Source organism: Dreissena polymorpha, chromosome 5 (genome assembly GCF_020536995.1).
Source record: "Dreissena polymorpha isolate Duluth1 chromosome 5, UMN_Dpol_1.0, whole genome shotgun sequence".
Classification (NCBI taxonomy): Eukaryota; Metazoa; Mollusca; class Bivalvia; order Myida; family Dreissenidae; genus Dreissena; species Dreissena polymorpha.
The window spans coordinates 15,465,604-15,537,692 of record NC_068359.1 but is presented as its reverse complement, the minus strand read 5'-3'; the positions used below and the strand labels follow the sequence as shown (position 1 = coordinate 15,537,692).

The following is a 72,089-nucleotide window of genomic DNA, read 5'->3' as shown; positions in this document are numbered from 1 at the left end:
TGGGTAAAATTCTATTAACACTGTCCCGTTCAGAAATGCATTTCGATGCATGTGTAGTCTATAAGAAAATCATGTTTAATTATAAAACTTAAGACCTTTATAAATACATTTAACGCTTAAAGGATTAGTTAGTTCAAACTAATTTATTTAAGCCCGATTGTGGGTAAAGCCTAAGGCTAATTGAAGTGCTCTCTAGTCCCTTTCCTGGGTAGAACTGGTACTTGGTGTCTTTACGGGATATTAAAAGAACGCTCCTACAATTGGAATCGAACGTTCAACCCGTGCCCTGGTCTCTAGACGGGCACCATGTCCATTATGCCAATGGGACATTTAAAGTTCTCATTTCAAAAACTTCGATACTGATGAGCAGAAAACCTGAATAGACTGCGAGTTACTGTCAGGCTTCTCTGGTTATATGCGTGTTGCATACATAGCCACTTTCACTTGTTTCTGATTGGGTAATGGTTAATAAAACCTTTCATCTGTAGACACAATGTAGGCTGGGCCAGCAGCTGAAATGCTGTTGGGCAGACTGCCCGCTACGTCCTTGGTAATGTTGTGCTTCTGGTGCTGGAGACTGCAGATTTTTGTTACAAGTACATCCGAAGTCAGCCTTCCAATGTCGGTATAATCACATTTTCAGGTAAGCAACATAAATCCAAATGATTGTCCCTTCCCCAGTTTTTAAAATGTGTATTTTTTTAATTTTCTGTTGTTTTTTTTATTATTTATTTTGGTAATAACTCCTTTGAACTTTATATTCAGGAATGAAAATTGGGGTTGTCCAAACTGATAGATGTTTAATGTTGTTTCTTTGGTTTTACAACACCTCTGTCTACCCACTTCTAATGATTTCACAAATGGCATTGGCAAAACATAATAAAGCCTGAATGCTTTTTTTCATTTTTCATCAATCCTGTCTAATTTATCAATTATTATGAATTGATAAAGAAAAACTTCACATAAAAATAAACATAGTACTCCCCATTCTCCATTTCAATGGTTTATTAACCATGTGACTCCGATATGAGCCGCACCATGCAAAAATGGGTCTCAAACCATATGCTGCAAAAACAACTCCGGGCCAGTCTTCCCATCCAGGCCGAAATTGCTATCCTGGCTATCCTGTCTGCAAATAAGACCACAAAACCTTTCGTGACTTTACAGTCGACAGCGGAGGTCCTGCAGCATAACACTAATTGTTTCCCATGATGCAGCAGTAAATGTTTCTTTCGAATTCGGCGCGGGTGTTTTGCCCTATTTCCAATTGAAGAAGTATATGGTTTTCCCAAATGGGACCTTATTTGTTTAGCTCTCAACATTAACGTCCTATCGAGCTCTATAAGTTGAAACTTAGTTAATATAATATTGAACACACTTTTACTCTCCATTTTGAAACATTTGTTAGCAAAGCAACAACACTAATTTCCCAATGTTAGTACGCTGTGATTTGTCCCAATCCAAAGGGCCCAGGTCCCATTCTCAAATCGTGAAAAAATATCCGGCAAATCAGGGAAGAGAAAACACTTTCCGCTTGAACCGGACTTTTGTTTTAAAGAGACTTCATTGAAGCAAAAAAGTTCATAAAAATGAAAAATGTCGTCCCTGAAAAGCCTGTGCAGACTTTTGATGAGGTTTAAGGTCACTTGGGTCAAGGTCAAGGTCACCGAGGCTAAAAAAAAGATGTTCTCATATTCAGCCAGTGTATTTAAGTGACCATAGTGTTATTTGGCTTGGAGTTCCATAGTAAAGAAAGAGTGAGCGTACACAATTATTGTAATTAATTATAATTAATACTGTTTTACTTTATTATGAACATAAGGGGAGCATCCATCTTTTTCAACGACTATTGTTTCTTAATGTTCATGCTTAAATATTGTCAAGGGCATATCTGGGCCCTTATCTACCAGTAAGGTGTCAAGATGAAATTTGACTGATATTGGTAGGGGTCGGGTTTTTTTTAGGCAAAACAGACAAAGATCTATTTATTTTGCCTTCTATAGACACATCGATTTTTGTAACTTTTTATCAGTGATTTGCATCAAAGCATTTTAACCTCTGTATCACAGATTTGCTTCAACGCTTTATAACGTGTATAAAGCATATTTGCTTCAAAGATTTTCTACCTCTGTATCTCAGAAGATTTGCTTCAAAGCTACCTGTGTAGTCTGTGGTGAGATTCAAACTCATTGATGCTGACATTTCCAAGGAAACCATTGCCCTGTATGCAGTGCCACTGGTTCCCATTCAGCTCATTCTACCTTTTGTCATAGCAAGAAAGACGTCTGGTTCCCGTCCTCTAGACATCTTCTTGAAGGGTTTTCTACCCAAGTATGTGAAAAAGGTAATAATGTTGAAGATTTGGGTTTACAGTATGTTTGATGATTAACTCTTTCCAACTTAGAAGCAACGTGAAAATGTGCAAACAGTATACAACCAGAACAGCCTGCGAGTAGCTCGCAGTCTGTTCAGATTTTATGATTTTTGCTGCTGATCAGTATCTAAGATTTGGTAATAAAGCCTTCAAAACTTGAATTTAGTATAAAAAAAGGTCTGAAATTAAACATATTAAAGGGTTTACATCATCTTCAACCGACATTTACTTTTACTCTCTTGTCACTGGGACGTATGTTGTGTGTTTACACGGGACCAAGTATGCAGCTATGACACATTGGCCTATATAAGTTGTCTGTTAACACTGGGTGAAGTATGCAGCCATGGCAAATTGGTTTATTTCCCTTAGAAATCATACACTTGGGTAGAGAAGAGCAAGCGTGTACACACGCAAATACAAAAATACAAATACAAAATAGATTAATAGTAGGGTGAGGTACATATTGAGCGCTTCCACTGCCTTGATATAAAAGCTACAAAATATCTCAACTAAACAGTTTGCATTTCTATTTTCATTCAACCCAATGAAAGTTTATATAACATTTTTATGGTTAGAATGATTTATATAGTAATTGCAATGTCTGTCTGTGGTTGGGTGGGTGGGTGGGTGGATGTGTTCAGGGGAGATGGTCCATCTGTACAGATTTCTTGTATGCTTTCTAACATTAACACATTGGGAGAATTTTAATATAACATAAGATTATTGAACTCTATTACCTGAGTATGAGTCGTAAAGAGTGTCATGCTTCGTGTTAGAAAGACATGTCAAGGTTATAATTCATGAATGTTCATTTCAGCTCTGTTATTTGCAAGTGAGTTTGTACATTTATTTCACAACAAGGGGTGAATAGAAAAAAGGAGAATAAAATTTCAGAAGAAATAGTAACAGAACATAAACGAAATACACGTTATATTCAATTTCAAATAAGATATGTTTGAACAGTAGAATACGCATTCATCTACAAAGACATGCACATTATTAGGGAAATACCCCCATACGTCTGTGCAGATTTGTTCATATAAAAAGAGACACGAGTGTTGGTATGGAAACAAAAACAATTTAACAGGTATCAGCTTAAACTTGTATTTTTATGAATTTCATTGATGTGAACAACGTTTAGTTTATGGTATCATAATATGTATTTTAGTTCCGTCTAACAATTGTGAATCATATGTAGTTGCTTCAAAATGCCCGAAAAGATTTTTAAATACCATTTGATTATTTTTCCCAGACATATCTTGCGTGCAATAAGTGATATGAAATAGTCCAATTACAAGACAAAAGTTTAGGAGTTTTAGCTTCTGCTCTATAACTGAACCTACCTTGGAGAATTGTAATATATGTTACCCATGTTATTCCATCAGCGACATTTGTCCTTCTTTAGAAAGTGCCAATAAAAGATATTAGCCCAATGGAGGAAAAACTACAATATTCCCAATTGCCTCTGTAAAAATTTCACAAAAGAAAGCAAATGTTGTCAATTTTGTTCCAAAGGTGCATTATCTGCAAGTTAACAAATAAAATGCATTTGCATACATTTGTCCTCCCAGATAAACCTGTGTAGTCCACACAGGCTAATAAGGGAAGACTCTTTCCCCTAAACAGATTTTACCTGAGAGGGGTCTTTTCAACAAAATATACAATAAAAGTGGAAAGTGTCGTCCCTAATTATCTGAGAAAACACTTTACGCACATTAATTAAGCCCCGTTTTCCCAGAACAATACCCGAACATTTTTTTATTTAAAATTAAAAATAAAATGTGCAAGCACAGTTACATTTCTTTTGCTGTGAAAGCGGTATGTTGTTTACAATGTATACACAATAAATTAAAACCCAAAGTCTGATTTACATTCAATTAGAGTAAATAAACAGCTAATATAGTAATATAAAAAAAATTATAAATTTAAGAAATTGTGTTTTATACTTTACATATATTGCTATGTATGCAGTATAAATAAAAAACTAAAATTTGTTTGACATTAAATTAGAGCTCATCAACATTTACTATCATGATATATTTTTTGTATTGAATTTTAGAAATTGTGTTTTATATTTTACATATTCAACTTTTTGTAAATTAAATTGTTATAAACACTAGTGTTTGAAATATTTGTAATGATTAAGTGTGCAAATGAAAAAATGCATTTGTTGAAAATTCCTTTGTAATGAATTTATATACATTTCTTTGTGAAACGTGATAATCAATTCCAATAGTTTTATTGCATGTATTTTGCATGATCTTTTTATAGCCATGATGGAATTCCATGCTAAGTCAATTTACTTAACCATGTTGTTAGCAGGTATTTTACAAAGTAAGTTATTTGCAAAAACTCGTTTGATAAACAATGATGTTTAATGCATTTTTGTTAAAACATGTTTTTCTATATTTTTTGTTTACAGGTGTTTCGCACAAGTTTTTTTCGTGGCAAAAATGGCATTCCACGCCAAAGTGAGTGACCCTGTTTCAAAAAGGACCTACATGACTCTGTTAAACACCATCAGCAACCTGGGTAAGTCTGTGTGTGTGAGTGAAGCTCAACAATTTGTCGGCTCAGGTGCTACTTAGTACAATGTACACTAGAAAGTATCCAGGCTACAGAAAATATATTTCAAAGTACCTCAAGGTATTTTCCAAACCTAAGGTACATGGAAGTATACTTAAGTGTACTTTGGGTAGTCCTACCTGAGCCAATATATGATCAATTGAGCATGAGTAGTAGATTTTGAAATAGAGTTTGATCACCAGAAGATGATTGCTTTTACAAAATTTTATCATGTCCTCTTTATGAATTAAAAAAAGGTATACAAGATTCACAGATGGGGGTGGTCATTCCTCAATTCCTTCTTTTACAAGCGCTAACCTGTTTTAGGGCTGTGATAACAAATTGTAAACATGAAATTTTGAACTTTATGGCGTCTAATTTTGTTAGTTTTGCTCATACCGATGGGAAAGTTTCACTGAAGCTACGTCATTTATTCGATTTATCCTGCTTCATGCCGTTGACACATTTTATCGCAGACAAATGATTAATTGACATAACAATATAATTATTCTTGTCAGGCCTCCTACATGTACACACCATTCTTGACGACCGAATAACTACCGATTATGTCACATAAAAAATAGTTCCACTTCAAACTGTTCCTTTAATACTTTCCTATTGAAAATATGAGAAGAAACAAAAAACGAAACCTGAATGTGATATTTTTTGGGTAAAAAAATAAAAACAAAAATGCATCAGCAAAACAAAAACTAAATTTTATTAACCTTAATGCCAACTTAAATCCATTGCTTATAACAATAAAGTTACAATGATGTATACACATCCATTTTCTGTTCCTCCATCCCTTTGTCGGAATCCTTTTTCTGTTCCATCCCTATTATCGAAATGTATTTCAAACCACACTATTTTTGATAGCGTTTGTATCGAATGCTAACCACTCTGACCAAAAACATGATTTACGAAATCGTAATCCTGTCGTAGCGAATTATTTTATTCCTACAGAAGTTAACAATTATGAATGACAAACACACACACCGATATACGTTTATGATTCGTTCGATGCTTTAAAAATATTTTTTTTAAATACTGTTTAACCCACCACGTCAAAATTATTTACCCTAAAATCCTGAGAGAAACTAGATAGTATGTTTCGCCTGAGAAATGACGTCACACTAGATACCTCATAAATAGCGTAATCAAGTAAATGAAAATGATACATACGGAAAGCGGGTTCGGTAATATATTTGAAAGAAGAAGATATATAATATAACGATAACATTCACGATGCGTCCCAATGTATTTCAAAGGTCAAATATTACAACATGTTAATCGGCGCGTAGGTATACATACTTACGGTAAGATCGCTGTCACTTGAGGTACTGCCGGAGATCAACAAGCTTATCCGACCTAGATTGGTTACCTCCCCTTATCTATCGCGTACTCTCTATATAGTCAACGGAGGCAACGGTTATATTCAACGGGGCACTAGATTATATCCGACCCTGCTTTATAAGGTTAATGTTTGCAACAGAGGCATGACAAAAATTTAGTTTAGCTGTACGTCCACTTCAGAGTCAAAGTGAGGTCAGTGATATTGTTGGATAGGAAATGGTAGAAAAATAAATGTGAAGTTATTCAAAACGTGTAACAAAGGGATGGTGGTGTTGAACACAGACGTAAAATTGACTGGCATTGTCACATATGAAAGGACCTATATGACACTCACTTTATTCCTCCCGCATCAAGTTGGAATATTGATTTCACATCAACTTACAATAAATCTCTGCGCCTCTGACAATTATGCTACAGTTCGATGAGAATATAGTCAGATCACGACATTATGATGACAATTACGCGATAACACGACAGTATGATGATGATTACGGTGAACACGAGAGTATGATGATAATTACGCAATAACATGACAGTATGGTAACGATTACGCGGAACACGACAGTTTGATGACGATTACGCGAGAACACGACAGTATGATGATGATTATGCGATAACACGACAGAATGGTAACGATTACGCGAGAACACAACAGTTCAAACAAGATTACGCGAGAACACGACAGTGTGATGACGATTATGCCTGAACACGGAAGTATGTTGACGATAACGCGAGAGCACGACACTATGATGACTATAATTCCATAACACGACAGTATGATGATGATAACGCGAGAACGCGACAGTATGATGACGATTACGCGAGAACACGACAGTATCATGATGATAACGCGAGAACTAGACAGTATAATGACGATTACGCGAGAACACGACAGTGTGATGACGATTGTGTGAGAACACGGCAGTTTGAAGACGAGAACGCGAGTTTACGATGCTGAATACCGTCATAGCACTTTGGTTGTCTCGCGTTATTATCCTCGTACTGTCGAGCATTGACTTTAAAATCATTCCATGCATAGGCGATTGCCCTATCAGTATTTCGCACTTTGTAATGCAAAATGAGTATAGCTTTTCAGTTTTTAACTGTGCAACGACTTGCATGTTGCATTGACTTTAATATCAGTAAGAAGAGGAGAGAACTAACAAATCAGAACCGCGCAACAACCGGTCGAGAGCGGATCCATCTACTTAAATGAATTTTATAACATTTTCGAATTATTCAAATTTCGAAGAGTTAAAATATCAAATTGTCACAAAATTTAATTTAATATTTAATGAACGGTATTCACGAAGAACTAATTTACTTGAGTCTATCTCGAGTCAAATCTATAGATGACTTTTTAAAAAATTTGCAAGCCGCACATTGTTTCATTAACGCTTTGATAACTAATTACTAGAGAAGTGATGCATCAATAAAGCATACATGAAACTTAAAACAGGCAACGTTAAAACTACTCTTTGGTTAATTTGTTCTACGTACATAATATTCGATGTGCAATATTTCCAAATGCATCTTAGCAATGGTTTATCAGCGCGGGTTCACCGGCGGCGCACCCCTCATCTGTAACCAAATATACAATTTGTTGACAATGTTTTTTACTCGTAACAAAAATCAACAGGCGGCGAGTGCGCCGTCGCGGATCGATAGATTATACAGTGCATTAAAAACGGTCCTGCTTTCGGCATGCCTTTTTTATTAAATTATTACATTCATCCCCTGAGATAGTAACAAAACAAAATCAAAACCAATATGGTGGACGAAAAATTAACCGCTTTCACCAGGGGTTTCATATATGAATGTAGCGCACTTTTGCGACAGCTGTAAATCGCCAGTCTGGCGACGGAATTACCCGTCTAATTGGTGGCATACAAAATCTTAACTCTTTCAGTGCTGGGACCGAATTTTGAAGGCCTTTGCAGACAGTTTGGAACCAGTTGAGACGCCACAGAACGTGGCGTTTCATCAGGATCCAAACTGTTTGCTATTCTGATAGACGACAAATTTCCCAGCATGCAAAGGGTTAATGTGATTTTACAACGCCTAAGTCCGCTGCTCAAGTTAACTTCCTCATTTAACGTTATAAGTCGCCTTAATTTAACGCGGATGGAGTGCTTTGAAAGGGTCACTGAAGTGATAATTTGTAAATTGAGATACCACAATTTTATTCAGTGCATGTTGCTAAGATATTGAAAAGTACTTACACTCTGTCTGGTTTATCAATAGCACGATTTCAAAACAACGTACGGTTCAGTAAAATATTTTGGGGATTTTATAAACGAATAAAATGTGAACAAGTACTAAAGTTCGTGGCCTTGATTTACGATAAACTATTGAAAATTGGAAAATTGATAGATAATATTAAATTTCCTTTTTAAAAAGTATATGTTAAATGAGATATTTTTTCACAGAATCTTAAGCGTTGTTCAACTGCGAGCATTTAAAGCAATTGTCGTGAAGTTTTTAAACATACTGCTTATATTCCAAAATTATAAAAACTTAAAAAATTATGTGTTACTGTATTTTTAACTATTTCGAAATAAAGTCTAAACTATATCTTCATTGTTTTCCAGTCGGCAAATTGATACACACGAATACGAATAAGTACACATATAAATCACAAAACAATGGATCTATCACTATAAATAGCATAAATACATTGCAAGCGAACACATCGACTTTAAATTGTGCATACACATGTATATGAGATTCAACTATCAGTCAATCAAACGACATGACTAAAGGTCGTGGAGACAAATCGTCGCCCTCTTACAGGAAATAAATACAGTCGTTGCCATGCGATGTCATTTACGGCAATCAAGAGAACCAAACAGTTATACATGTATAATAACGATGCATGATAATATATGTATCGCATATATTACAAATCCATCCAAAGAAAAATTGTCTCAAATTACTGTTTAAATTCCGTAAATCCACGGGTTTAGACTGCTGTTTAGCAGAAATGAACTTAATCCAATTTTAAACCAAACGAGACCGGCATCGGACAGAAACTCCGTCTCGTGTTGGCGTTTGACAACGCGCCAAACAGTAAGTGATAGGTACGGTAGAAAACTGACGATGAACACTATGGTAACGATCACCATGACCACGGTGATTTTCAATGCCTCGCTGTATATGCCTGACTGTTTATGAGCGCCCTCGATTTCTTAGATACTGTGGAATGTCGATGAATACTGGTAAAAAGAGATTGTGTTGCTGTTTGCGGTTTGATAATGCCTTCTCCTCAGTTCCTTTCATTTTGTCTTCCATCTTTTGACTGCAGTCAGATAAGGAAGTTTCAACCTCAGTAGACGACGGAGTTCTGTTTTTGCTCGGTGTGTTCATCATTAATCTTTTCTTGTGGCTGACGATTGTATGTCCTATAATGCTATACAACACTATCAAAACCACCGATAACACAACAAACAGAAGAAAGCGCGCAGAAAGCGTTAATAATGTTTATAAATTTTTCTGTTCTTTTCATATTAATTTCATTGTACACCAGGTTAAATAAAATTAAATTGCTTGGTTGCTCTAGAGCTATTAAAACAGTTTTTCTTAAGGTATTAAGAACATGTCTTAAAATAGACATTATGCATGTGATTTAGTCTTCGCTGTTTTACTCTATTGCTAACATTTAACATATTCAGATGAACATAGTCCTGCCAAGTCATAGAATGTCTTGGAGAGTAACCTTTTATCAATCGGATTACCTTGTTCTGGACGATTTGGAGTTTAGATTTTAGACCTTTATTCAGACCCTCATACCAGGATGAACAAGAATAATCGAAGTGACACTGTAAACGTGCAGATGATAACATTTTACTTGTGTTAAAATCCAAACATCTATTACGTCTATACAAAAATTTAAATTAACTATTGACCTAAGAGATAATGTTTTGTTCAATAGCTTCTTCTGATAAAAAAAATACTGGAAGGCCTAAGTTCTTTACTTGTTTAGTACTATTTATCTTATGACCATTACAAGTGACTTGTGAAGACCCTTGCTTACTTAAATTTCGTTTTGGGCCGAAAAGAATATATTCAGTTTTCCCCAAGTGCAAGGATAACTTATTATCTACCAGCCAGCCCGAACAGTTTTCTAAAACATTACCAAGTTTGGCAGATATAAAATCAGGGTCCTTATGGCTAAACAATATTATGCTGTCATCAGCGTACAATATAAGTTTGCAATCATTATTAATGCTAGTGACCATGTCATTAACGAAACATACAATACAATAAATGTATATACAATAAATGTATACAAATTTATAGCAAGATTATATATTGCTATATAACTTCCTTATATCGAATTGATCCATATGCTATTACCCTAAAGCAAACACTTCACATGATTGGCACTGAGAGTTTGCTGTAATGAATGTCTTATTTATTTTAGTTATTTCCTTATCATAAAATATGCGAAATGTTTTTAAAAACCTCCAACCATCTACAAGATATTAAGAATTCAAGACAACGTTTACAAGATATTAGTGTTGTTCATAGTGATTGTTTCCGTTTTTGAAATGTTTTAAATACGGATGCAAAAGGTAACGCAAAGTTAAGCGTTTGAATCCCAACATAGCATATGCATGCCATTAAACAATACAAATTATCCGATATTTGTTTGATGGTTCACATAATTAGAGTAATGATATTGCTTTCTTTTAGCTGTGAAACAACATGATTTATTTGTTTATATTTTAATGATACCTTTTCGGTATTTAATCGCAATACCTAATATTTATATGTATCGTATTTGAATCTCATTCCGATTTTTCACAGAGTTTAGTTTTATTGATTATTTTTAGTTACAGTAACCTCGACATTCGACCTCGTCAGAAATAGAGGGTCGTGCTTAAAAATCATGCCATCCCAAATACAAAAAGTGTTCTTCGATATTTTTCAAGTTATTTTAGTGATGACAGACAAGGACCAGGGAAATTAACAAAAGACAAAATTAACATATAACCAAGTGTGTATACACAGTTTAATGATCAAATATTTTTGCTGAGTTATTTCAATATTGTGTTTTATTCTATTTATAGTAACAGCGACTAGAACTTTGACTTCTGGTGAAAAGCCAAGTTATTCATTATCCTTACATTACTCTTAACCCTTTGCATGCTGGGAAATTTGTCGTCTGCTAAAATATCGTCTGCTGAATTTGTAAAATAAGCATTTTCTTTATTTTTTTTCAAAGAATACTATCAGAATAGCAAACAGTTTGGATCCAGATGAGACGCCACGTTCTGTGGCGTCTCATCTGGATCCAAACTGTTTGCAAAGGCCTTTAAAATTCAGCTCCAGCGCTTTAAGGGTTAATAAATATACCATGATTAAAGAGAACGCATGGTTCTTTCTCAGAAATCTCATGATCAAATTGTTAGTTATTTCAATTTTTTCAGACGAACACACATGCGGACGTTTAAACAAAGAAAGGGGCTGACTTGCATATAAAATATCTATTTTGCTTTCGGAGTCGCTACATTATTAAGTTTGTTCTATTATAGTAACAGTGACATCATCTTTCACGTTTTGTGTAAAGGGTCATTTATAGTCCACACGTAAAATTTCATAAGTTAACCAACTTAAATCCACGGTCTTTAATGCCTTTTGATAAGAAATGTGCCTTTTGATAAGAAATGGTAAGCAGTTGTGTGGACGGGCGGAATTACTGGAAGACAAACGGATGGACAGACAGTCATACGGATAGAGGGTTACATCTAACCCCCATATTGCCTTGTTATGCTGGATAATATACGTTAACTGAAATGATACCTATACCCACAAGCTATATGTGCCTTCCTTTTGATGTACTTTCATAAAATAATATACACGGACAGCTTGAAAATGTGTAGAAAGCGCTCTGATGAATGTAATAGTATATAATAAGTTACGACAGTCACAATATTCGTCATCTAAATGGAGTACAATGTTTGTGTTTGCCGTGGTAAAAGGGTTTACGAAATGTCTGATTATTGTTTGCTTTTATTTGATTTATGTATTCGTAAAATTGTAAAAATTATTTACTTGCATCATATCTTTCTTTACGAAGTCAATATCGTTTGCAAATGATTGTTGATCAGAAAATGAAAGGTCGCGCTTTGTGTTTTCAATATGCTGAAATAAGAGTAGGAAACGGCTTTAGAAAATTATCTATCTGGGCTAGAACGCTCATGTTTTAGAAAAAGTAATGATGTAGCTTGCTTTCCCTTTAAATGTTGTCTCCAAGGGGTATTTACCTTTGACTGTTTGCGATTATGCATGATATATAGGCCAGTCACACTCGTGATTGTCAAGGTCTTATCCACTAAAATGTTTGCAAATGTTTCTTTCATGGTATGTTGAATTGTATGGGTAGCGTTCTTTTGTTCAAAAGGTCACCTTTTCGTGTATTTTGTATGACTTAGTTATCATGTGAGCGTCTCCTTATAAAATACCATTAATAAAACAAAATCAAAAGTAGTAGAGATTCTCAAGATCTTGATATAAGTCATTTTGGTTTTTGCTGACAGACAGAAGGACGGTTAAACAAGGGAAATGGATTGACAGACAGGTATATGAAAACAATATATGAATACATGAGTTTTATGATGATCTATTGTTTGTTTGGAGTCATAACATTATTGAGTCTGTTCTTTTTTTTAAGTAACAATGACCTTACCTTTGACATCTGATTGAAAAAGGGTTTTGCATAATTATCACACATTTTTTAATATACGAAGTTTCATCAAAGTTTCTTCAATATTTGTTAAGAAATCGCTTACCGGTTAACAAGTTTGTCGAACGGAATTTGAAAAAAACTTGTGTACATTTTCTACAATTTGAAGGAATGCTAAAAGCGATTAATAACACTTGGGATTGCCAAAACTCGAAAACATCACGAGAATGAAGGAGGAATATTATTTCCCTATCATTCAAGGATATATTAAACATGTAATTGCACAATACAAATAACCCTTGTATATATAACATGTGAATACACATGAAATACCAAAGGTCAAGCAAAATGGAATAGCCTTTTCAGAATTGAGGGCTCGGAATGGGAAATGATACATACGTGTGTATTTAAAACAACAAAAGAAGGACAGTGGGTAAACCTATAGCCCCCTTTCGGTGAAACCGGTAGAGGACTATTCTATTAAATAATTTCAGAAAAATCCAATATTTATGCATTCATCTGATAAAATAATAATGTACATGAATGTCCCCGAACTAAATAATGTATTTTTGTGTCGCTTAAAATGATCACAAATAGTGTACGTACATGTTGGTGTGGTTTTAATGCCTTGCTAAGACGGATACTTATGTTGTTATAATACATTTAATAAGAAATTATTGTCACCTTCCTCTTGGCGACGGATGCCACATGATTTAACATGTATGATTGGCTCTCAATCAGTAATATTTTTCAGTGAAGATTTTTAGAGTTGTTGTTGCTGTACAAATATGTAAAACATTTTATTTCTGAGATAGTACAATTTTCGCCACAGGTTCATGATTTGAACAAACTTAGCTCAGCTCATAATAAGATGTTGCATTCCACATGTTTCAAGGATGGGCATTGTGGTTAATAATGAAATATTGTATTATAGCTAGTTTGCTAGTTAAGTTTATTTTAACCATGCAATCGACAGGGTTTGGCCAGTTTTGACAGCAGGTTCGTGAATTTTAACCAACTGTGAAGAATATTGATTTCACACCAACAAACAATTAATCTATGCGCCTCTGGCGATTATGCTACGATTCGATTAGGATAACGCGAGAACACGACAGTATGATGATGATTACGCGAGAACACGACAGTAAGACGACGAGTACGCAATAACACGACAGTAAGAAGACGATTACACAATAACACGACAGTACGAAGACAATCGCGCAAGAACACGACAGTAGGATGGCGATTACGCGATTACACGACAGTATGATGACGATTACGCGAACCAACGACAGTATGATGACAGTTACGCGAGAACAGGACAGTAAGAAGACGATTACACAAGAACACGACAATAAGAAGACGATTACGCAAGAACACGACAGTATGATGACGATTACGCGAGAACAGGACAGTAAGAAGACGATTACGCAATAACACGACAGTACGAAGAGGATTACGCAAGAACACGACAGTATGATGACGATTACGCGAACCAACGACAGTATGATGACGATTACGCGAGAACAGGACAGTTAGAAGACGATGACGCAAGAACACGACAATACGAAGACGATTACGCAAAAACACGACAGTATGATGACGATTACGCGAGAACAGGACAGTAAGAAGACGATTACGCAATAACACGACAGTTCGAAGACGATTACGCAAGAACACGACAGTATGATGACGATTACGCGATTACACGACAGTATGATGACGATTTGGCGAGAACACCACAGAAAGAAGACGATTACGCAAGAACACGACAGTATGATGACGATTACGCGAACCAACGACAGTATGATGACGATTATGCGAGAACAGGACAGTAAGAAGATGATTACGCAAGTACACGACAGTACGAAGACGATTACGCAAGAATACAACAGAATTATGATGACTACGCGAAACAACAACAGTATGAAGACGATTACGCGAAAACAGGACAGTAAGAAGACGATTACGCAAGAACATGATAGTTCGAAGACGATTACGCAAGAACACGACAGTATGATGACGATTACGCGAAACAACGACAGTATGATGACGATTACGCGAGAACACCACAGAAAGAAGACGATTACGCGATTACACGATAGTATAATGACGATTACGCGAGAAAACGACACTACGAAAACAATTACGCGATGGCACGACAGTATGATGACGATTACGTGAGAACAAGACCGAATGATGATGATTATTCGAGAACACGACAGTATGATGACGAATACGCATAGATTATTGAGTCTGTTTTGAGTCAAAACTGTAAGTGACTAGTTAAATTTTCTGTAAGCCGCACACAATGACATTGTTTCATTCAACGCACTGATTACTAATTACTAGGGAAGTGATGCGTAAATAAAGCATACCTGAAACTCAAAATAGATCATGTAAAAATAACTTCTTGGTTAATTTGTTTTACGTGCATTATATTCGATGTGCAATATTTCCAAATGCATCCCTGAAGGAGGCTAATCAGCGACGCACACCTTCGTTTAAATATCTCAAACAAAATATACAATTTATTGAAGATGCTTTTCACTCTTCACAGAAATCAACAGAAGGCGGAATGCGCCGTCGCGGATCGATAGTTTATACAGTGCATTAAACACTGTCCTGTTTACGGCACGCCTTTTATAATAACTTATTACATTCATCCCCTGAGACAAAATCAACATCAATACGTTGGAAAAAAAGAAACCACTCTCAACAAGGGTTTCGTAAATGAATGTAGCGCACTTTCGCGACAGCGGAATATCGCCAGTCTGGCGACCGAATTACCCGTCTAATTGGTGGCATATAACATCTTGTGATTTTGCAACGAAAAGTCCGCTGTTCAAGTTAACTTCCTGATTTTCCGTTACAAGTCGCCTGGGTTTAACGCGGATGAAGTGCTTTGAAAGGGTCGCTGAAGTGTTATTTGCAATTGAGATACCACAATTATATTCAGTTTGTGTTGCTAAGATATTGTAAAGTACTTAATAACAATACGATTTCAAAACAACATAACGTTCAGTAAAATATTTAGGGGATTTTATTAACGAACAAAATATGAACAGGTACTAAAGTTCGTGGCCTTGATTTACGATAAACTATTGGAAATTGGAAAATTGATACTTTATATTAAATTTCCTTTTTTAAAGTATATGTGAGAGATTTTTTTTCACAGATTCTTAAGCATTGTTCAACTACGAGCATGTAAGGCAAATGTCGTGAAGTTTTAAACCTATTGATTATTTTCAAAAACTTAAAAAAAATCTTAAAAATATATTTGTAACTGTATTTTTAAGTATTTCGAAATAAATTCTAAACTATATTTCCAGTGTTTTACAGTCGGCAAAATAAATACGAACAATGACATATATAAATCTCAAAACAATAGATTTAAAACTAACAAATAGCACAAATACATTGCAAGCGGAAACATCGTCTTTGAATTGTGCGTACACATGTATATAAGATTCAATTATCAGTCAATCAAGTGACAAGACGAAAGGTAGTGGAGACAAATAGTCGCCCTCTAATGAATGCAGTCGTTGCCATGCGATGTCATTTAAGGTAATCAGGGGAATCAAACAGTCATATAATAATTATGAGTAATAATATATTCATCGCTTCTTACAAATCCATCCAAAGAAAAACTGTCTAAAATTACTGTTGAAAATTCCGTAAATCCACGGGTTGAGACTGCTGTTTAAAAGAAATGACCTTGATCCAATTTTAAACCAAACGAGACCGGCATCGGACAGAAACTCCGCCTCATGTTGGCGTTTGACAACGCGCCAAACAGTAAGTGATAGGTACGGTAGAAAACTGACGATAAACACTATGGTAACAATCACCATAACGACGGTTATTTTTACTGCCTCGCTGTCTATACCTGATGGTTTGTGTGAATCCGTCGATTTCTTAGATACAGTGGAATGTCGCTTAATGCTGGTAAAAAGAGATTGTGTTGCTGTTTTTGGTTTGATAACGCCTTTCTCAGTTCCTTTCATGTTGTCTTCCATCTTTTGACTGCAGTCAGATAAGGAAGTTTCAACCTCAGTAGACGACGGAGTTCTGTTTTTGCTCGGTGTGTACATCATTAATCTTTTCTTGTGGCTGAAGATTGTATGCCCTATAATGCTATACAGCACAATCAAAACCACCGATAACACAACAAACAGAAGAAAGTGGACTCCATTAAAGACCCAGACATATTTCTGGTAAGCGACTTCTTTGGTAGATGTGCAGTCCGCGCCCATAAGATCAAGGCCATATGTATTTGGTATTGGCACTTGAATCGATCCATATATTACAAGCGATGGCCACGACAACAGAATAGCTATCCCAATAATCCCTAAGCTCACAAACTTTGCAGTTCTAATCCCCATCTGAGGCTTAGTCAAGCGACATATCTTTTTAAACCGATCCGTTGCTATAGCAACAAGAGTCAAAATTGACCCAATTCCGGCAAAGTAGTTCACAAACCGCAGTATTTTGCAGGCGACGTTATATTCAAACGTGTAAAATAACTCAATATCAGCGATTTCAGTTGGCATGGATATTGCACAAACGATGACGTCATATAAGGCCAAAATCACGATGAAGAACGTATTTGTTGTCAGCTTCGTCTTAGCGCCATAGTAATAACACACCATTGGGTTTCCTACGAGGCCTAGAACCATCATAATACAAATGTAAACCGTAGCGGGAACCATCAGGCGCGCCATCTTGTCATTCAGTTGCTGTACTAAGGCAACGCGGTCGGACAAAAACGTGTCGTTGCTAAGCATCGTACTATTGTTAGAAGCCATCTTGTTCGTCTGAAAATATATTTTGAAGATTATATAGGATGATTAATATACATGCATTGAAAAACGAAAACAAAGGGGTCAATTATTCGTGTGGACCTTCGGTAGCATACAAACATTGATAACGAAATGTTCGTGCTTTATAATACTGATTTTGCTAATATAATTTTGTTAAGCGAGCACATTGCATGTGACAGTCATCTCTCCTATTGTTATGGTTTAAGAAATAAAAGAAATCGGGGCCCGTATTCACCAAACAATTCTTAGACTTAAGTCTAAGAATAAAGAATATTCTTTAAATTGATATATTCAATAATTACTTGAATTTTGAGTAAAACTTGTTATTAACCACCTCTATCTGTGGCATTCTTCATGTAGAACAGTTTGTTAATGACACAAGTATCAGTGGAGGCGTCTATATATTCAAACAATGAATGCATTTTTCTTGGTTCCAAGTCTTTTCTTTATTCTCAAGTCTAAGAATGGGTTGGTGAATACGGGCCCATGGCAATAAGATTCTGTAAATGTTTTTTGTATTTGTTTCAAACATATTTTTTTGTAAAATACCAAAACAGTGTTAAAAACGAATAACTGTGTTTAAATGAGTCCAATTCCAGAGCGCGACTACAATATGACTTGTGGTGACTTTGTCTGAAAGGAATTGAAAGAAAATTATTATACGGTAAATTTATAAACACTTGTGTTTAATGTTTTTGCTCAAATCTAATGATAAGTACAGAGTCAGTTATGGAAAAAAAAAACAAAGAGCATGAATACACAAATACTTCCTTTAGAATGAACTGTTTATGGAGTTTTAGCAAAAACTTTTACTTTGTATTACGAGAAAGTGTCAAAAACATCGGCAAACACCAGTAGACCCATGAGAAGATATTAATTAAAGGGGCCTGTTCACATATTTTAGCGTGTTTTGATGTTTGTTATTAAATGCTTTCTATTGATAAGTGTAAACATTTTCTCTAAAAAGCTCCAGTAAAAAAAACAAGAATAAAATTTAAAAAAGACAAAAAAAATAACCCTCAACAGGGCTCGAACCACTGACCCCAGGAGTCCTGGAGTAAAATGTCTTCCATTTCGACCCCTCGACCATCCTTCCGCATACATTTCGGGATGTATTTTATACTATATATAAGTAATCCTCGTAGTTTCAAAAAATATAACGACAACAACAGAACTCTCCAAATTATTCAATCGTTTCGCGTTGCAACGCTTTATAATTTTCAGGTTTTTAAGTCGTCAAAAGATGCATATTATGGCTATATTAGAGTATGGTTAATGTTAAGTATTACTGTTTCCTCACAAATATCATAACTAAATCGAAAATTTGCGAATCTGAAACAACTTTTGTAAATTTTGTCAATTTACCAAAACGTGAAAAGGCCCCTTTAAAGTTCAGTTTAAGGCAGTTTTTAGTATAAAGCTTTCTTAATCTTAAAACGTGTCCTTGTTTAGACGTTGTGTGAGCATAGAAAATATGGTGACAATTTTATTATAAGAACCACTTTATATGAAATAAAATTATCTGCGATCATCAATGCCGCTGGAATATCGAAAACCTGTAACACTACGAAAAGAATTTAATGGAGGAAATTCCTCCCTTCAGGAAACGTTAGTGTGTTTTTATATTGTATGTTATATTCCATATGTGATCCGTTCACAATTATTGTATTCAACATTATAATCACATTATGTTTCAATATGTGAATGACTGTAGTTGAAGAACTGAAATATATGGCATAAAAGATTCAACCATTTTGTTCGGTGTAATAGCCGAATAAAAGGTATTGTCATTTTTCAGTACAGGAGAAGAGTATGCTCAGATATATGCATGGCGTATTATGCATGATTTTTTGCAAAATAAAACTACAGAAATTTATAATTTCAACGACAAAGTTAATAGGGTGTACCACTTAAACAATACCGACTTAAACAATACCGACATTTTGGAGTCAAATTGTGTTGATGAACAAGGTTAAAGCATTATGTTTTGCAATATAAATTAATCGTTTTTACACCATACATGTATTACATTCTTAAACTCACGTGGTCTTTTATACAACGCAAATTTACAAATGACTACTTCCAAATATTTAATGACAAAATATGTTAATATACCGCTATTAAACCTAGGGAATTAACACGTGACACAGCGTGTGGTGGATATATTGTTTGCGTATAGTGTTTCAACAATTAATTCCCCCATGCGTTGTACAACTAATGAATTACAATATGTATGCGTAGCGAGCCAGTTTCCCTCCCAGCTTATGTAATCAATACGTGATACAGACAGACGGTGCACTTTAAAATTCAATCCTTTTTAAATTATTGTATTAAAGCTCATATCAATTTGCTTAGAAATGTTTAGATATATTGCTTACAAACAGAGACGCTTAAGTAAAATAAGCTCATGTGTTAATAATATATCAATGCACGTAAAATGCTCGAAATGCGATTACATCTTTTATTTTGTTATGAATGTAACACGTTTTTAACTATCAAAACCACAAGATTTACTCGATTAAAACAAAGCACTCAGGCATTACCCTAAAACTTGTACATTGAAAACGCATATTCTATCATCAAACGACATAAAAGATTTTACATACGCAGTAGCTATAATTAATTAATACCATCTTACCGTTGTGTGTGCCCGCATAATAATAAACACTCAGCAATGTTTAAACGTTTCCTTTTGTAATCGTTCCGTCATTTATCCAGTCCTCTTGAGGGCGTATAAAGCACGCGCACTCTTAAAAAATGCGTGTTGAACACATTGCAAAATGTTCACTAAATGATGTTGATTTCAATAGTGCGTGATAACTTGAACAACACATATCTGTATGCATATCCGGTGAGAGTTGTCCCGTATCATCTTATCAGTGATTTAAGTTCTTGCATGTATACGGTCCTGATAACGACACGCGTAATATTTGTGAATTTATCACCTCCTGTAAGAGTTTCACAATCAAACAAACATAAATTGGTTTAATAATAAATAACCCGCTCTCAAAAATTCGAACGGGCGCATTCTACTTGTCGTCGACAACCAGCAAGGGTTTAAGATAAGAAATTACGAGCACTATTGCAAAAGCGGTTAAACCTGGCTCCCGACTAAGCGTCTAACTCCTGGTGTACAGAATATATGTGATATTGCTTTTACCAAACCGAAGACCTATATTTGCACTTTGAACTTCATCCAAACTTCCTGATTAACTACATAGATTGAATGCGGATGTAGAGCTTTGTTGAGTCACTGAAGTGGACATTCGCCACTGAAACACCACCGTTAGATTCAGTACGCATTGATTGGTTATTTAAAGCACGTACAACTCTGCAAGGTTGATTGCAAAACCTCCGAGTGACCTGTTGTTTGTCGACACTTTGGGGAATTTTGTCGATTAGCATAAATTATTCAAAAAACAATATGAAACAATTTACTTATGGTAAAATGAACGTCCGAGTTTTAATGCATGTAATGGTCATATGTGTACTTACACATAATTATCGTCGTGAACATCTTAAATAAGATTGTTAAATACCTACATTCATAGAACAGAACATACAGTTTGTTAAGACTTATACATAAGAACATCGTCTTTAATGCATATAAGTATAAATAAAATAATTCGCGTATCAGTATACTATAGTAGGTAACCATTCTATATAACTAAGCAAATATGTTAGTAGGTTAAATGAAATTTAAGAACTAACTTCAATAAAATAAAATTTCTAAACAAAATAAGAACAGAGAACAATAAAGATTTTGAACACGAGAAACATAATAATTTTAAAGGCATTAAGGACAAAATATTACTTTTAATTTACTTTGGTATATTTAATAATATTTCAAATACTATCATTGACTGCCAAGTGATGCAGATATCAACTGAATTCAAAATATTTGTAAACTCTTTACTAGACCTTTTCAAATCAGTTAACCCATGAATGATCCACGATAATATCGACACCTCACCTCCATCGTGTGCCCCTATGCTCTCACCACGGTTCCATTTATGTAGAGTGTCATATGCCAGATATGCTCGTTTGCCTAACAGCCTCGCATCTTTCATTTGAGGTACTAACTTACGTCTCTTTTCTATGACCTCTTGAGGAAACTGTTCAAATACACGGTACACTGATCCGTCTAGTTCTCTTCAAAGTCTACGCACCATTTCTCTTTCCTTAAAACAGTAAACTTTGTGACAATGTTTCGCACTTTCCCAAGTGTAGGAGACCTGGGAGAGCGATGCACCCTCTCAAATTTAATTCATTCCACAACGTCGCGGGTAATTTTAAAGGCGTCTTGTAAGTGCTGGCGAAGTTTCCGTTCAGTAACTTCCGGCTGCTCGTTTCTGGTCGTGTTGTCTTCTGCTACCCTGGTGAAAATTAGGTTGTTACGCATGGTCTGCGATTGTAAATGGGATACGTTATCACGCAAGGTATCCATTTCTTTTTCCAACTCCTGCATCCGCTCGGAAAGCTGCGCCGCATGTATGTCCGCGCCGTCCACCTTGTCCTCGAGGCGCGTCACTCGTTGGTCTTCTTTTTGAACTCTTTCTTCAATAGCCAACCATAGTTTATTAATGTCCTTTTCAAGTATACCCATTCTCTATTCTATGTATTCTATCGCATCCATCTTCTTTGTCATAACTTCGAGGGGCCCACTTACGTTTTGTAGAAGGATCACTATATCCCTGTTTGTTGGCTCAGCTCTTTTCAGCCATTTTTGGACTTCCTGATGCAATCGGGAAAACACTACAATCGTTGCGAAAGTGTATCGTAGACAGACTGGTTACGTTGCGATTTAATAAAGACTGTGCCTGTGATTATTGATAGGACTTGACGTTTTAGTTGGGAGTGTGCAATATACGTGTGTAGACCGAAAACTTAACATTTCGTGAACGATTTAAAAATGTTGTTCTTTTCATATAATTTTTTATGACTTCATTTGGTTTTGCATTGCAATCTTTAAATGTCAATTATTATGTTTATTTACATTTCCCCCCTCGAGTATGTGTTAGGGAAACCTAGTATTTCGACACTACCGCGCGTTTGAGCGGATGGTCACCTGTTGTCGAAGTCATAATTACTGAATGTTTGTGTTTATACTTGAGTTGAAATACCTGAACACGGATTCGAACGTCTTATTTCCGATACAATCATTTGACAAAGTCAAGTATTAAAAAAAATGCAAATATTGTATTTTCCTGTGTAAGTTCAAAGCATAACTGGAGCAAATACCTCGTGTTACAGTTAGGATAAGGCAGTAATCCGACGATTGTCCAAACTGCATGACGCTTGGTATACGGGTTACTGTTTTGATAAATAACGGGTAGTCCTTTGTAGGTTCAATGCAAAACTGTAGTCATTGTTTTTGTTTCAGTTAATGTCAAGAAGCTATCCGCTGTTTATCCAAAGCTACATCACTCCTTTAGTACTGGATATACGCTTTATTTATCTATATTGCGGCCCCATGTCTACTGTACTTTGAAGACCCACTTAAATATAAGAACCGGTCATAGTTTCTCAAAAGTCGCAGCCAATACAGATTTCTCCTCAAAGAGGGCATAATTTCGAAATATATTTAAGCTCCACAAAATATTGGGGCCGCGGCCCCTGTGGCGACTCCTCCTACGCGCCTGTGGGATTGTCATAACTATGACGAAAATGTGCGAATCTGAAGCATATTTTTTTATTTTGTTAATTTAATATGTGTATAGAATAACTGGAATAAAAATAAAAATACGACATTATCGCTTTTATTTAACTTATTTTTTATTGGCAGCAGTCTCTTGTACTTCACTGGTCCCCCGTTGAATATAACCGTTGACTCCGTTGACTATAATATAGAGTATGCGATTGATAAGGGGAGGTAACCATCTTTTGTACCTGAGCCGTTCTGATTAGGCTAATGTCTTTGAATATTTTGGACGTCTTTGGTGTGTTTATATGGACCACTGATACACAAATCTAGTCTAGTCTAAATAAAAAAAGGTGAATAAATCTGTTAAATAGTTGTTGAAATACATCAATTAATAAAGGCACATACAATTGTTATCACCACTCGTTGCATAACAGAATATTATCTGAAAGAAAATGTGTAGCCATTATTTATTTTTCTCTTTGCAATATGATTTCGCGAGCAATTTCTTGAAATAACGCAAGTACTTGTTTTTCTTGAATGCTCTGAGCTTATACTTACGTACAGATCAAAGAAATTTCATGGAAAAAAAAGCTAAGTCTTAAGTTTTCAACCTGAAACATTTTAAGTTGAAACAAACGCAATAACTGTTACCATCGAGTCTCGACATCAATTTGCGTCATTTTGTTGATAAATGCTCAAAACGAAGAAGTTAGTAGATTAATACATAAGCATATTTTCGAATATGGAATGCTTAGTGTTTTCCGTTGCTAAAATGTACACGTTTTTGTGATGCGTTGACGCGTTTGAAACAGTGCAACTCCCAGGGACCCGGAGGGTCAATAGCTGGATTATTGGGTTATTGGAGGTTTCGGTGAAACACCAGTTCGGCGAACTGATTATAAATAGTAGGTGTTAAACCGGTTCGGCAAAATCATTTATGGTTGATTACGCCTTTACATAACTACTTAATAGGTGTGAATAGATCGGTGTACAGCATTGCTATCACATTCAAATTGTTGGCGAAGTGTTAGCAAACACTATTGTGTTGCCCAATAGCAATCAATTACTATTGTAGTTGATTGCTCAAATCAGCGCACGAGGAGCAATTAAACAGTATGCATAAGTATTTAATCTTGTGAATAAAACAAAGGAAAAACAGTGTTTAGTGTAATATTTTATTGAAATACCTTTTAAAGATTGTTCATCATGTTCATTAACACAAATTTACTTGCAAGTGATTATACATAAAAATAGTCATAATTACCTTATTTACTTATACATTTCACCATTATATATGCCATGACATGACTACACATGAAACACTTGGAATACACAATATTTATATGCATTTACACATACACATGTACTAAGGCAATCATGTACTAAGGCAATCAATTCGCAAATGATACAACACAGACAATTCAATATACATGAGAGCATAGCTTTTAACAATCTTCGTCGTGGATGGCATCAGTTGTTCTGATTTTAGATTTTTTATATGCCCCTGGATCTGCGGGATGTGTATGTCCATTTAGACTGGCTGTAAACATGTCGCCAAACTGTTTTACACTAGCGAAGCATGTTACTTGTTTATTTCTCACACTACATGTCAAGTAGTGTTCTTCCACTTTGTGTCTTCCTTGTGTTGTATGTGTAGCCGTCAGTGCTCACGAGTAGTCGACCACCACGCTTACTGCCACTTTCCACTATTTCGTACGTTGTTGGTACCGCGTTGGGAATGACATGATCAAGTGGTCGATCGGGTAGTGATTCATCAAGCAACACATGTGGTCGCTCAATATTTCGGTTTGATATATCGAACGACCGGTCATCTATGGTATTCGACGCTTCTTCCATCCTATCCTCTTCTGGTTCTACTACGTCTAAGTCACCATCAGATCGGACAGTGTATGTTTGGGACAGTTCCCGGATTGGAGAATAAGGGATACCTGTATCAGGGGGTATTTCGTCATACACTGTTGTTGACGACAATTGACGAACTTCACTGTCCAAATTACAATCCAAACAAGGCCACTCCATGGTCAGTTGTCCACTTGACATCAAGCGGTACTGCTCAGATGTAATACCGGTGTCGCATTTACGATGCTGCCACCGACCACAACCGTCACAACTTACCGCGTGCATACGCCGAGTCACGTTTTTCAAGCATTTTATACAAGGGTATTCATTCGCCATGATAGCTAGAATAAAACATAAGTGACCATGTCGACCATTAATAGTAGTCAGCAAAATATGATAATTATCACTAGATACCAAACTGTGAGCTGTTTTCAGGTGTTGAAATTTGACAGCTTCACTTGAGCCAAGCGATCTTTATAATAAGTGTGAAACAATATCGCTAATTAAAATATACAATTTGAATGTGAAAGCAATGCCGTACATCGATCTATTCACACCTATCAAGTAGTTATGTAAAGGCGTGATCAACTATAAATCATTTCGCCGAACCGGTTTAACACCTACTATTTATAATCAATTCGCCGAACTGGGGTTTCGCCGAAACCTCCATAATTCGATTATTGCAACTTCAGCCGGTACTAGTAGTTACATGTAGTAAAAAAGCATGGTAAGCATGGCTAGTTTTTGATGAAAATAGCATACTAAGATTTATAAACCATTATTAACTAATGGTTCCAATATGTTTGCCATAATACTCTATGTCAATTTTTATTTCACAAGCATTTTGAATCAACACACTTCGATTTACCATCTTCTTATCTCTTGAATACTTTGAGGTTTTATGAGAACATACATTTAGTGACCCCTAGGATTGTATAACTGGAAGTTGGAATATGGCAACTATTTCAAACCATTGTATTTAAAGGGACTTGTTCTTAAATGTTTGCATTTTGAAAGTGTGTCCTTAAATGCCCTTATTGAAATACCAGCATGTTAGAGCTCGATTGGTCATTGTCAGCTTGGGAACTACTAACATGTACCCCGGGTATACTTCAGTATACTTACATGTACCCGGGGTACGGTAAATATACTAAAACGTACCTGGGAATTTTAACGTGTAATCGGTTGTTGTATGCTTTTTTTTAAATTTATTATATTCACATTTATGTCAAATGTCTGTTAAATGGTCTCAATGCAAAAAGCATGTTGATGCAGTTTTCTATTAAAAAAGAAGTTCAATTTAAACAATATTGTTTTAGGGTATTCCGTAGCGCGTTTTACGACATCGGATTTTGGACGGTAATACAACTCGGGTACAGTCTAATATCAACCGCGTACGTTTAAGTATATTTACCATACCCGGGGTTCATGTAAGTATACTTAAGAGTACCCGGGGTACATGTAAGTAGTACCCGAGCCGGCAATGACTAATCGAGCCATATTAGACCTTTAGGAAAATAAAAAGAATGGAATTTAAGAAAGATAGACAAGTTTCCCCATTGCTTTTGAACCACTGACCTTAGGATTGAAAGATAATGAGAACAATTCTGATGAATTTAAGATTTTGCATTTTGCCTTTAGAAGTTTAATTATTCTCCACTGGGCCTCTTTGGCTACTATTTGTTTACTACAGGGAATACATAATTTTCATACTGTACTGAATAGATTCATGATTATTCCATCATTTCAAAAGGATGGTTTGTTCATTCATCATTTGATTTAATTACATGTATGCGTTGAGTGAAGGTCAAAGCTTTATGCAGAAGTTTAAGCTTGAATTTTTCACATTTTGTACATAATTGCAGTTTTGGGCATGTTTCAAAAATACACATATTGATACGTTTCTTATACAGTAGAAAATCATTTGATTCAAATTTAAACCTAAGTTTTTACCATATAAATGGTCTTTGAGCCACAAGAGTTTACAGCAAATTTTGCTCTTTAAAAAAGCACCATTAAATTTTGCATAACCAGTAAATCTTTGCTATCTTTTTGTTTACAGGCCAAGCATCTGACCCCTTACATGTGAGTATGGATTTGTTTGAAGACCTTCCAGAACCTGGTAAAGCAGGTAGCAAACTGTTTGGAGACCTTCCAGGACCCGGTAAAGCAGGTAGCAAACTGTTTGGAGACCTTCCAGGACCCGGTAAAGCAGGAAGAAAACTGTTTGGAGACCTTCCAGGACCCGGTAGAGCAGGTAGCAAACTGTTTGGAGACCTTCCAGGACCTAGTAAAGCAGGTAGCAAACTGTTTGGAGACCTTCCAGGACCTTGTAAAGCAGTTAGCTATAGAGCTGCAACGATTCACCAACAGCTCGATTCGATTTCAATTTCAGACACTCCCATACCGATTTTTTCGATTCGATTCATCTTCAAACCTAGTTTTATCATATATTCACTCTTATGCCTCAAAATTAACATTTCTGTTCAAATGTGATTTTCATAAAAAAGAATAGCAAATTAGGACTCAATTTTAATATAAAAACTTCTGACTAGAAGATTGTGTTGATTACACAATAATATAAAAAATAAATAAATAATCATAAGAACGTATCTGGAATCAGTTGAATGGTAGTACTATCGCTATTACACCTTTACCCAAAACCGCTATAAGCATGTCTGCCACTGTACCATGACAGCATCACCTGTTAACTGTAGGACAAATCACATTCTCTAATAAACTTAACAAAACTCCAACAGAAATAGAACTACTTTTCTGGATGGTGACTTGAGTAGTTGCACTTGTGCGACCTCTTTGTCTTGCTTAATCAATGTTATGTTTGCGTTTGACATATTGCATTAAATTGGATTAGTGGTTGAGCCGGACTTAGCGTACGCCACATCCGTGAAGCACAGTTTACACTTTGCTTTATTGGTAGGGCTACCATCCCGAAACCCAAAATACTGCCACACTTTTGGTTTTAGCTTCTTAGGCGCATCTGATAATTTCAATTTGTCGGCAACAACTTGTTCAGCCATTTTGACGCTTTTTCCGAAAGTAGACCACAACGGGCTTATTGATTGGATGACTAAAGTAATAAGCAACCAATCGCGCGCGTCGTAATTACAGGTAAAGATAAAACCTACACCTTCCTGTATCAATAGTCAGAATACAGCACGCTTTACTTATCTATTCGAATATAATTTGGTAGGTTTGGTATCGTAATCGAATCCAAGCATTTCGAATCGATTTTCAATGAATCTTATCGAATCGTTGCAGCTCTAGTTAGCTAACTGGGGAAAAACCCTGCTCTGGGAAAATGGGGCTTAGTGCATGTGAGTCGTGTTTTGAGAAAACTGGGCATAATGCACATGTGTTAAGTGTCATCCCAGATTAGCCTGTGCAGCCCGCACAGGCTAATCAGGGACGACACTTTCCGCCTAAATTGGATTTTTTGCTAAGAAGAGACTTCATTTAAACGAAAAATGTCATAAAACAGACTGCACAGGCTAATCAGGGACGACACTTTACAAAAATTCATTAAGCCCAGTTTTCTCAGAACGCTGCTTATATGCTTTGAGAGCCTGCTTATTCAGTGCTTTGATCACAGTCCGCACAGGCTAATCAGGGACAACACTTTCCGCTTTTATGACATTTTTCGTTAAAATGAAGTCTCTTAGCAAAAATCCAATTTAGGCGGAACGTGTCATCCCTGATTAGCCTGTGCGGACTGCAGAGGCTAATCTGGGACGACACTTTACGCACATGCATTATGCCCAGTTTTTTCAGAACAAGGCCCATGTGCTTATTGTGTCGTCCCAGTTTAGCCAGTACAGTTTGCATTGGCTAATCAGGGACGAATGTTTCTGCTGTTGTGGTATTTTTTCGTTTCAAGTTAGTCTCTTCTTAGTATAAAGTCAGTTAAGGTGGAAAGTGACGTCACTGATTAGTCTGTGTAGATTTACACACATGTATCAAGCCCTGTTTTCCCAGAGTAAGGCACAAATACCTAACTGCTTACATGTCCTTGGTATTGCTAGGGCATGAAAATTCCTTAGTGAGTGATTTTTGTCTAACCCTTTCCCACTTAGAAGCAAAGTGAAAATGGCTATGTACAAACAGCATAAAACCTGAACAGACTGCGAGTTACTTGCAGGCTGTCTGGTTTTATGCTGTTTGCACATAGCCATTTTTGCTGCTTATCAGTAGCTTAGGGTTGGAAATGTAGCCTTTAAAACTTGAAGGTCTTTAATAAAATTTAACTTTCTGAGGAACTACAATGCGTGAAAATATTTTTCTAAGTGGTAAAGGGTTTATAAATTGCTGAATCTTCTTGGTTGTCTGACAGGACAAGTGATTTTTAGCTCGGCTGTTTTTGGAGAAAACCCGAGGTATTGTCATAGCAAGCTGGTCGTGTCCGTCGTCATGTCCGCCGTCCGCGTCGTGCTAAAACCTTAACATTTTGTCAAGTTTTTGAACGTTGGCTCTAAAATTAAAGTGCTTCCACCTACAACTTTGAAACTTCATATGTAGCTTCACCTTGATGAGTTCTACTCGCCACACCCATATTTGGGTCACTAGGTCAAAGGTCAAGGTCAATGTGACCTCTAAAAAAATTAAATATATAAAAAAAATATTCTGACAAGCTTTCGCTTCTTCAAAAATGCACCCGCAGCCGAGCGTGGCACCCGTTATGCGGTGCTCTTGTTTGCCAGACTATTCACCAAATAGTTTGACACTGAGCTGTACGATGCTCTTGTTTTAAAATTACATATAAAAGCTCCTGCGTGCAAATCCTTGTTCATTTTGAATGCAATTTTTTGGTTTCTTACAAAATAAACATTCTTGATCGGAGCAAAAGCCCACTAGTATTTATTTACCCATTACATTATAATATTTAAACAACAAACTTTTCTGGCACTCATCACTGTTAATAATAGTAATATTGTTTTTCCACCTAGGTTCAAAGGACTCAAATTCCAATCAATCGTTGTCCCTATATGATGACACGCCTATCAACAACACACAGGCATCACAGAATACTGCAATTGAAGAACCCAAGCGCAAGAATGTCAGTGATGCATTGACACCTGAAAAAAAGCTCAAAAGTTCAGGTATTTGCTTATGTTTATCCTTTTCTTTTAAATTGAACACATTGAATTATTGTTAGCTGCCCTTCAAAAAAGAAGGGGTATATTGTTTTGCTGGATGTCGGTAGGTCTGTCTGTCAGAAGACCAGTTCATTTCCGATCAATAACTCATCAATGAATTGATCAAATGGCTTGATACTTCCCATGAGCATTGGCCTTGGACAGTAGATGACCCCGATTGAAATTGGTCTCACTAGGTCAAAGGTCAAGGTCACTGTCACAATAAGTGTTAAAATCATTTCCAAACCATAATTTGTCAACGAATTGAATGATTGGCTTGATACATTACATGTGTATTGTCCTTGGGCAGTAGATGACCCTATTGAAATAGGGGTCACTAGGTCAAAGGACAAGGTCACTGTCACAATAAGTGTTAAAATCATTTCGAATCTATTACTTGTCAACAAATTGAATGATTGGCTTGATACTTCTCATGTGCATTTTCCTTGGGCAGTAGATGACCCCTATTGAAATTGGAGTCACTAGTTCAAAGCCCTGTTTGGGGGGGGGGGGGGGGTATATGTCTTTGACAACGGAGCTCTTGTTTAGACTTGAATTTATATGGTTAGATTATAATGGTTGTCCCTCTAATACGTACATGGTTTATTAGATCTTTTCCTTTGATCTGATCCTTTTAAGTCAATGCTTGCGTCTGTCTTAGACTATACTTTTTTACCCCTGAAAGTCGGTTTTCATAAAATGTTATAATTACCCCTGCAAACAAATTCAGTTTGCAGAAAGTGTTATAAGTTTGTGAAGCGAACTACTCCCACACTTCTCAAGCAAATGGAATCGAAACTTGAAATATGTAATACAACAAAGAAGTTAAGATGTGTAACACTCAATTTACATGGGCAGTGTTCAACAATCATGTGCCCTAAACATAGCAGTCAAAGTGATGCGTCCTGGTTGTGACAAAGTTCTAGTTTGGATTTCCATTTAAGTATGGTGTCAGTGGTTTTTTATGCCCCTGGTAGGGTGACATATAGCAGTTGAACTGTCCGTCAGTATGTCAGTTTGTGTGTATGTCAGTCTGTCCGTCCGTCCGGAAAAAACTTTAACGTTGGCCATAACTTTTGCATTATTGAAGATAGAAACTTGATATTTGGCATGCATGTGTATCTCATGAAGCTGCACATTTTGAGTGGTAGAAGTTCAAGGTCAAGGCCATCCTTCAAGGTCAAAGGTCAAAAAAAAAAAATTCAAAGCGTAATTCTCATGAAACTGAACATTTTGAGTGGTGGAAGTTCAAGGTCAAGGTCATCCTTCAAGGTAAAAAAAAAATAATTAAAAATCAAAGCGGCGTTCTCATGAAGCTGCACAGTTTGAGTGGTGGAAGTTCAAGGTCATCCTTCAAGGTCAAAGGTCAAAACAAAAAAATAGCACAATAGGGGGCATTGTATTTCTGACGAACACATCTCTTGTTTGCCCAAAATTACAGCCTCTTACAGGCTGTTTCCCAATTGCAAAAGTAAAAAAATGTTTCTGAATGGTAAAAAGTAACATTTTTTCCAAAAAAATTAGACCACAATTTCCCCAAAAATATGCTAAAAACTTATCCAATAAACTCAATGATTAACTTATTGAGTTTATATTACAGCAATTAAATTCCCGAGCACTTTATAATAAAAATTTTAGAGAGCAGTTAAACATGTTGTTTAAAACGATTGCTATACGGTTACATATAATCACATTAATAATGCTTAATTTTTCCCAATTACATGGTCTATCACGCTTTTGTTTTCTCAAAATTTGAAAAAGGCACAGGCTGTCAAATATAAAGTGAAAATATATCACAGGCTGTCCACTTTGAGTAACTTGGATAAGCATTCCACATGAAAACAACAGTACATTACCTTTCATGGATTGAGCTTAGCTAACCAACAATAAGGTTCATATTTCAGTGATGAAATGATGCATGGTTTGGGTTAATCCAGTTGATGTGCTACAAATGCTCATGCAAACAACCCACATATGAAGAAATGAATCTCAGTATACTAGTATTTACTTTAGACTGTGAACATTTTAAGCATTATCATTTATCTTGTGATCAGTGATTAATTTTAAATCTTACATCAGTAACTCATTGAACACTAATAGTTTTTCTGGGATGATATATTTAACGTACTAGAGCTTGTTAAGTTAACACGTAATCTAGAAAGAAGTATATGTTTTGCAAACAAAGTTTTTCAAAATTTCTCCAAAATTTCTTCAAGATTTTCAAGTGTATTGAGCTTGTTTCTATTTCAGTTCAGTTTGAATTGGACAGTTACCTGACAGAGAGGCAGGGTGAGAGAGAAGATATGCAGGATGCACACATTATCTTGAAAGACTACACTTCACTGTTCACCAGTCTACACCCTACCATGTAAGTGTGTTTTTACTGTTCATCATCCTACACCCTACCATGTAAGTGTGTTTTTACTGTTCATCATCCTTCACCCTACCATGTAAGTGTGTTTGTACTGTTCATCATCCTACACCCTACCATGTAAGTGTGTTTTTACTGTTCATCATCCTACACCCTACCATGTAAGTGTGTTTTTACTGTTCATCATCCTACACCCTACCATGTAAGTGTGTTTTTACTGTTCATCACCCTACACCCTATGATATAAGTGTGTTTTTACTACATCCTACATCATCCTGTTCATCATCCTTCACCCTACCATGTAAGTGTGTTTGTACTGTTCATCATCCTACACCCTACCATGTAAGTGTGTTTTTACTGTTCATCATCCTACACCCTACCATGTAAGTGTGTTTTTACTGTTCATCATCCTACACCCTACCATGTAAGTGTGTTTTTACTGTTCATCACCCTACACCCTATGATATAAGTGTGTTTTTACTACATCCTACACCCTACCATGTAAGTGTGTTTTTACTGTTCACATCCTACACCCTACCATGTAAGTGTGTTTTTACTGTTCATCATTCTACACCCTACCATGTAAATGTGTTTTTTTCTGTTTTAATGTTCACAAGCCTACACCCTAATATGGCAGTATATTTTCGCTGTTCACCATTCTACAACCTACAATGTATGTTTATTATATGGTTCAACAGCCTACACTCATATCAGTTTAATTTCTCTGTTCACCAGCATACGTTCTACCATGTCAGTATAATCTCACTGTTCACCAGCCTTCCCCCTACCATGTCTGTATATTTTGCACCGCTGACTACACCCTACCATGTGAGCATATTTTCAATGTTCATCAGCGTATATCGTACTGTCACTCCAGATTAGTTTTTAACTCGGCTGTTTTCGGAGAAAACCTGAGGTACTGTCGTAGCCAGCTCGTCCGCCGTCTGCGTTGTGCTAAAACCTTAACATTGGCTCTAAAATCCAAGTGCTTCCACCTTCAACTTTAAAACTTCATATGTAGCTGCACCTTGATGAGTTCAACATGCCACACCCTTTTTTGGGTCACTAGGTCAAAGGTCAAGGTCACTGTGACCTCTAATATAAAAAAAACAATTCTTCTGACAAGCTTTCATTTATTCAAAACTGCACCCACAGCAGAGTGTTGGCACCTGTTATGCGGTGCTCTTATTTAATCCAGGGGTATTAACTCATGAAATTTTGAATTCATGTGTATAATTTGACAAAGGACTTTTTTCAGATATGTATCGCCAAATTAAATGACTTAAAAATTTTATGGTAAGTCATGTGTATTTCTTTTCTAGTATATTTGTGCAGATAAGCATCTTATTTGGATCTCTGCGTATAATGTTGGTATACTTACACTGATCACCATCTGACTCCCTATAATGTCAGTATATTTAACCCTTTCCCACTTAGCAGCAAAGTAAAATTGGCTATGTGCACAAGCATAAAACCAGAATAGCCTGCGAGTAACCCGCAGTCTGTTCAGGTTTTATGCTCTTTGCTGCTCATAAGTATCGAAGGTTTTGAGATGAAGCCTTAAAAACTTGAATCTAGTAAAAAAAGTCTTTAATAACATTTAACTTTCTAAGGAACCACAAATGCTTGAAAATACATATCTAAGTGCTAAAGGGTTAAATGTTTTATTGGGCATTATAATGCTTATAGGTATGCAAACAAAATTGAGGATGTATATCGTAGTCTTTCTGTTAGTCATTTTGTCAATCTGTCGGTCAGTCGGCTTAAAATATTATATGAGACGCGCTCTGAGAAAACCGGGCATAATGCATGTGCGTAAAGTGTCGTCCCAGATTAGCCTGTGCAGTCCGCGCAAGCTAATCAGGGACGACACTTTCCGCTTTAATGGTATTTTTCGTTTAAAGGAAGTCCCTTTTTACCGAAAATTTAGTAAAAGCGGATGCACATGCATTATGCCCGGTTTTCTCAAAACGCGACTCATTTGTTTCAGAGCAAACTCTATCAGTATATCACAAGCATTTAAATTGAAACTTCAAATATGTCATCACCATTAAGTGTAGATATGCAATAGGATGTTTGAAACTTCAAATATGTCATCACCATTAAGTGTAGATATGCAATAGGATGTTTGAAACTTCAAATATGTCATCACCATTAAGTGTAGATATGCAATAGGATGTTTGAAACTTCAAATATGTCATCACCATTAAGTGTAGATATGCAATAGGATGTTTGCAACTTCAAATATGTCATCACCATTAAGTGTAGATATGCAATAGGATGTTTGCCTCCAAGGATCAATATATTCCTGAATTATTTGAAGCAAGCGTTACAAAGGTATAAGTTATATTTATAGTGGGGGACATATTGTTTTTGCCCTGTCAATTGGTTTGTTTGTTTGTTTGTTTGCCCCAACTTTAACATTTTGCAATAACTTTTGCAATATTGAAGATAGCAACTTCATATTTGGCGTGCATGTGTATCTCATGGAGCTGCACATTTTGAGTTGTGAAAGGTCAAGGTCGTCCTTCAAGGTCAAAGGTCAAAAAAACAAATCCAAGGGAAGTAATAAGCTTTTAAGGAAGATAATTATCTGAACCTGCCAAATGATTAAAAAAAATCAAAGCGGCGCAGTAGGGGACATAGTGTTTCTGACAAACACATTCATAGCTTTAGTTTATTTACCATTAATTAAACTGTTGTAACTTCAAGGAATGTTATTGATGAATTTAAAAACAAATCATTAATTTTTAAGTTTTATGGATAACCTCTGCAAATATATATGGGCTTTTGCCAATTTTGTGTAAATCACTTCCCTTGCTGTTAGGATCTCCCTGTTGTTTAATGACCGGTTCCTTTTATTTCAGCTACCGCCTCTCCCTCTACGGCATTTTTGATGGCCACGGTGGAGTGCGTGCATCGAGGTTTGCATCTGAGAATTTGCATAAAAATCTCCGAGATAAATTTCCTAAGGGTAATCCTTGAGAGACATTCCACGTGCTTGTCATATAACATTATTTGGTGCTTGTCATATAACATTATTTGGTGCTTGTCATATATCATTATTTGGTGCTTGTCAAATATTATGATTTGCTAAGATAATTGATACATTCAACTTTGAATATTGTCTTGCATTTTGGTATTTAACCCATTTCCACTTTTTACATATTTTGACGCCTTTGTAGTCTAATGGAAAGCTTAATTTAATTAAAGACCTTTCTAACTAGATTAAAGTTTTAAAGGCTTCATTTTTAATCCTAAGATACTGATGAGCAGCAAACAGCATAAAACTTGAACAGACTGCGAGTTACTCGCAGGCTGTTCTGGTTTTATGCTGTTTGCACATAGTCATTTTCACTTTGCTTCTGAGTGGGAAAGGGTAAAATAACTTAAAAGTAAAAATATTCAATCCAGCAAATGATGAAATTCCAGAAACTATTTCAGGGGAGAAATTTTGTTGTCATCCATTGATTTTATAACAGAACACCAACCATAAACATAAAATTATCAAAACTGGGATCACTGACTTGGAAACATGGATGTTAAGCATTGAGGGCCTAAATTCTTAATGTACTTGAGATTGAATTGTTGTGTTGTTTTGAAATGTTTAATGTAGAAACAGACTTGTTAATCCATGTATATGAGTTCCGATATAAGTGTCTTCATGCTAGATAATTAAGTAAGAGGTTAGTGGATGTGGTGTCCAGGAGGTCATGGGTTTGATGCCCACTGTGGGAGCGTTTAGATCTCCTTAAAAGACATCTAGTACTGGTACTACTCAGGACACAGACTCAAGACCGTTTCAATAAGCCATTGACTTTTGATGCAATTAAGCTAAAATAAATTGTTAAAAAAATGTAATCTCTAAGCAATCAAGCTAAAATAAATAGGTAAAAAAAGTAACCCCTAACTAAAATCCCTTTTCCTGTCACCACAGGTGATGTGACTGCTGTTGAGAAGGACATCAAGAAAGCGTTTGTGGAGGCTTTTAAGAAAACAGACGATGATTTCCTAAAGGAAGCAGGGCGGGCGTAAGTTAACCCTGTGCATGCTGGGAAATTTGTCGTCTGCTAAAATGTTGTCTGCTGAATTTCTAAAGTTAGCATTGTCTTCGATTTTTTTCAAAGAATACTATCAGAATAGCAAACAGTTTGGATCCTGATGAGACGCCACGTTTTGTGGCGTCTCATCTGGATCCAAACTGTTTGCAAAGGCCTTTAAAATTCGGTTCCAGCACTGAAAGAGTTACTGAACCTGAAATCCTCCATATTTTAACATGATCTATAATCACTGATGCCACAAAAGGCTTTTGTTACTAATCTTGAAACCCTTCATTTTCTAACATGATCTGTAATAATTGGTGCCACAAAAGGCGTAAGTTACTGATCCTGAAACCCGTCATATTTTAACAAAGTCTGTAATCTCTGATGCAATATATTTAACCTGTTAACATCCTAAATTCCTCACCATTAGTGCCATCTTGAAATTTTCCTGAATGTTTGTGTCATAACTGTGAATCTGAGATGTAAATTTTTCATGAAATTCTGACCTTTATTTATACAATTAATCTGGTAAATTATGTTACATTGTTGACATATAATTTTCTTACAAAGGCATCATTCCCTAATAATTATTGTTTATAATCTTTTATTCATTATATGCACAAATGGAAAAACGATGATGATTGAATTATTAAGTCTTGACCTCTAAATAAACTAATGTATATGCATCTGATTTGTGTACAATACAATAATATTCAGTTTTATTCTTTTAAGGCAAAGTTTGCTATCTTTGTCTAGGTTTTCACTCATTGTACAGCAATGTACGGTCTCAGATAATGTGGGAATGTTCAGCCTTAACAATAATGTCTGCTTTATGGTTAGGAAACCCTCATGGAAAGATGGGACAACCGCCATTGTTCTGCTGATTATCAATGACACCATGTACATTGCCAACATCGGAGACAGCCAGGTGGGAGAATTTTCTTTTAAACCAGATGTTTAAATGGTACGTTTGAAATAGTTGTTATTTGATTTGGTTATGAGTGGAAGTTTGGGTAGAAGGTCTCATCTGAGGTCTGCCTCAAATAAGTGCTTTTCAGTGAATAACATAAGTTTATATTTCCCAAATTTTGATAGAAATTTGGATGTTGGAAACTAACATGGAGACATAACCTAGGATTTATTTTTGGCTATTCAAGTCAATTGTTTGTTATGAAAACAAACAAAAAACTAAAATACATTTTCTTGGATGGAGAAAAAGTAAGTGTGCATAACTTTTATGTAGAACTTATCTTGGATTTGATTTGGGTCCAGTGAGGAGGTCTTTGTAACCTATAATTAATCAGCTTATAAATAAGTCTCAAAATAAGATGTTTCCGAAAATCAGATCAATTTACAATAAAATGCACATTTTTATAAGGAACTAGTTCATATTCCCTGGTGTTTTCAAAATGTTTGCGTTCATGCATGCTATTTAGGAACAAGCTCTGCAGATGTAAGTAGGACACCAGGCATTTTGTTGTTTACAAATGAGTCGCGTTCTGAGAAAACTGGGCTTAATGCATGTGCATAAAGTGTCGTCCCAGATTAGCCTGTGCAGTCCCCACAGGCTAATCAGGGACGACACTTTCCGCCTAAATTGGATTTTTGCTAAGAGGAGACTTCATTTAAACGAAAAATGTCATAAAAGCGGAAAGTGTCGTCCCTGATTAGCCTGTGCAGGACTGGGCAGGCTGATCAGGGACGACACTTTGCACACATGCATACAGCCCTGTATATTCTGAGCAAAACTCATTGTGAACAATTTAAACTTTTCTTGGTATTTACCCATTTATGTCTAGCGTCTAGAAAAAAGGCCATGGCAAACAGCGTAGACCCAGATGAGACGCCGCATGAAGCGGCATCTCATCTGGGTCTACGCTGTTTGCTTAAAGGAATTTCTGTTAGAAATATTCTAAATAGAGAAATAAGTATACAAGACATCCCTAATTTTGGAAATAAAGTGATCCAATTTAGAAGGATGGGAGAGTCCACTAGGCAAAAATGGGTTAACAACTGAATGCAATTACAGGCAGTTCTGTGCAGATATAAGGAGGACACCAAGACTTGCGCGGCGGTCCCTCTCAGTGTGCCACACAACCCGTCCATGTATGACGAGAGGATGCGAATACAGAAACAGGGCGGATATGTCAAGTGTGTACCAGACACATTTCAGACTGGCTTTAAGATAATGGGGCTAAACCTGTTTGTGTATACTTTCGCCCCAGATTTGCCTATACAGTCTGAACTTTAAAGCGAAAAATGTTGTCCCTGTTTGGGCTGTTAGGATTGCACAGGCTAATCTGGGATGACACTTAACAAACATGCATTAAGCCCCTTTTCTCAGAGCATCAGATTTTGGAAATTTTAGTGTAAACCAGATATGAGGGTTTACACATTTGGGAGCTTCTTTTCAGATCAGTCCATGTTAACCCATTTATGCCTTGTGGACTCTCCCATCCTTCTAAATTGGATCAATTTATTTCCAAAATTAGGGATGTCTAGTATATTTATTTCTATATTTAGAATATTTCTTACAGAAATTCCTTTAAGCAAACAGCGTAGACCCTGACGAGACGCCCCATGATGCGGCGTCTCATCTAGGTCTAAGCTGTTTGCCAGGGCCTTTTTTCTAGACGCTAGGCATAAATGGGTTAATATTTTACTGTCTGACTCCATCACCAAGTCAGAGTGTTCCATGCATGTATTAACAAGTTTCTCAGAATGTAGGCACAGATCTGAAGAGAAAAAGTAGGTTACTGTATCTGTTACAGTGTGATTCCTTCTCCTTTCAGCTGATTTCCTCCCTTTCATTGCCAAACGTATTTTGCAAATGGTGCTAATCTTTGCTTGATCTTTGTACAAATCAAGAGCTTTATTGAACCCTGTATGGGGGGGTTAGTAGGGCATTTTCCTCCTCTGAGTCGGTTCTTAAATCACTGTATCGTGCCCTTTTGTCCTCCTCCATGTTACCCCTTATGAAATTGAAACTAACATTGGATAATCTTGAAATTTAAAATATGGGTAAGTATTCAATGTAAGACTGTGCTTTAAATCTGTCGTACAATATTTTTCCATTTTAGGACATCACTGTATCTTAATGATTCTTTATCTTTCTCTAAAAGCTGTATCTTAAATTTAATGTCTGCCATATATATCATGAATTTGTTCTGATACCATGATCTGGAGCTATTTTCCATGTGTTTCAAATGTGGAAGCATCTAAAAGGAAATCTGGATAAATTAACGCAAATAACATAACTCGCAGTCTGTTCAGGTTTTATGCTGTTTGCTGCTCAGTAATAAGGGTTAGAATTGATACTTTTAAAACTTGAATCTAGTAAGAAAGGTCATCAATTAAATGTAACTTTCTTAAGGACTACAAACATTTCAAATATTTTTCTAAGTGGGAAAGGGTTGAATCAGTTCACCTGTTGACAGTGGTTAAAAAAAAGCAAGCCCTCAACACCCTGAAGTATTTGCGCTTTCATACAGACCGGTTTGTAACTTTGTGATGGTCTCAAGTAATGAGCTTCATGCTTGTTTGACCAACCAATTTTTAACCAGGTTTTCCGAAGGAAAAAACTGGTTATTAGATTGGCGAATGCAGGCGGGCTGGCTGGCGGGCTGGCGGAATAAGCTTGTCCGGGCCATAACTATGTCGTTCATTGTCAGATTTTAAAATCATTTGGCACATTTGTTCACCATCATTGGACGGTGTGTCGCGCGAAATAATTACGTCGATATCTCCAAGGTCAAGGTCACACTTTGAGTTCAAAGGTCAAAAATGGCCATAAATGAGCTTGTCGGAGCCATAACTATGTCGTTCATCGTCAGATTTTAAAATCATTTGGCACATTTGTTCACCATCATTGGACGGTGTGTCGCGCGAAATAATAACGTCGATATCTCCAAGGTCAAGGTCACACTTTGAGTTCAAAGGTCAAAAATGGCCATAAATGAGCTTGTCCTGGCCATAACTATGTCATTCATTGTGAGATTTTAAAATCATTTGGCACATTTGTTCACCATCATGGGACGGTGTGTCCCACGAAAGAATCACGTCAATATCTCCAATGTCAAGGTCGCCACGACTAAAAATAGATTTAAAAAAAAAAAAAAACTTACAAAGGGGGTTAATTTTTTTTGGTCATTTCAAAAGTTCAGTTTGAGTTTTCTCCCTTTATCAGATTTTTTTTTCACAATGAAAACCTGGTTTTGTGACAATTTTGTCCCTTGTGATTACTTTTGTTTGAACAAACGAGCCTTGGTCTGGGAAAATGGGGCTAAATGCATGTGGGTAAAGTGTCTTCCCAGATAAGCCGTAGCAGTCTGCTCAGGCAAATCTTGGAGGACACTTTTGGCCTACACTGGATTTTAGCTAAGAAGAGACTTGCTTTTCAAACAAAATACCTTATAAGGGAAAAGCGCCGTCCCTTATTAGCTTGTGCAGACTGCACAGGCTCATCTGGGACAAGACTTAAGGCACATGCTTCAAGTTTTCCCGAACAGGGCTCCTAAGTTTATGTCCGCCATTTCTAGGGATGGCAGAGTGATGGGGGTGCTGGAGGTGTCCAGGTCCATTGGAGATGGCCAATACAAGACCCTGGGTGTGACCTGTGCACCCGATGTCAAGAAATGTCAGATTACTGACAATGATAGGTGGGTGGCTTGCTGACAATACCAGTGTTTAGAATGAACCTGTAGGCACCTCACTGACAATCACAGGTGGGTGACATACCTTGCTGACAATGACAGGTTGTAATTAATGACAAAAGTCTGGAAATGACAGGTCAGTAGCTCTGTTACAATGACCAATGGGTAGAAATGACAGGTGGATGGCTTAGTACAATAACGGATGGTTAGTAGTAATGACAAGTGGTAAAGCTGGCCCACTGACAATGACAGGTGGCTACAATTCACAAGTAGGTAGAAGTGACAGACTATTAAAAGTAGGCAGCACACTGAAAATAACAGATAGGTAAAAATTTAAGATGTGTAGCTTGCTGATGATGGCTTGTGGGTCGGTCTCTGACAATGAAACGTGGGTAGGTCACTGACAAACACATGTGGGTCGGTTGCTGACAATAATATGTGGGTAGGTTGCTGACAATAACATGTGGTAGGTTGCTGACAATGACACGTGGGTAGGTCGCTGACAATAACATGGGGGTAGGTTGCTGACAATAACATGTGGGTAGGTTGCTGACAATGACACATGGGTAGGTTGCTGACAATCACATGTGGGTCAGTTGCTGACAATAACATGTGGGTAGGTTGCTGACAATAACATGGGGTAGGGTGCTGACAATGACATGTGGGTAGGTTGCTGACAATGACGTGTGGGTAGATAACAGACAATGACATGTGGGTCAGTCGCTGACAATGACATGTGGGTAGGTTGCTGACCATAACATGTGGATAGGTTGCTGACAATGACATGTGGGTAGGTTGCTGACAATGACACGTGGGTAGGTTGCTGACAATGACACATGGGTAGGTTGATGACACATGGGTAGGTTGCTGACAATCACATGTGGGTAGATTGCTGACAATAACATGGGGGTAAGGTGCTGACAATGACATGTGGGTAGGTTGCTGACAATAACATGTGGGTAGGTTGATGACTATGACACGTGTGTATGTCGGTGATGAAGACATGTGGGTAGGTTTCTGACAATAACATGTGGGGTCAGTCGCTGACAATTACATGTGGGTAGGTTGCTGTCAATAACATGGGGGGTAGGGTGCTGACAATGACATGTGGGTACATTGCTGACAATGACACATGGGTAGGTAACTGAAAATGACATGTGGGTAGGTAGGTGATGATGACATGTGGGTAGGTCGGTGATGATGACATGTGGGTCAGTCACTGACAATGATATGTGAGTAGGTCTCTGACAAAAACATGTGGGTCGGTCGCTGAAAATGACACGTGGGTAGGTTACTGACAATGGTATGTGGATTGTGGGTAGGTCAATGACATGTGGGAAAGTCACTGACAATAACATGTTGATAGGTTGCTGACAATGACATGTGGGTAGGTTGCTGACAATGACATGTGGGTAGGTCGCTGACGATGACATGTGGGTAGGTCGCTGATAATGACACATTGGTAGGTCGCAGACAATGACATGTGGGTAGATTGCTGACAATGATATGTGGGTAGGTCACTGACAATAACATGTGAGTAGGTCACTGACAATGACATGTGGGTAGGTCACTGACAATGACATGTGGGTAGGTCACTGACGATGACATGTGGGTAGGTCGCTGATGATGACATGTGGGTAGGTCACTGACAATGACATGTGGGTAGGTCACTGACAATGACATGTGGGTAGGTCACTGACAATGACATTTGGGTAGGTTGCTGACGATGACATGTGGGAAGGTCGCTGACGATGACACATTGGTAGGTCGCTGACAATGACATGTGGGTAGGTCACTGACAATAACATGTGGGTAGGTTGCTGACAATGACATGTGGGTAGGTCACTGACAATGACATGTGGGTAGGTCACTGACAATGACATGTGGGTAGGTCACTGACAATGACATGTGTGTAGGTCACTGACGATGACACATTGGTAGGTCGCTGACGATGACACATTGGTAGGTCGCTGACAATGACATGTGTGTAGGTCACTGACAATAACTGGTGGGTATGTTTTGTAAATTGATAATGTACTTGACATTCCCCGACTAAAGTTTTTGTGATTTATCTATGAATGACATTGTTTAGCAGCCAAAATGCATATCCATGGGCTTTCTTTAAGGTTTGAAGAAAGTTGATGGTTTAAACACGAGGAGAGTAATGCTTAAATTTATATGCGATTTTTTAGCTTGGCTTTTTTCGGAGAAAACCAGAGGTATTGTCATAAGCCAGCTCGTCTTGTCGTCCGCGTATATGTATCGGTAGTCAAGGTTTTGAACTTTGGCTCTAAAATCAAAGTGCTTCCGCCTACAACTTTTAAACTTCATATGTAGCTGCACCTTGATGAGTTCTACACGCCACACCCATATTTGGGTCACTAGGTCAAAGGTCAAGGTTGCTGTGACCTCTAAAAAAAAAACATGGAAAAGCTTACATTTTTCAAAAATGCACCCGCAGCCGAGGTGGCACCTGTTATGCGGTGCTCTTGTTTTTTCATGGCACAATATTGAATGAAATAGCTAGCTTGGTATATAGAATCAAATGTTGTTCATTATTAAAACGTTGTCTAAGATACAAACTTGTTTACTGTTAATTGTTGCATCACCGAAAATTATGTCATATCAAAATCATATGGATGAATCTGCAAAGACTAAGAAAGATTTCCCAACAGTACATGAATGAGTTTTGGCTGTACATAACTAAATTATTTGCAATTGTAGGCATTTATGTTCTTGTACTCCTACTTCTAAACAATGTATTCTATGTTTTTGTTCATCAAAGTTGTATCTGTTTTGAACAAAAAAGATCACATATACTCTCTTAAATATCAACAAACCTTTCAACCTACCAATGTTATATTTTGTACAAGTTTAAGGTGTAAAACTTACAATATAAAACCACATTTCTTCCAAGCTCTACTGTCTTTTTACACACAGGTGAGCAATGCTGTTTATTTCTTTCCATGTGCAGGTATGTCATCATGGCCTGTGATGGTCTATGGAAGTGTTTTCAACCGGAGGACAGCATCAAGTTTGTGAACAGCATACTGGAGGTAATGCACTTGTTCATATTCACCAATACTGTAAAATCATGATTATTTGTGTGACATTAATTTCTGTTGATTTCGTGGTTTGATTTATCCTCTAATTTCACACCAGTGCATTGGAAAATTACCAAAGCAAAATCGGTTAGGGTGGCATAAAGCAGTCTGACTGTCCATCCGTTCCTTTGTCTGTCTCTCCGTCTGTCGGGCATTCCGTTTCCGGAGTTTTCTTCCTAAACGCTTGAATATTGAATTGGTTTTTAGTGTGTGAGTATCTACATGACTAACAGATCAAGTTCGAGTATTGTTCTGGTTGATTGAATTTTTTGGGAAGTAACAGTTCTTGGACTTGCACATTCTTTAGAATAATAGTTTTCGTGACTTTTTTTCCTAAAGGCTTGCAGATATTGACCTGTTTTAGGTGTGTGAATCTACTTACATGACGTACAGATCAAGTTCGAATTTTGTTCTGATCCATTTTTATTCCCCCCTTCGAAGAAGAGGGGGTTTATTGTTTTGCCCATGTCGGTCCGTCGGTGGGTTGGTCGGTCCGTCCACCAGATGGTTTCCGGATGATAACTCAAGGACCCTTAGGCCTAGGATCATGAAGCTTCATAGGTACATTGCTCATGACTGGCAGATGACCTTCTATTGATTTTGAGGTCACTAAGTCAAAGGTCAAGGTCACAGTGACTCGAAACAGTAAAACTGTTTCCGGATGATAACTCAAGAACGCTTATGCCTAGGATCATGAAACTTCATAGGTACATTGATCATGACTCGCAGATGACCCCTATTGATTTTCAGTTCACTAGGTCAAAGGTCAAGGTCACAGTGACTCGAAACAGAAAAATGGTTTCCGGATGATAACTCAAGCACGCTTACGCCTAGGATCATTAAACTTCATAGGTAGATTGATCATGACTCGCAGATGACCCCTATTGATTTTCAGGTCACTAGGTCAAAGGTCAAGGTCACAGTGACTCGAAACAGAAAAATGGTTACCGGACAATAACTCAAGAACGTTTACGCCTAGGATCATGAAACTTCATAGGTACATTGATCATGACTAGCCGATGACCCCTATTGATGTTCAGGTCACTAGGTCAAAGGTCAAGGTCACGGTGACTTGACACAATAAAATGGTTTCCGGATGATAACTCAAGCAAGCTTACGCCTACTAGGATCATCAAACTTCATAGGTACATTGATCATGACTGGCAGGTGACCCCTATTAATTCTCAGGTCACTAGGTCAAAGGTCAAGGTCACAGTGACTCGAAACAGTAAAATGGTTTCCTGATGATAACTCAAGAATAATTAGGCCTAGGATCATGAAACTTCATAGGTACATTGATCATGACTCGCTGATGACCCCTATTGATTTTCAGGTCACTAGGTCAAAGGTCAAGGTCACAGTGACTTTAAACAGTAAAATGGTTTCCGTAAGTGACTCAAGAATGCTTAGGCCTAGGATCATGAAACTTCATAGGTACATTGATAATTACTGGCAGATGACACCTATCGATTTTCAGGTCAATGGGTCAAAGGTCAAGGTCACAGTGACTCGAAATAGTAAAATTTCAAGGATTTAGCATGGTGTCTGCTCTCTAATTGAAGTAGTTTTCATCTGATCTTCACTAAATTTGGTCAGAAGTGTTGAAATAATAACTAGGTCAGGTTCAAATATGGGTCATGCCGGGTCAAAACAAGGTCAAGAGGTCACTAAGTGCATTTCAAGCATTTAGCATGGTGTCCGCTCTCTAATTGAAGTTGTTTTCATCCGATCTTCTCCAAATTCGGTCAGAAGTTGTGTCTAGATTATATCTAGATCAAGTTCAAATATGGGTTATGCAGGGTCAAGAAATTGGTCACAGTGCGTTTTCAAAAATATATAATTTTGCCACTCAAATGGTAAAGTTATCAAGTTGTCCAAAACCTTCAAACGAGTGTATCTTGTGACAGTTTGGCACTCTTGTTTAAAACAGTTGTCCAGACTTTCCGCAAAATGTTTTCAGATACTGACCTTATTTGTCGTGTGTGAGTCTACCTACTTGACAAACAAAATCAAGTTTCATTCTGGTTCATTGATTTTTGACGAATTACCTGCCTTGGACTTAAAAAATTTCTCTAACAGCTGCTGTGCGGCTTCAAAGTGCAGAAGTTCACAAATACACCTTGTTTTTTTTCCATGAAAAGTTCTTTTTTTATGCCCCCGAAGGAGGGCATATACTGATTGGACCGTCCGTCCGTCTGTCCTTCCGTAACACTTAGCGTTTAGGTTTCACGTTTAGGTTTCGAAAAATGCTCATAACTTCTATGTCCCTTCTCATAGCAACTTGATATTTGGCATGCATGTGTATCTCATGAAGCTGCACATTTTGAGTGGTGAAAGGTCAAGGTCATCCTTCAAGGTCAAAGGTAAAAAAACATGTATCAAAGCGGCCCAGTAGGGGGCATTGTGTTTCTGACAAACACATCTCTTGTTTTAAAACACAAAATGACATGTATACTGCTGACCCAGTCACTGCTGTTCAAAAAGTTAAGCTTTTGCTAAAGCATAATATTTCAAAGCTGACCATTTTTTACTTTCTACGTTCAAGGGGTAAATTATGCTTTGGATATTTATCACTGTCTGTATTCAGTGCAAAGAAACAAATATATATAGTGTAAAGTTGTTGTTTGTTGGCTTTTTGGTGGGTGGGTGGCTCAAATGAAAGTCCAACTTGAATTCCAATATTTTACTTCCAAATAAATGCCTTTTCATTTTCACAAAAAAAAAAACTTCATGAAAGTCGATTGGTTTTTTACCTTTCTAATACTTAAATAAGCCTGAAATCTAAAGTTAAGGATTATATTTAAGTCCTAATATCGTAGATTTGGTTATTTTTCTAGAGCTTAAAGATGACTAGATAAGAATAAGATATGTTTATTTCTTAAGACATTATAATCAGTCATTAAGTATGTGCTTTTGTGTGTTCATAGGGAAGTAAGGAGGCTGTAACCAGGACCAGCAGCCAATCAGAGAGGTTTGATACGGCGTGCAATAGACTGGCCAATGAAGCCGTACTGAGATTCAGCGGGGACAACGTCACTGTGCTATTGTTGGCATTGCATAAAAATAGGCCAGCCACTTAGCGATAGTGAAAATGCATTATATAGCAAAATATCTTGAATTTAAACAAAAGTGAAAACCAAGAAAGGAACTGGGTTTGATACCATATGAGCCTTGTTTTATGAAAATTGAGCAAAATGCATGTGCGTAATGTGTTGTCCCAGATTAGCCTGTGCAGTCCGCACAGGCTAATCAGGGATGACACTTTCCGCTTTACTGGTATTTTTCGTGTAAAGGAAGTCCCTTTTTACCGAAAATCTAGTAAAAGCGGAAAGTGTCGTCCCTAATTAACCTGTGCGGACTGCACAGGCAAATCTGGGATGACACTTTACGCACATGCGTTTTGCCCAGTTTTCTCAGAACGCAACTCATATTATGAGTTAAACTCTATAGATCTTTGCCAATGGAGATGCCTTCAGCTTCTTAAAATCCAAGACTTCTTAACGACTAAATGTCACCAACTTGGAGGAATAAGTCCATATCATCAGTTCAAAATTAGCAGCATTTTGCAAAAATGGGTCTTATGCCATATGAGGCCAGTGTAGCTGCAGACCAGCCTGTGAATCTGCACACTCTGGTCAGGTTCGCTATTTAGTCACACAAGGTTTGATGGTGGGATTATTGGGCGTGGTTGCTACTGACCAGCCTGCGCACTGCACATTGGTATGTAGCTGAGCTGGCAGCAAATTGCATTAGACCAATTTTGGCGTGACACTGCACAAATGTGACCACAGTAACTGAGCCCTGGCATTTCCGTGAGGTTGTGCAGGTGGACCTTTCTCACAAATTATGGCCATAGAAGAAGACTATGGCAATGTGGTGTATGGAAACTTTTGGTTTTGACGATTAATTGAGTTTTGTTAGGATCAGATGGCATAAAAATGGCAGCATAATCGATTTTGATACAAAGTTATTTTTGGAGTTGTTTTGAATGCTGTTGTTCTTTAATGAATTTAAGTAGTGTTGCTTAAACAACTTTTACTTGTATATTTGTTATCCAAATTTGATTAATTAAATAATCCTTTTCTAAGGGTTAATAATTTGACATGATTCATTTTGGCACTGGTACTTTGTCGTATAACAGTACAAATCCGCTTGCATTGTTTTCTCATTTATATTCCATGGTCTGTTTTCACACAAAAATCTGAAAATAAAGACTTAGATAAAGAGTATTCTTTAAATATTCAAGAATCGCTTCAATTGTACATTTTTGTAAGTCAAACATATCTCTCAACATCATTCTTCACGTAGAACATTCTGTTACGGACATTTCACCAACTTGTATATATTGAAAGGCTTGGTGTATTTTTCTGGTTCTGAGTGAATTCTCCACTCTTGAATTAAATTACTTTATGACTGATTGTAATGTGTTAAGAATGGGTTGGTTAGTTCAAGTCTGGATCCCTCCTTTATGGACATTTCATTTATTATATTGATCTCTTTTTGATCTTTGGGATGATATATTTTTAAGAACATGTTGATCGAATGGGTCTGTTTATTGTGCTATTAAAGGGCAGTCATAACTTTAATTTTTCGTAAGTCATTTCTTTTTAAACGGACACATATTCCAAGCAGATGACTGTTAAATTTAGTTCTGATTGCATCATTATTATGAACATTTAACTCTTTCAGTGCTGGAACCGAATTTTGAAGGCCTTTGCAAACAGTTTGGATCCAGATGAGACGACACAAAACGTGGCATCTCATCAGGATCCAAACTGTTTGCTATTCTGATAATATTCTTTGGAAAAAAAACGAAACAAATGCTTCTAGAAATTCTGCAGACCACATTTTAGCAGACAACAAATTTCCCAGCATGCAAAGGGTTAAATCATGTTAACCTTGTGTAATAATTATGCATGCTGGTAAACACAAATAACCGCCATTATGGTTTGTTTCTGAACATTAGACCGTTAGATCGTTGTTTATTTTCCGATAAACAACGATGATTCAATTTTATTTCTTCAATCGACGATACTGTAATTAAAACTCAAACAAATCAGTAGAAAAAGCATCTATTGAAAGCTGCTGGCAAACCTCAGGGAACCTATTTAGGAATTATCTCCCTTGGACTGTTAAACAATACGAAATGTTGTATTGGAATAAATTGTGTATAAAAAGCATAATTGTACCAGAGAGTCCAGTTGTAAATAAATCATAAATATTTACTTTATGTCCGCCTGTTGTTGTTTTGCTCCCTGAATTGCGATAAACTTGTTGCTATATATAGGAGTGCCTTCTGTTCAGATGTTAACGAATGCACCCGTCTTTATGCCCTTTCTTTTTTCTTTCCGGTACTATGATTCGGTGGTAGATATTAAAAACCAATGACCCGATATTGATGAGACTTTACTTGCAGCATCCCTAATTCTTCAGAGCGGCGATATTATAAGAGCCTTCCCGCCATGTGGTGCTATAAAAGAGTTCTTGTCCTTTAATTAGAAATATGAAATTGTCTCGCGAAATTTTCGTTTCCGTGACAGATCTCGTTATTTAGTCGATATTTATAAAATTGTGTCTAAGGCACTTCTAGCAAGAGCCCATGAGTATATTCTCACATCATTTTAATCTGATAATCTCAATTTTTAGCTCGGCTGTTTTCGGAGAAAACCCGAGGTATTGTCATAGCCAGCTCATCGTGTCTTCCGCCGTCCACGTCGTGCTAAAACCTTAACATTTTGTTAACCTTTTGAACATTGGTTCTGAAATGAAAGTGCTTCCACCTAACAACATTGAAACTTCATATGTAGCTGCATCTTGAGAAGTTATACACGCCACACTAGGTAAAGGTCACTGTGACCTCTAAAAAAAAATTCTGACAAGCTTTAATTTCTTCAAAACTGCACCCGCAGCCAAACGTTGGCACCCGTTATGCGGTGCTCTTGTCATAACGATAGTTCAGACATGCAATACATAAATCAGACTCGCTTTGGAAAAACGGGACTTATTACATGTGCGTCAAGTGTCGCACCTAAATTAAATTTTCGCCAAGGAGAGACTACCGGTAATTTTAAACGAAAATATAAAAGCGGAAAGTTTTGCCCCTGAAAAGCATGTGCGGTCATCACATGCTCATCTGGGACGACACTTCACGCACATTCATTAAGCCTCGTTTTCCCAGAGCGTGGCTCAAAAAGTGTTTGATATCGTTTGTGCTTGTACGCACGAATATGTTGCTTTTTAGATAAACACTTAAAAGGGATTAACATGTACTTCTATAAGCTGTTGCATGCACGTTCTTTAAATGGGTTTTTTCCCTCCTACCAGAGCAGGTCGAGTCGCTGTACAGATGATAGTGATATTAGTACTGCGGTATTCTCATCATTGCTTAAGAGATGGGCCTTCTTGAGTTAAAATGAAAAAAAAACAAATACGTGCATTAGCTATCAAGATGTCGGTGTCAAAATAAACATTATGTGAGAAGATGACGAGATTACAAATGTTCTTTTGCATGCTTTATTTCTACCTGTAGAACAACCGTTTTTTTTACCACGGACGCCACATTTTGTCATTTGTATTAAACAAATCATACAAATTGTCATTGTCATAACCCCTTGTTTTTACTGCATCGTTCGCAACGTATGACATTGGTTCAGAACGTTTGGTTTCGCTGTAACTATTTTTGCTACCGTTTCGTCTATTTTGCGATCCGTAGTCATTCGTTCTATCGTATGTCGGGCTGTTTGAGAGCGCGCTGGTTGTTTGCAGAACCATTCTTTCCATAGCCGAATTCTTTGCAGTGAAGTCCATGTACCATTCGTCTAAATTCATCGAGTTTTCAGCTGCGGTGTCTCGTTGATTAATCAATGGAGCTTTGTTGACGATTCCTGTTTCAATCGTCTTCTGATGTATGTCGCGGCGTTTCCCGTTCATCTTCCCTGATGCGGTAATCGAAGTCTTTCGGTCGCCATTTTGTTCGGATTCATTCGGTCGGTGCCCAGTAGAGATATTTGATTGGTCACAAGATGTTCCGAATCGAGCTGCAAGACGCTTTCTGATTGGTTGTCTCTCGAGTGGAACCATTTTAGACGTAGGAGTTGCTCCTACGAAGGTGTTCATATCGGACGCATCCGTCGTTATATTTTCTTTGTCTTCAGGTGCATTTCCGAAATTAGTTTTTATTACCCCACATTTTTCTTCTTTTCTATTCTTTATGCATTCCGGTTGCCGTTTATCCTCATCAGGAGTCCTTTCCGACGTGTAATCTGTGGGGGTGTCAAATGCCAATTTATCTCTGTACCCAAGTGACGACCTTACTTTTGACGAATCGGGCATGTTGAGTTTGCTACAAGCACTTTGCTTGATCTTATTTGTCATTCTTTTGGGTGATGCCCTAGGTTGTGTGTCGGTCCGCGTCATTTCGAGTTGTTCATCAGAAGTCGAGAATGTAGAGTAAGCCAAAATATGTCCAGTGTTACGGTCGTGGTTTTTAGATTGTCCCATGCATGCTTTAGGTGCATCGTGTAACAGCGCTATCGACTCATGTAACAAACAATCTCTTTCCCTTAATTCGTCCGTGATCCGCACAAATTTATTAGAGGCATCAATCCCTTTGTCATAACATGCTATTTCACAATTAGTTGCCATTTCCAGCTTCCAAGATACTTGTTCGGTCTCGCTCCTTTCATTTTCTAGCCACGGCTTTGACTGTGCTACTGGCGAATGCAAATAGTGGAGTTCATTGGTTGCATGTGACTCAAAATGCTCACCAACGGACTTTGATCTTCGTTTGTCTGTTATTCTACACGCAAGTGTTTCAAATGACGGCAGTTTTATTTGATCAGCAGCTTTCTCGTTTATCGTCAAATCTTCAAGGTTTTTAGATGCATTAGCCTCGAGTTTATTGCTTTCCTGATCTGCATTTGACACAGTTGCTTCAAACTCATGTTTGTCAACTGATGCGTTATCGTCAGCTACCGAACAGCCAAATGACGAGTCTGTAGCAGAAATACACCATCGACTTTCGTTATCAAAAGTTTGTACCTGAAAACTCGTAGCCACTGTTGCATCTGTTCTATTTTCAGCCGTTTCGCCGGACCTCTTGCCGCAGGCTTTGGAAGCTGCGAAACTTGCCAGATGCTCCATGACTCTAACGTTTAAAGCGTTCCTTGTTTTGTCATCTTCTAGACTGTCCAGATAACAAGCGATCTCGGCGACACAATCGTTGAATCCAAGACTGTATGTTGACACCTCAGCGTTGCTACTGTCGAACACTTTCCATTTTACACCAATATTTGACCGCGTTTTCTCGCTTCTTGCAAGTTCTTTCGACGAGCAATTAATGCGCGCCACTTCATGGCTTGTTTGAATGTCCGTCGATCTCTTGAACACGTTGCTTGTGTGTCCAGTAAGGTTAATAACGTTCCTTAGAGGCACCAAATGCTTCGCCGATGCGTCAAATGCTGACCTTTTAAGCAAAGTATGCCCTGGCGAACTTGGATTGCACGTGCTTGAATCATCAACCAATGGCACCACGGAAATTGCATCCCCGTCGAGTCCATGATCTTCAGCACCGTTGACGCCATGTTTACCCCTTGCAAGCGCACCGCTTGGCGTCAGTACTTCTTGGATGGTATAAATGTCTGGTATGGCGTGTGCTACTGAATCGTTCGTACCCGAATTGAGGTGCCGGATGTAGTCCTGAGCAAGCTCCAATAGGTCGGCCTTCTCCAGCTTGGACATGTACAGAGACTGCAACAGATGGCTAATTATTAGACTTGTTTATCAGCGTTTTTGGCAAACAATGCTCAAAGTATGTGCGTAAAGTGTCCGCACATGCGAATCAGGGACGATACTTTCCGCCTTTATGATATTTTCTGTGTAAAGAAAGTCTTTTCTTAGCAAAAATCCAGTTTTAGGAAAGTGTCGTCCCTGATAAGCTAATTTGGGACGACACTTTACGCACATGCATTAAACCCCCATTTTCACAGAGAACGTCCCATATATTAAATCACTGAAGCTCAATTCGAAATTGTAAGAACATTAATCATAACCTTAACCCATTGATGCCTAGTGTACTCTCCCATCCTTCTAAATTGGATCAATTTATATTAAAAATTAGTATGTCTAGTATATTTATTTCTATCGTGCGGCGTCTCATCTGGGTCTACGCTGTTTGCCAAGGCCTTTTTTCTAGACGCTGGGCATAAATGGGTTAATGAAAGAAAACACTAGTACGGTGTTACGAGATCGTGTATCAGTATAGTTGGTTGCGTCAATTAGTATCGCACTCGAGAATGCCTTTTTATTTTCTTCCAATACGGTGTAAAACAACCAGATCGAAGTTCTCAAACCACAATACAAGTGTCTTACTCTCTATTATAGCCTCGTTCTCGGAAAACTGGACTTATTGTGCATGCGCATAATGTCGTCACAGATAAGGCTTGCGCAGTGCGCACAGGCTAATCAGGGACTACACTTTCCACAGTTTAGACGGAAATGTTCGTCCCTGTTTAGCCTGTGGGGACTGCTCAGACATTATTAGACGAAACTTAATGCAAATGCATTAAGCCCAGTGTTGCCATAATGAAGCTCGTGTTATACTAGTACATCATTGTGGCAACATACCTCAGGATTCACTGCCTGCAGCAGGATGGCTTTCAATTGTAGCAACGCCTTGTTGATCCGGGCTCTCCGCTTGCGTTCCTTCAGAGGGCGACTGTTACGCTGAAATGAAATCACCTTGTGACGTCATAGTATAGATTATGACGGCATCGCTTTGTTCGAAACTCAGGCTAGTTCAGATGCACAGAGAAGCTGACTCTGCACTGTGCTACATATGCAATCTGCGAATTAGTAAAAGGAAATGGGCGCATTTTAACTAAAATCCGCGGTCTTTCTTCTTCTAAACCATGAACACAAACGACCGGCACTGTATTGAAAGTAAAAGTTATAAACAAATTACTGTCTAAGTTCTATAGGAGTGTTTTCAGTTGGATAAAATGACAAGCAATTGTACATTGAGTAAACTAACCTAAAAAAATCGGACGGTGGTACGAATGTGTTACAGACAGAACATGTTTATTAACAGATCCATGCACGTTTAATTTCTGAGTATGTTTAGCATACCGATGAATATATACAGTATTTTTAGAATTTTGTCATGCAATTTGTTGCCCAATGTTCACTTACGACAAAGTTCTGCCATTTCTATTAAACTGTTGGATGAAGTATCAATTTCTAAAAGTGAACCTTTCCATATTGGAAAGCATATACATTGAATATATCAGAATTCAATTTCAATTTTGTTCAAATTTCAAACGTACTAGGTCAGACTTAAACTTAAAGAATTATAACCGTTTAAGTTCGAACTCACTTTGCATATGACGTATGAATGTTAACAAATATTATTCTTACTATTGATTATTTACAGGCGCAGCTGGGATTTTCCAACATATTCTAAAATGTAAAACACAAAACAAATGCACTTCTCTTAAAACAGCTGACTTATCGGTTCACCACAACATACGCGAATATTGAACTTTACAGTCAGACCGTTAACCGCAGTAATACTGTCTGACGTACAGAATTTGGTCGAAGGGCGAAATTGTAAATACTGATTCATATAGCGAACAACTTGAATCATGTAAGTAAATTAACACTCATATTATAAAAGGCTTACCTTTTTGTTTTCCTTTTCTGCGTCGAATTTCATCGTCCGTATGCTAAAGCAAACACAGAATATACATCATTGCAAAATATAACCAAAAATATTGATTCACCAGTATGCAAACTTCAGGTGAAGTATATTATCAGTATTCCAAACAACGGTTATTTAAATTCTTCTTCTTTCAAAATTCAAACTGTCCGCCTTTTTGGTTGGTAGGTAAATAGGCAGATGTCGCACACAATTTACATTCCTCAGACGGCCTTTGCGATGTTTTATTATCTGTAAATTACTTTGTGCTTATTCATTTACCAAACCTACCATTATGTCATGGCCCATCGCATTTAGGCGCGTGCCATAAGGGTTAAGAGCTGTTTGTGTGTTTATGTCAAACTTGTCGAAACTTTTTATATATTTATGTTGTTACTAATGGAGGCAGGTTAATAAATCTATAATTGAGCAATTATATTTAATAAAGTGATTGGTGGTTTCTACAGGCTTATGGGCAGTATGAAATTTTCAATTGGTAATGAAAAGTGTTTATGAGTGGCGAGTGATCATTTCAAATAAATTTAAATTCTTACAAAAACCAACGCCACAACCGCCACTACTACTACTACTACTTAAACTACTACTACTACTACAACAACAACTACTGCTGGTGCTGATGCCGACACTAATGATGACACTGATGACGTCACGTGTGATGATTATGAAACATACATGTTTCACTTTATATGCTGTTAAATTAATAAATGAATTTTTCTATGTTTTATGGTCCACATTTCAATAAGTACATTCACTTTATCCACTTTCGGAAAATAAAGGCCGAACCTCCCAGTATATTTAAGTACTGCTGCGCTTTGCCAAGTATAAACCCTCTCTTTGAAGCCGAATACGATTTCGGTTTATTTGTTCGCTCGGCAGACATTGCTTTGTCCCTGGATTACATGAAACCGTTCAACAGATGGCCGTTGAAATTAATGTTAATTTTACATACGTTCTTTCGTATACCAAATTCCGAAATGTGGCAGATGTCGGAGGGTGGGGGGATTTGAAAATCCCGCCGATTTGATTGATCGATTGTGAATTTCCGTTGCAACAGGTGAGCCATGTGGTTAGTTGACGAACATTGACGTAAATTACCGAACACCACACTCGACGATACGATCTTTTCAATAGGTACAGCATACTGATATAAATTAACTGCTGAGCGTTTTTGTGACATAGTCCATATCTAGATGTAAATTTATTGGGCGCATCTCTTTGTTCAAAATATATATTATAGGAAGTGATAGCAATGCTGGCGTAAATTGCATGAAATGATCAGGTCGTTTGGCGCGCGACGCACACGCGACTGGAGTGATTTTAAATCATCGTATCAATGGCAGGATCTTCAAAATGTCCAGTCTATGCAAATAAGTTAACATTTATAATCATTAGCATACAGTTTTTATACGGACACTGATGGTCGCACTTGTAGATTTATAGAATTTAAGCCAACGGGCTTTCGCTTGGATTTTACTAAATACCGAATTATCATCAAATATATTTTCCAGTTATCTGAAGCTGTACATTCCCCTTTATATGTCAAACATATTCGAAACATAAAAAGCTTATATAAAATAGCTTCAAAACAAAATGATTTTGGTGTATAAAAACAACCAAACAGACCTAACAAATCCTGGACATGTTTTTGCTATATGTATATACACAAGCTATTTCTTAGTTAAAAACAGACATATGCCAGAAATATTCCCAAATCTTTTTTAAACATAGATTTCTTATCTACGTAAAAGTTTATTTTGCAAATATGTCCGGATGTATAAAAACTATCGGAAACTCAACATGGAATATCAAAATGTAATGTCGGTACCAAATAATGTGCACCTCGGATAATTGCCTCAACTATTGTATACCTTATTGTAAATGTATAATTTACGGAAATATTGAGAACAATTTACAGATGAGTTATTACATTTCGCAGGATGTAATCTTGCGTCATTTTCTGCTTACTTCAGAACGGTGTATATCTAGAAGGAATTCTAAACGTTAACATACTTTAATCATTTGATAATGTGAACATTTGAATTAAAATTAAATGTTTTTGATTTTGGTTGAAATGTATTACTTTAAAAATTGTTAAAATTTTATATATTAATAGAGGCTTCATACAAAGACGATTTGTTGGCGATTTCTTTTGTTTTAAGTCGTTGGGTATTGGTATTCGAGGCCATGATCATTCTTTCACTTGATATCCATGCGCAAATGCTTATTTACGGGAGAATTCTCTAGTATTGTTTAAATTGTACACTTTGTTAAACCCACCCACCAGTTATTTCAGTGCACATTTCGAAAACGTTTTACTGACAATTTATTTAATGATAGCTTTTTTATAGTTATTACAACCCAGAATTTTATGGTATGTAAGTTTTCAAAAGGGGATTTTCCCACACGTTTCGAAATGCAACCTGCAGCAAGTCGTGATAAAAGTAACCACGAGGCTCCGCTTGAGATGAAAGAAACTTAAAGACGACTTTTACTAATGCGGGCCCGTTAAATATTTTACCAATTTCTCACGAAAGGATCCTTTACTGTAAACATCTGTTTTACAGCAATTTCGGCCATTTTACGCGCGTGAGTGATTTGCAATGATCCGATTGGTCGAAATTCAAATTTCCCGCGCATGCCCACAGAGGGGATCGTGAGAAACGCGTGTTCACGGTAAACCCAGATTAATATTATCAGGCACGCGCAATTTCTGCCAATCATAGCAGATAATCGCCAGAAGTTGTCTTATCAGAGTTTTGCAGACTGGAATGATGGGTGTCATGAGAAAATTCGCAAGTCTCGCGTAATTAAAACAGAACGGGGCGGCGTTATGTACCGATTACACAACAAACGTGTGGTGTAACGTGTTGAATACAATGTCGGAAAGCGCATTGTACGGGAAACAGTGTTCCTGTGTGAATTAAGATATGATAATCGACATAAAGTAATAAACCACTTAAAGTGGTGATATAGAAAATTAGTTCGCGTAATGGTGATTTGCATTCATGTTGATCACGCAAATAATATTAAGAATGGGGCACACTACATTTGCTTTAAGTGCCGTCCCAGATAAGACTGTGCAGTCCACACAATGTCGACACTCTCCGCTTTTATGGTACTATTCGTTTCATAGAAGTCTCTCTTCTTAACAAAAAATTCAGTTTAGGCGGAAAGTGCCGTCCTTGATTATCATGTGCGGGAATGTATGTAAGTTTATAATAATGTAATACAATTAAGTTCGATTTCGAATGCCCTTTTTTATGCTTCATGTGATAACTGCATACGAGTATTTTCTTAATCACAACGCATTTATCGAACTTATACTTACAAGTAACATAATTCGAATAAGTAGATGAGAATTAAGATCCGATACAGTTAAGGTGTTTTTTTAGATTCACGTATTCTTAACGATAATAAGTGTTTAAGGTGTATTCACTCGGAAATACTTGATGGCCTTTAAATAATGCATTATGACATGTTTAAACAGTCGTCTAGAAAAAGGACAATGCGCATATTAGGAAAATACTTAACACGTGTATGAATCCAGCGGATATTGTAAGATAAGAGATTTTTAACATTATTTGATTATGAAAAAATGATACATAAACTTTTGGCAGCGTCAATTATCAACAATCAACCAGGTTTATTAGACGAAAAGTATGAAAAGGGGGGGGGGGTTAATGCATGTGCATAAAGTGTCGACCCAAGTAAGCCTGTGCAGTCCGCACAGGCTAATCAGGGCCACAGGTGTTTAGCGTGTCGCTATGATATTAATTAGTGAAAACATCATTTTGAATGATAAATAATCATATTATAACGAAAAATTAACTTTTCTGAAAAAAAAATCACTATCAAATATATATATATAACAAGGTATGCAACTCAAAATCACCCCAAAATGGGGTGCATCGCTTTGAACAGCCATATCTTCATCAATTGTGCAGCTTTTTTCACGATCTCGGTCTTATTTAACGCAGAAATATGAATTTCCTTTCTAGAAATGTATATGTCTGCAATATTTTTACAAATGCTGGGTCAACTTTTAAGAAAACTTTTATTGTGATCAGGGCGACACTTTCAATCTTATCTGGATTTTCGTGAAGAAGAGTCTTTCTTAAAACAAATAAAATAACACGAAAAGTGTCGTCCCTGATTAGCCTTTGCTGACTGAACAGGCTAATATGTGACGACACTTTACGCACATGCAATAAACCCCATTTTCGCAAAGTGCGTCTCATTCCTATCTTTTATCTAATTGAAGCGAGTCTGTCGGAAAGAATTCGAAAATATAGTATTGATGCCAGAATAGCGGTTAGCGTAATATCAACACCTCTTTAGTATGTGCAATATAAAAACCATGCATTTGACATCTGACTCATGTTTCTCATCATTATTTCTTTATGTCAATAATTTATGATAAATAAATAAATCTGTAGCCATGTGCGTCAACCTAGAATGTCTATATTTCCCGAACGCGAGTTGTCTCCCATACACTGCAAGTTGTCATTCAGGAATATTTTGAGATGTTATATACGATTTCCCGTCAACGTGTCTTTTTATCAAACTGCAAAAACATAACACTTACTTTTTTAACATTATTGCAATTACGTTATTGATATAAAATTTGCACCGTCACGTTATTGCAGACATGCAAGTGTTGTTTTTATTGAGAAACTAAAAGTGTGTCAGGGTGTCGTATGAACACATGCCCAGAGAGTAAGTATGAGGCGATATCCAGATAATCTAGAGTACACAATGGGTTCTCGCATTCCAGCTCCATGTTTTCTAATATTTACTGACACTTAAGTTCAATACTATTATTTAATGACGTTTCGATAATCAATCCCGCTGTGACGTCGTAGAGATGTTCACACACGCTATACCATCGTAGCGATACTAATACACATATGACATCTTAGAGATAACATGAGCCTTGTTCTGAGATAACTGGGCATAATTCTTGTGTGTAAATTATCGTCCCAGATTAGCCTGTGCAGTCCACACAGGCTAATCAGGGACGACACTTTCCGCTTTTATGAAATTTTCGTTAAAATGAAATCTCTTCTTAGCAAAAATCCAATTTAGGCGGAAAGTGTTGTCCCTGATTAGCCTGTGCGGACTGCACAGGCTAATCTGGGATGACACTTTACGCACATGCATTATGCCCAGTTTTCTCAGAACGCGACTCACATAATCTGCTTTTACGTCAGTCATATCAATACCATCAACCACTAAAAGGTCGGAACGACAAGTAACCCGCTACGAGGTCGTAACGATCATCATACTTGTACCGCTTTGAGGTCGTAACGATAATCACACTTAACCAGGTTTGAGTTCGTAACGATAATCACACTTAACAAGGTTTGAGTTCGTAACGATAATCAAACCTTACTAGATTTGAGGTCGTAACGATAATAACACTTAACCAGGGTTGAGTTCGTAACGATAATAACACTTAACCCGCTATGAGATCGTAACGATACTCACACCCGTTCTGATGTGAGCGCCATGCACTCACACGCTATGCTGTTGTACACATAGCGATACTTACACCCGCTGTGACACAGGTACTTGAATTTAATTGCCCTTATATATATATATATAAATATATAATAAAAGATATATATATATGCCAAAAAAGTACCTGTGCGTTTCACAAAATAATAAGTGACCGGAGTAAAAACTCGCTCTTTTGCAAAGGATGACTGCAGCCATATGTATTTGAAACACCATGGACGGTATTGATCAAATCGCCATGATTTGACTTATTTATCACATAATATATCATTGCTCAAGTTAAGTTGGTAAATGGAATAATGTCGGAAAACTTTAAATTAATAATATCATCATTCTGAGTTTCAATAGACATAATAGTCATGTAAATCAACTAATTAATATTTTTACCAACACAAATGTGCCATTAAATGGTTCAAGAGCCACTACCACAAACTTCCGAAATACCGGGTAATTCATTCGACAATGGTCAGAGCATCCATCATAAGAATGTTCTTTCAAAACAACTGAAATGTAATAAGTTGTGTAGTACTGTAACAAACACGAGTTGCATTTTTTATTACTATTATTATTGATATTATTGCTACTTCTACTTCTACTACTGCTACCGCTACTGCTACTACTACTCCTTTATTACCGTGATTAATATGCGCGCAAATAAGCTGTCAACAACTAATTGACAATTGACATTTCTCAATTTATTAACAATAATTGTATTAAATATCCAAGTAAAAACGATCTTCAAAATTACCATAACTGCCCTGAAGAAAGGAAATATAGTGTTTCAAGCGCAAGCAAATATGGTTTGGGGTTTATTAAGATAAATGCATTATAATAATACGGGTCGAATATCAAAGAAATGGTACTGCTGCTGTTTTGCATAGGTCACACATCCAGCACAGACATGCAAGAAAAGTGGATATTTTAGTCGTGTGTTCTTATTTTTCTTTAATGCACATTGTCATACATTATAATAAATTTTAAATTATTTTCAAATTAAATATTTACTATTATATGATAATGCTAATACGTTGATTTAAACAATTAAATATTATCTTATATGTTAACAAGCAGATTTTAACAGGGACTATTCAAACAAGTTTGTAGAGGTCCCTGTTTTGAACTCCGAATATTTAATCAGAGTGTACCGGAATTATACATGTCAAAAATAAAGTAACGTTCAGCGTTTAATACAGCAATAAATTATTGGATTTATTTATATTATAATGAAACGAGTGACAGTTAATCATCAATGCCAAGCGACGTTATTATACATGGCGTGTTCTGAGACGTTTGGTACTTATTCGGAAAGCGTCATAATGAGAAAAACTCATTTGAAATGACGTTGTTAAACTTGCGCTTAATTTTGTTTAGTTTGTCTAATGTTTTCAGTGATTTTACTGTTTAGGGTATTTTAGTAATATAAAAATGGGCACACACTGGCCATGGAAAGAATTGTCTATCAAACCAATAGTATTGCAAATTGTCGACGAAAAACTTAACAATCCCTGGGTCTGGATTGTTTAATCAATACACATGCCCGATTAAATGTTCTCCGCAAGTCATAGATTTTTGAACATATATTCAGTAATGGTTTGGTTGGTGCCGTCATTTTTTGCAATGCGTATTTTGATTGAGCTAAAATGATCTTTGTTACTTGTAATTATAATATATAATATATAAAAACAAGAAACCGTCGGAGACGGGTGATGCCCCCCCAAAGTTGTTTTTTGTCACAATATTGCACTATATATTCAGATAAAAGGAAACGTCTTGAGGGGCATAACTTTGGACAAAATAATACGATAAATGGTTTAGCAACTTAAAAATGTCAAAGGGCCATAACTCTCTAAATAAATCATCTAACCAAAACCCACAAATAATATGCGCATCTCCTAAAGGTAGTTAAGCTTCCCATAAAGCTTCATTGAATTCCAGTCAGTAGATGGGGAAAAATAGCCCGGACAAGAATTGCACTATATGTACAGTTAATAGAAAATTTCAAAGGGCCATAACTCTGTATAAAAATTACCCGACCATAACCGGCTGATAATATGCACATCTTCTCTTGGTAGTGAAGCTTCCCATAAAGTTTCATTGAATTCCCGTAATAAGTTGCTAAGAAATGGTTAGGACAAGAATTGCACTATATGAACAATGGAAATTTCAAAGGGCCATAACTCTGTGAAAAATCATCCGACAAGAACCGTCTGATAATTTGCTCATCTCGTCTTGGTAGGGAATCTTCCCATAAAGTTTCATTGAATTCCAGTCATTAGTTGCTGAGAAACAGCCCGGACAAGAATTATACTATATGTACAATGGAAAATTTCAAAAGGGCCATAACTCTATGAAAAATCATCCGACGATAACCGGCTGATAATATGCACATCTCCTCTTGGTAGTGAAGCTTCCCATAAATTTTCATTGAATTCCGGTCATTAGTTGCTGAGAAATAGCCCGGACAAGAATTGCACTATATGTACAGTTAATGGAAAATTTCAAAGGGCCATAACTCTGTGAAAAATCATCCGACCAGAACCCGCTGATAATATGCATATCTCCTCTTGGTAGTGAAGCTTCCCATAAAGTTTCATTGAATTCCGATCATTAGTTGCTGAGAAATAGCCCGAACAAGAATTGTACTACATATGTACAGTTAATGGAAAATTTCAAAGGGCCATAACTCTGCGAAAAATCATCCGACCAGAACCCGCTGATAATATGCACATCTCGTCTTGGTAGTGAAGCTTCCCATAATGTTTCATTGAATTCCGGTCATTAGTTTCTGAGAAATAGCCCGGACAAAAATTGTGCACGGACGGACATACGGACGGACAGACAAAGCGGCGACTATATAATCCCCCCAAAATTTATTTTGGGGGAGCATAAAAAAAATCCTGTGCCGGTAATCTAAACCCGGTCGATTGTAGACAGGCCAATGGGCGGTCAAAAACTGATATCACACACATATCACAATAGAGGTTAGCAAAAGCCTTCTTTGCTACGTAGGCCATACCAAATTCATGTTGATATATTTATTTGTTTTACAATTGATTAAATGCACCTCTTACACATTCGATCGCTGATAAACAACAACAACAATATCCACACCACTTATAATTGTGATCATATATATATATATGTTGCATTATTTTTTAAACATAATTTATAAAAGTCTTACTATAAGAAAGAATACGACTTATTTTGTTGTTTTGTTGTGCGTTTTTTTCAGTATTTAGTCTTCCGATCACGTTCTCTGATGAACAATGCCGCTGCTTTATCAGCAGTATAAACCGAATATCAAAATTTCATTAGAAAAAAATACATTATTAACAATTAGGTAAGTGCAAACCTTTACGTGCATATGATCAGTCCATTTATATCGTTGAAAAAATAAACATTTTTCAAACACGATCTCTGTTCTCGTTTACAATCGATACACTCGACAATCCTCGCATGACGTCACACAAGGGAGATAATTAAAAACCGGCAATAACTGAAAGGGTCTATAGCGTCTTCGGACTGATGAGAATAACGGCGTCAGAAAATTTATTTTTTTATCAATGAAACAAAAGATAATCACGCCGTCAGCATTCTTATTTTACCGGCTATTGACAATTTTTGTAATTATTGTTGAACTGATATTATAAGATTGTTGTTGCCAAAATGTATCAAACGCCTTTTATATGTTCATATGTATGCAGTCCGGCGAAGTCTTGTGGTAAGGATTCGCGGTTTGCACCCAGACGGCCTCGGGTTCGATTCCAGGAGCCGGGAAATAATGTTTTGATTGGGCTTATTAAGAAACAACTAAAAAGCACTTACATGTATATTTGTCATTGAGGAATTCAAAACAATCATATACATAGGAGGTTGTTTTTTACTTTTATCTTATTTTTTTTTAATCAAATATATTGTCGTGATTTGGTTATATCATGCAACGTCTTGAAATAGCACCCTAATACCATATCATATTATTGGCTGTTTTATGCTTTTTAAATAACGACTTTAAAATGAACACTTTGGAAAAAAATATGATTCCGGTGCCGGGAATCGAACCCGGGCCGCCTGGGTGAAAACCAGGAATCCTAACCACTAGACCACACCGGATTATTGTTGATCCAGGCCGCGGTCGCGATATTGTAACCAGTGGTCTTGAGCCGCATGGAGCCGAGGTCATACCAAAGTGACTAAGTTTCGAGTAATAGAGCTGGAGGGTTGGTCAATCGAACTTAACACACAAGAACACATGTCTGTGAACGTATAATAGTATTGTGGCCGATTTCTGTCTCATCGTTGACGGTTCCGGACGGTTGGCGTCGCCAACGCTGAAGATCGAAAAATAGAATTGCCAGATATACAAAATTAAAGAAATCATACAATTCATTCGATAAGATTATGTTTAGGATAAAAAATAAACCCAGTCGGCGTTGGTTCCATTCCCCGCAGCTGCACACACATATGTGTTATTACCTCAACGATTTATCGCGATAAATGTTGTTAATAATTATAAAAACATATAATGATTATCAATTGCAGTCAACGTTTCTTCATAAATATTACCAATGCACTTCATTAGTATTCGGGTTTAGATTTTAAATCTGGATTGTTTGGCATCCGGAAACCATATTACTATTTCGGGTCACCGTGTCCTTGACCTTTGACCTAGTGACCTGAAAATCAATAGGGGTCAACTGCGAGTCATGATCAATGTACCTATGAAGTTTCATGATCCTAGGCATAAGCGTTCTTGAGTTATCATCCGGAAACCATTTTACTATATCGGGTCACCATGACCTTGACCTTTGACCTAGTGACTTCAAAATCAATAGGGGTCATCTGCGAGTCATGATTAATGTACCTATAAAGTTTCATGATCGTAGCCATAAGCGTTCTAGAGTTATTATCCAGAAATCATTTTACTATTTCGGATCACTGTGACTTTGACCTTTGATATAATGACCTGAAAATCAATAGGGGTCAACTGCGAGTCATGATCAATCTACCTATCAAGTTTCATGATCCTATACATAAGCGTTCTTGAGTTATCATCCGGAAACCATTTTACTATTTCGGGTCACCGTGGTCTTGACCTTTGGCCTAGTGACCTGAAAATCAATAGGGGTCATCTGCCAGTCATTATCAATCTACCTATCAAGTTTCATGATCCTAAGTATAAGCGTTCTGGAGTAATCATCCGGAAACCATTTTACTATTTCGGGTCACCGTGACCTTGACCTTTGACCTAGTGACCTGAAAATCAATAAGGGTCGTCTGCCAGTCATTATCAATCCACCTATGAAAATTCACGATTCTAGGCATAAGCGTTCTTGAGTTATCATCCGGAAACCATTTTACTAATTCGGGTCACCGTGACCTTGACCTTTGACCTAGTGACCTGAAAATCAATAGGGGTCATCTGTGAATCTTGATCAACCTTCCTATTAAGTTTCATGATCCTAGGCATAAGCGTTCTTGAGTTATCATTCGGAAACCATTTTACTATTTCGGGTCACTGTGACCTTGACCTTTGACCTAGTGACCTCAAAATCAATAGGGGTCATCTGCGAGTCATGATCAATGTTCCTATGAAGTTTCATGATCCTAGGTCCAAGCGTTCTTGAGTAATCATCCGGAAACCACCTGGTGGATGGACCGATAGACCGACCGACCGACATGTGCAAAGCATTATACCCCCTCTTCTTCGAAGGGGGGGGGGCATAATATTTGATGCTATGCATACATCTACATATAATAGATGAGTTTAAAGTATAACCAACATTTGAAACAAACTATTACAAAAAATAATGACCATGGATATCGCTTACTTGATGAATAAGCTTACAATGGACAGTACGCTTACGTATAAAGCTGCAAAATGATACGATTACATAAAGATAAAACAATATCGAGAATTTCAGTCACGAGGTAAGTTAATTATTGTTGAAAGTTGATTAAATAATGTCTCGTTGTGTTGTTTTATTTTATCAATTCATGCTGTGATTGATCTGAAAATGATTTTCATTTTATAAATTGAAAATAATTTCAAAACAACAACAACGATTTCCGGTGACAGATTTCGAACCGAGGCCGTATCGGCAAAAACCACTCGACGATATAATACCGATATCACAGTATACTACTAATATATACTATGCTATAGGAGATTGCACCAACCTTCTTCTCTACTTACTATACACTATACTATAAACTATTTTACCAAATTAATAATATATTTTCAGCGTCTTCCGAATTGATAGGATTCGCGGCAGCGTAAAGCTATGATATTCTTTCCTGTCATGCAAAACTAAATCAAACTACAACATTCTTATTTAAGCATACAGAAACAATTATTTCCGGTGCCGGGAAATCGAGCCCGGGCCGACTGGGTGAAAACCAGGAATCCTAACCACTAGACCACACTGGATTGTTATTATAAATCGTCAAAAAGAAGTACATGTAGATGCTATTGTACATATCACCGGTCTGATTATCGTTCATACGCACCCGTCGTCAGATGCACTTGCGTTCGCAACAGTGTTGATTCACAATATGTTTAAAAGGTCTTCCGGCTGACCGGATTCCGGCATCGAAAGATTGTTTTCCTCAAATACCACTGCATTCACATCTGATATATCAACAATGTACTCTCAATCTCTCTCCCCTAATAATCTTAAATAAAATACAATGTGTTTCTTGAAGCGTCTAGGCAGTCTACTGTCTGTATCAAACATGACACACATCAAAATGATATACCGGGTTATAATTTAAAAAATACATATTAACAAACATAATGTTACCTACATGAAAAACATTTCATTCATACACATATACAATATCCGCCTATTTTGTTTATTATCTTTATTGTCTAAAAGTTATCCGATATGTCTTTACAGTTCGACTTCCAAAGCAGAATGACGGAAAACCGCCATTCACGCTCGATTTTCTCGTGCACACTTCCATCGTTCATTAAAAAAATTGCATTCGTAAACTCAAGCGATGAAAAGTAAGATCTCTAACAAGTGAGACAAAGTGTAACCTATACAAATGTATGTGTATACCGACAATATCCTTCTTCTGTTATGTTGAAAATGTGAACATTTTTTCCGGTGCCGGGAATCAAACCCGTACTTCCTGTGTAAACACCAGCAATCCTTACCACTAGAGCACACAGGAGAACGAATACATTGCGCAAAAAGAAGTATATAAATACTGGTAAGCGATGTGCTTATCGTTGATACGAGCAAATGTGAAGCACCTTTAAAGAGACGCACTTAGTCCATACAGATATTGATTCAACATACGCACTTATTCCGTACCGATATTGATTCTACATACAATGTACGCACTTAGTCCATACCGATATTGATTTAACATACGCACTTAGTCCATACCGATATCGATTCAACTGACGCACTTAGTCCATACCGATATTGATTCAACAGACGCACTTAGTTCATACCGATATTGATTCAACAGATGCACTTAGTCCATACTGATATTGATTCAACACACGCACTTAGTTCATAACAATATTGATTCAACAGAAATACTTAGTCCATACCGATATTGACTCAACAAACGCACTTTTGTCCATACCGATATTTATTCAACAGACGCACTTAGTCCATACCGATATTGATTCAACAGAAGCACTTCGTTCATACCGATATTGATTCAACAGACGCACTTAGTCCATACCGATATTGATTCAACAGAAGCACTTAATTCATAACAATATTGATTCGACAAAAGCACTTAATCCATACCGATATTGATTCAACAGACGCATTTAGTCCATTACAATATTGATTCAACAGAAACGCTTAGTCCATACCGATATTGAGTCTATGTTTCGTGCCTCTGGGCTGGTAGGCTGTTAACATAACAGTAAAAAATCAGCACATTTAATAATGTTTGTTAGAAAAAAAAACAATAGTTTACAGTGTAAATATTATGTTTCATGGAAGGTTCCAAATGATAATAATAAAAGAAATTGATAAGTATAAGAAATATATCTGCTAAGCATTTTCTTCAGCTTGCATTAACATGAAAAACTTTAAGAAGAATTGCCTACTTCACGGTAAGACTCTTTTACATGTGGATTCCGGAATTCCGATGTTATATAACATTGATGGACGGTTGTTATGTTGAAGATCTGCAGGGATCCAATACTACTGTACAAAATTAATATTATGTTTATAGCGTCTCCGGATTCGCGTCAGCGGAAGGCTATGATATTCTCTTTCCAGTTAAGCGAAACTAAATCACATTATGATATTTCCAAAATTGAAAAAGGGACTTCCGGTGCCGGGAATCGAACCCGGGCCGCCTGGGTGAAAACCAGGAATCCTAACCACTAGACCACACCGGATCAGGATGACTGTGTGAAAAAAGAAGTTGTTGGCTGTGGTCAGATGAGTGATATTGTTGTGAATACCGCTGGTCAAACACCGGTCATTAGATGCACTTAGTCCATACCAATTTTGATTCTATGTTTTGGAGTCCTTGGGTCGGTGCGCTGGTAAATTTCACTTACGAAAATCAAACCATTTAATAAAAGTATTAAAATGAATTGACAGATATGAATTGTTTAAATTAAGGATTTATTTCAATGTTTATAATGATTCATGTATGTGACCTTCTAAAAATAACGATTAATTTAACTGTATCATTTCTATTATATTCAATCCATATTATAATCGTATTCGATAAAATAAATTACTATTCCGTGGGCATTAAAGGCGAAACAAGAGGGCCTGAAAGGCCCAAAGTCGCTCACCTGAAATACACAGGAACTGACCTTTTCAGTGCAGCCCAAGATATCATTAGAACAAATGTTCTGACCAAATTTCATGAAGAGTGAACTATGAATGTAACTTTTGGAGTGTTAACAAGTTTTTACTATAGCCATATAGAGAAAAAAGGCCCCGCCCCCTGGCGGCTTGGTTGTTCAACCAACAGGTACCATCGTCGAAGAAATCATTGGCACAACTCTTCTGAGCAAATTTCATGAAGATCGTACAATAAATGTGGCCTCTTAAGTGTTAAAAGGCAAATGCTGACGCCGCAAGACCACGACGGACGAGCACAAAAGGCCATCATAAAAGCTCACCATGAGCACATTGTGCTCACGTAAGCTAAAAGCAACTTAACAATTCACTAAATATCGTTTTGGTACGAATACATAAAGGCACGTAGCATGAGTGTACGTATGTTACATGACATTTATAGAAGGTCGAAAGATTAAAATCAGCAGGGGTCCTCTGCAATACATAATCTAATTTGTTATACATAAATGTTATTTAGTACACGTTTTTGAAACAAGCTATTACAAATACTTGTGCACGTGGCTATCGTGAACTCAATACATATTAAGCGAACAGTAAACTGCACCTATGCATATACATATGTAAAATGATACGATTACATAAAGATGAAAAAATAACAAGAATTTCAGTCATACTGAAAATAGAAATTCAATTCATTTGTAATATGCAAATTAACTTTTGATTGTTTACTCAATATGTTATTTTGTTGTTGACTTTTTAATCAATTCATATTTTGATTGATCTGAAACGATCTTCTTTATCTAGATTAAAATATTTTCGAAAAAAAAGACTACTTCCGTCGACGGGTTTCGAACACAGGTCGTATTGGTAAAATAACTCGACGATCACAACCCGATTTAATTGAGATAGCTAGGATTTTGCACCAGCCTTCTTTTCTGCTAACTTTATACTATACAATATACTACTACATTGTATACCAAATAAATGTTAGGTGTATAGCGTCTTCGAACTGATAGAATTCGAGGCAATATAAAGTTACACCGTTTTCTTTCGAGTGACCCCACATCATTCTTAATAAGTCATTCTAAAAAATATATTTCCGGGGCCGGGAATCGTACCCGGGCCGCATGGGTGAAAACCGTGATCCTAACCACTAGACCACACCGGAGAACGCTAATGTGGCTCAAAAAGAAGTATAAAATGCCGGTAAGCGGCGTGATTATCGGTATGGATGTCTGTGGAGCTCATTGGTCGATCTTGGACTTATCTGTTGCCACAGGCAGCGAGAGGGTGGATTTGGAAGCGCTAATCTCGATTGATTCCGCGGTTTGGGGCTCAAGGTGGGGTCGTGTGTGCGTGCGGGCCCGCTTTGGCTTGATCGGCGGGGGTTTGCTTGAGTAGGGGCGGCGGGATCAGCACACTGGCCACTGAGAAAATCAGCAGGGATCCTCTGCAGTACACATATTTTATATGTTATTATATAAATGTTATTTGTTACGCGTTTTTGAAACAAACTATAACAAATACGTGCGAACGAGGCTATCGTTAACTTAATACATTGGAAGCGAACAGTTAACTGCACCTGTACATATTCAGTTGTAAGATGATACGATTGCATAAAGATGAAAAAAACAACACAAGAATTTCAGTCATAATGAAAGTAGAAATTTTATTCATTTGAAATAGGCAACTTAACTTTTGATTGTTTACTCAATCATGGTTTTTTTGTGTTATTGCCTCTTTAATAACTCACATTTTTATTGATCTGAAAATGATCTTATTTATCTAAATTTAAATATTTAAAAAAAAAAGACTATTTCAGTCGACGGGTTTCGACTGAAATAACTCGAGGATCAAAACCCGATTTCACTGAGATAGCTAGGAGTTTGCACCAGCCTTCTTCTCTAACTTTATACTATACAATAACCAATAACGAATGTTATGTTTATAGCATCTTCGAACTGATAGAATTCGAGGCACCGTTTTCTTTCGAGTGACCCCACATCATTCTTATTACGTCATTCTAAAAATATACTTCCGGTGCCGGGAATCGAACCCGGGCCGCCTGGGTGAAAACCAGGAATCCTAACCACTAGACCACACCGGATTGCTATTTAATAACAAAACGAAGTTTATATTAATGGTCCGGTTATCGTTGATACGCGACCGTCTCCAGATGCATGTGCGTACGCAATAGTGTTGATACGCATTATGCTTATTATGTCTTTGGACTCGTACGATTCTCGGCACTGAAAACGTATGTTTTTTCTCTGGTCAGTTTAACAAACGACTATGTGTGTGTGTACCGACAGAGTTCTAATTTTGATTATGAAAAAGGTAAAACATCATTCCGGTGCCGGGAATCGAACCCGGGCCGCCTGGGTGAAAACCAGGAATCCTAACCACTAGACCACACCGGAGTATGTAAAAGGGATCTTT

The 72,089-nt window shown here is 37.0% G+C and overlaps 2 protein-coding genes and 4 non-coding genes across 6 annotated transcripts; 1 reads left to right on the top strand and 5 right to left on the bottom strand.

Annotated features, from left to right (window-relative positions):
- Nucleotides 1-16,005: 16,005 nt before the first annotated feature.
- LOC127882025 (neuropeptide FF receptor 2-like) lies at nt 16,006-21,207 on the bottom strand. The gene is made up of 2 exons (XM_052430402.1): nt 20,442-21,207; nt 16,006-17,797 (listed from the first exon to the last, which is right to left on the bottom strand). The coding sequence occupies exons 1-2, from the start codon at nt 20,457-20,459 to the stop codon at nt 16,598-16,600; spliced, it is 1,218 nt and encodes a 405-aa protein (XP_052286362.1). The 5' UTR covers nt 20,460-21,207; the 3' UTR covers nt 16,006-16,597.
- A 2,483-nt stretch (nt 21,208-23,690) lies between these two features.
- On the top strand, nt 23,691-48,696 carry LOC127832203 (integrin-linked kinase-associated serine/threonine phosphatase 2C-like). The gene is made up of 11 exons (XM_052357502.1): nt 23,691-23,797; nt 27,370-27,606; nt 30,269-30,421; nt 32,708-32,825; nt 35,696-35,802; nt 36,766-36,859; nt 37,712-37,799; nt 38,901-39,022; nt 41,410-41,529; nt 44,498-44,579; nt 47,555-48,696. The coding sequence occupies exons 2-11, from the start codon at nt 27,399-27,401 to the stop codon at nt 47,705-47,707; spliced, it is 1,245 nt and encodes a 414-aa protein (XP_052213462.1). The 5' UTR covers nt 23,691-23,797; nt 27,370-27,398; the 3' UTR covers nt 47,708-48,696.
- Nucleotides 48,697-64,896: 16,200 nt separating this feature from the next.
- Trnae-uuc (transfer RNA glutamic acid (anticodon UUC)) lies at nt 64,897-64,968 on the bottom strand. Its single transcript has one exon. It is a non-coding gene; the product is annotated as a tRNA-Glu (tRNA).
- A 4,192-nt stretch (nt 64,969-69,160) lies between these two features.
- Trnae-uuc (transfer RNA glutamic acid (anticodon UUC)) lies at nt 69,161-69,232 on the bottom strand. Its single transcript has one exon. It is a non-coding gene; the product is annotated as a tRNA-Glu (tRNA).
- A 2,453-nt stretch (nt 69,233-71,685) lies between these two features.
- On the bottom strand, nt 71,686-71,757 carry Trnae-uuc (transfer RNA glutamic acid (anticodon UUC)). The gene has a single exon. It is a non-coding gene; the product is annotated as a tRNA-Glu (tRNA).
- A 241-nt stretch (nt 71,758-71,998) lies between these two features.
- Trnae-uuc (transfer RNA glutamic acid (anticodon UUC)) lies at nt 71,999-72,070 on the bottom strand. Its single transcript has one exon. It is a non-coding gene; the product is annotated as a tRNA-Glu (tRNA).
- Nucleotides 72,071-72,089: the final 19 nt, after the last annotated feature.

Excerpts from the sequence above, each read along its gene's own strand:
- LOC127832203 (XM_052357502.1), top strand. The coding sequence starts at position 27,399 with ATGGATTTGTTTGAAGACCTTCCAGAACCTGGTAAAGCAGGTAGCAAA. Across the intron at positions 35,803-36,765 it reads CCGAGATAAATTTCCTAAGG|GTGATGTGACTGCTGTTGAG; the intron begins GTAATCCTTGAG and ends CTGTCACCACAG. Across the intron at positions 39,023-41,409 it reads AAACAGGGCGGATATGTCAA|GGATGGCAGAGTGATGGGGG; the intron begins GTGTGTACCAGA and ends CGCCATTTCTAG.